This window comes from Arachis ipaensis, chromosome B6 (genome assembly GCF_059453495.1).
Source record: "Arachis ipaensis isolate K30076 ecotype BB chromosome B6, ASM5945349v1, whole genome shotgun sequence".
Taxonomy (NCBI): domain Eukaryota; kingdom Viridiplantae; phylum Streptophyta; class Magnoliopsida; order Fabales; family Fabaceae; genus Arachis; species Arachis ipaensis.
Genome location: NC_142441.1, coordinates 105,671,747 through 105,743,835, shown reverse-complemented (window position 1 = coordinate 105,743,835; position 72,089 = coordinate 105,671,747). Strand labels below are relative to the sequence as shown.

Below are 72,089 nucleotides of genomic sequence, written 5' to 3'. Positions count from 1 at the left end.
TAAATAATATGAATATGAAAGAGCAGTCGCAATAGCAGCATGAACAGTAAGAATATCATATGAACAATACTTAGATCACAACAACAGCAAAATTGCGAAAATTATAAAACAAATAGCAAGAACAACGCAATTAATTAGGCCTAGGTCCACTAACCACATCCTAGGCTACCTAACTACCTAGAATCCACTACAACATGCATATCTAACTAGTCTAATTTTGAACATAGACGGAAAAATATGCAATTAACTACGAATTGAAAGAGTGGCGTTTGGCAGAGCCTGATAGGCATATGAATGAAAGTAGGGCAGAAAGATGGTAGGGGGTGGTTGGGGTGGTGGCTGACGCGGTGGTTGAGGGGCGGTTGGTGGCTGTTCGGAGGCAGGGGGTTTTCGGGTAGGGGTAATAGGAGGGGTAGCTTTTAAGGGGGAAGGAAGGGAAGGGGTGAGGGTGTTGGTGGTGGGTTGCGTGGCGGTGATGGTGGCGCGGTGGGGGTGGTGGTTGCGGAGGGGGCAGCGGTGGTGGAGGGTAGAAGAGAAGAGAAGAAGAAGAAAGAGAAGGAAGGAAGAAGGGGGTGGCGTCGCAGTCGTGGCTGGGTGGTCGACGGTGGTGCGGCCGGTGGTGGTGGTTGTGGGTGGCGAGGGGTGGAGAGGGGGGTTGCAGAGAAGAGGAAGAAGAAGGGGGTTGGGGGGGGGGCACGACAGGGTAGGGTTTCGTGTCACTGGGGGGGGGGGTTAATGAATTTGAATCCACGCGATCGCGTGGGGCACGCGATCGTGTGGCTGGGGTGGAATGGGGTTGACGCAATCGCGTGAGTGATGCGACCGCATGGAATGGAAAAAGGATGAATGACGCGGTCGCGTAGGGCATGTGACCACGTCACCAGAAATTGTGCGAAATGCACAATTCCAGCGTCGTTTCGGCGCAACTCTCTGTCTCCACTGGGGTGCCATGATATCCGCGCGATGCGGACGCATCGCTCACGCTATCGCGTGAGATGGGTGTTGTGGAAGTGACGCGATCGCGTCAGGGACGCGACCGCGTGGATCGTTTTGTGCGAAACGCACAACAACAACATGATTCCAGCCCAACTTTCTGGGCGTTGGATCTTTACGCCGATTTCTAGATCACGTGGCCACGTGAATGACGCGGACGCGTGGGAGGTGGTTTTCGCAACTGACACGATCGCATGAGCAATGCGGTCACGTCGCACGCCCTTTTTTTATATGTAATTATGCAGTTATGTAGTATGCAATGCTAATGAATAATATTCAGGTTCAATTGAAAAAAGAATAAAAATAAATAACACGAAATAAAACTGAACATGATGAGCAGCTTCAAATAGATTCTCAGGCTCCCGGGGTGACGAATGTCAGGATAGATTCCGGGATCCCAAACTTTGCTTTTAAATTCGCCTTCGTCTTGATCTATATTTTTCCATCCGGGCGATTTAGAAATTAGATTCTCACCAAGATAACCAAATATTTTCCGAGATTCATTCGATTGAACATGATGCCAATCCGTGCACTTCGAGTTGAAGTGTGGAACCTTATTGAACCTTGTGCACCAGCTCTGAGTGCGAGCCATTTCCCTCTTACTCTTAAAGCCGCAGAGAGCTCTAAGCTGGCCATCTGTTTCAAGAAAACCATATTCAAGTGGAAAAGTAAAGATAACGGTTAAAGATTGTACCCACTTGAAGTTTGTATTAGGTGGTAATGGCCTTGGGGTAGGTGTGTCCAGTGGTTCTGTAAGTTCTACTCCATTGTGCTCTTCTGTGAATTTCTCCACTTCCTTGCAGAATTCTTCAAATACAACATCGTCCTGATCAAAGTCTGCCATGTCTTCCTCATCACTCAAGTCATAAGCTGGAGGTTGAGAGAAATCTACCTCCGCATCTTCTTCGTATTCACTTGGATAAGGTTCTTCAATCTCAGAGAATTCACTTGCGGATGCAGTTCATTACTAGGAGAACTTAACTTGTGACTATCATCATCAAGGAGATTTGCTTCTTGGATTATTTCGTCTAGTTCTTCATAAAAGACTTGCCTTGGGGGTTATGCACTATCCTCCTTAGCATCAATTGTAACATCCTTGACAGAATTTTCCACAACTCTGGATTCCCATGGAAGTTCAGCGTCTCCTAAGTCTTCAACCAACTCTTCTTCATTTATAATGACAGCTTCCTCTACTTGTTCCAGTACGAAGTCACGCTCTGTTTTGTCCACTGGAGTTTCTAGTATCTCCTCCATGCTACGCTCTTCATTAGATTGTCCACATGGGGTTGTGGGAGGTCCTTGAATGCCCGAACGTCTAGAAGATAATTGACTTATTGCTTGCTCTAGTTGATGAAGGGTCGTTTGAAGTTGATCTACTGTTTCCTTGAGGCAAGCCTGTGATTCTGGAGGTGATGGATTTGGACATGGTACGTAGGGAAGTGGTGGTGTTTGGGAGTAATCGGATTGGGATTGGGGTAAATAAGGATCATATGGTGGTGAATGGTGAAAAGGAACTTGTGAGTGTGGTGGTTCAAAGCTACGTTGAGAGGGTGGTCTATAAGCACAGGGTGGGGCTTGTTGGTAGTTACAGGGTGGTCCACCATATCTATCAGCTTGGTATGCATTGTAGAATGGTCTTTGTCCATGATATATTGGAGGGTGTTGTTGCCTAAAGGGTTGATCAAATCCTCTTGGCTCCATCCATCTTTGATTTCTCTGACCTTGATGCATATTCCTGTTATAGCCTTCACTCCTTTCAACAATATTAGAACCAAACTCAAAGCGAGAGGGGTGAGAATTCATAGTAGCTAATAAAAATTAAAAAGCAAAAATAAAATAAATAAACAGGCAAAATAAAATATTTACAATAACCAATAATAAGGCACACGTTTGCAAATCCCCGGCAACGGCGCCATTTTGACGTTAGGACTTTTGCTGGTAAAGAATTTTATAAAAATAGTCGCGTTGTAGATATAGTTTCTAAACTGACGGAAATCCCTTTGTACAAACGTTTTGGTTGTCACAAGTAACAAACCCCTTTAAAATTAATAACCGAAGTATTTAAACCTCAGGTCGTCTTCTCAAGGAACTGCAGGGAGGTATGTTCTTACTATTGGTTATAAAGATTGTAAATTGGGGGTTTTGAAAGTAAGGAACAAGTAATTTGAATGACAAGTAAAATAAATAAATAACTGTAAAACACACTTTTGGCAAGGTATGAGAAATTGGAAGTCCTATCCTAGTTATCCTTATCAATGATGATGAGAATTGAGTCTTACTCCCACTTAGTTAGCCTTTACTAAAGCAAGGGAAGATCAAGTGGATTAATTAGTCTGATCTTCAGGTTCTAGTCAATTCCTGAGAAAGGACTGAAATTATTTAAGTTCAATTCAATTAGTAAAGATAACAATTATCGATCACGTTGAGTTTGATAACTTCTGAGTTACTGATTTTTTAACCAAGACCAAAAGGGGAAAAGTAAATCTACTCCTATAAAAATATCTTCAGGTTGGAATTAACAGTAACATAAACAAAAGAGAGTAATCATAAACTGAAATACCTCAAATAACATTAATTAAGAGAATTATCTATAACATAGAAAAGTTCATAAATTAAATTGAGAAGATAATAAAAAGGAAAGTTGAACCTGATAAAAAGGGAAAATCATGAAAGCAAGAAAAATCCTAAATCCTAATCCTAAGAGAGAGAGAGGAGAGAAACTCTCTCTAAAAACTACATCTAAATCATCAAAAGTAAAATAATTGGAGACTCCCTTTTGAATGAATGCATTCTCCCACTTTATAACCTCTAATCTGTGCTTTCTGTACTTGGATCTGGGCCAAAAAGGGCTTCAGAAATCGTTGGGAGCATTTTCTGTAATTTCTGGTGCGTGGCCTCTGTCACGCGTCCACGTGGGTCACGCGGTCGCGTCATCTGGAGTTTTCCTTATCACGCGTTCGCTTCGGTCATGCGTCCGCGTCATCTGCGTTTTGCTCAAGGCGCACGTTCACGTTATTCACGCGTTCGCGTCGCGCTCTCTTCGCGCTGGGCATGCGGCCGTGTCGTCCACGCGTTCGTGTCGCTGCCAGTTTCTTCAAAAACTCCATTTTGTGCTTTCCTTCCATTTTTGTATGTTTCCTTTCCATCCTTTAAGTCATTCCTGCCTTAGAAGATCTGAAACTACTCAACACACAAATTACGGTATCGAATGGTAATAAAGGGTAATTAAAATAATTATTCTTAAAGCATAGGAAACATGTTTTTCACATATCTCACATAATAAGGAAGGGAAAGTAAAACCATGCAATTAACATGAATAAGTGAGGGAAGGATTGAATAAATCACTTAAATTAGGCACAAAATATATCATAAAATATGAGTTTATCAGCGCCTCATAGTCAAAGGTCATAGCATTTGTCGCTATCTCTGCCTGCTGGTATGCACATGTGTCACCAGTCCGAGGTAGGCAATGCAATACACCCTCAATAGCAGCCTCAGTTACTAAGACCTGCCCGCCCCGTAGGTGGACTGACTCAAGAGTCATGCGAAAGAGGTTGCAATAGAACTCCTTGACCCATGAAGTGTTTATTCTTCCCAAATCCCTATCAACAAAGCCTAAGCCCAATCCCTGAATACGGTTATTAATGGAGCGCCTCAGGTCGTTGGGAAGGGCCAATTTCTTCTCAATGTTTAGTTTTGTCTTCCGATAGGTAGGGAAGCGCAGCTCGCAGTAAAGATTGGGAAATCTGTACGTGTCAGTAGGTAGTAGCTACTGATTCTGTTTATCCACTTCATTAAGTGGGTTCTTGGCATAGTTAGCATAAGGAGAGAGGGAAGAGGCTTGATATTTCTTCCTCTTTCTTGAGGTAGTAGCCTTTGCTTTTCATCTATCGGCCATCCTGAAAGCAAATATGACATGATATAAACAAATAGGCCAAATAGGGGCATGGAAAGCAAGGAATGGCATATTAACATGAAGTGAGTTAAAAAAGAAGAAAACTTGGAGTACAAGCAACAGGAAGTAGCATTCAACACAAAAGCCATAAACCAAGAATTCAAGCAATATATGCACAATGCTTGTTCATTAAGCTCAATGAGCATCATACCCAAAAAGAATGGTTAGAGAGTTAGTTGAAAACTAAAAAGAAAAATCAGTATGTTAGGCAAGTTAAAAGTTAGAAAAACTGGTTCAAAGGTTTGGGGTATGATGGTCATTTGCTTAATCACAATGAATCACAAGTATGGGTAACAAGCATACTCACAAACATGAGGGGGAAGCAGTCATTGATGATGAAATATGACATTGTATAAAAGCAACTAATATGAGAACAAGTCATCAATCAATGTCATGATCACTAGGTTTTGCAATAATCGGTGTTGACAAAATGAAAATGCATTTTGTGTAACTAAGATAAGTTAGAAATCAATTTGAGTGAAAAAGAGTTACACAAATTGAATTTACCAATTGTTGCAAATGCATGAACCATATTCAAGAAGGTTGCAAGTTAGGATCAACGGTAAGCTTAGTGCGAGTCAAAACGCAATTGACCTAACTTGGAAGGTAAAAGCAGATGAAGGTTTAAATCATATCATGAAATGCAATGAATCACGGAAATGTTGACCCAAGTAACCTAGAACTTGAACGTGGTGTAGGTTGAGTGAAACCCAATTCCAACAGGGTCAAGTTCAGGTCCAGGAAACAAGGTTAAAAGCAAAACAACTTCTAGAAATTTGGGCAGTATTCCGGCAGAAAATTGAACATTTTCGGATAACAAACAGTAGCAACATGCAAGTATATGAATCCAAAAGAATATGCAACAACATGATAAAGCAAGGATTACATATACACAAGCAGCATCAAACTTAATATCACAAGCAGAATTCAGTAGGCAGCAGTGGTGATCATCAAGAAAAGGAAAACAGGGTACTATAGCAGCAAACAGTCATGCATCGTTCAAAGTGTAAACAAATATAGAGCACTTATCAGGCCTAAGATCATCTAACCACAACCTAGCTACCTAACAACCTAGGATTAACTAAAACATGCATATCTAACTAACCTAGCAACCAAAAGTAATAAACTAACTAACTAATATTAACAACAAATTTAATTGAAAAGAAAGCAGAGACGTAGAGCAGGATCAGAATCAGAAAGAAGGAAATGGGAAGAAGAAGTAGCAAAGTAATGCTGCCAGCAGCGATGCTTCGCGGCGGCGTAGGTGGTCGCGGCGGTGGTGAGAAAGGAAGGGGTGAGAAGAGAAACGATGAGAGAAGGGAAGCGAGGAAGAGAGAAAGAGAAGAGGGGCTGGAGGAGAGGATGGTGGCAGCGACAGTGGTGTCGCCGGCGCGGTGGTGGGTCTGGGAGTGAAGGTGGTTAGTTGTGGAGGTTGAGGGAGATGAAGAAGGAGAGACGTTGGGGAAAGGGTGAGGGTTACGCGAATGCGCTAGGGTTCACCGCGTCCCTGGGTTAAAGTTTTTTGAATCCACGCGCGCGCGCACCGTGCACGTCTGCGTGGGTGGGAAAATGAGTGAGTGGCACGGAAGTGTCAGGTGCGCCTTCACATAGATGGGGGATATAGGCATGGCCGCGGACGCATACAGTGCGCGTCCGCGTGGGGTGAGTTGGGCTAATGGCTTAATGCTGGCCCAGATTCAGCACAACTCTCGGGTTGTAGGCCTGGGAACTGCTTCAGTAAATCGACGCGCACGCGGTATGTGCGCGTCCGCGTACGTTGCAGATTATGCGTATCGACGCGTATACGCACAGTGCGCATACGCGTGCATGAGGTTATGCCATTAGTCTAGTGTTGGCGCGAGAGTGGCCCAACTCTGTGGAAAATGTATGGGCCTGTATCCGCTTATGGATGCGCACGCGCACAGCGTGCGTATGCGTCCTGCCCCTCTTTTTTTTTTGACATATCAAAAATAGCTCAAAATCCTCCTAACATTACCTACAGCTCAAAATTAGCCAAAAATACAAAGTGACAAAAATTCTTTTTGGCTTTTTGGGAATTTTCAAATACAAGCAAAATAAGCTTGCCCCACAAGCAACCTATAACCAATTTATTGAAATAAGTATATGGAAGAAAAACTAACTAAAATGGTAACTCAATTCACATATTAATAAAAAATGTAAGAGGGTGGAAAGAGTTTACCATGGTGGGGTGTCTCCCACCTAGCACTTTTAGTTTAAGTTCTTAGGTTGGACATTTAGGAAGCTCTTTGTCATGGTGGCTTATGCTTGTACTCATCCTTGAATCTCCAAGGATCTTTGCTCCTCAAATGGTTGACAGAAATCCTAACCATCTTCACCAAGTTTGGATGGAGTTCCACCCAAGATATGAGCTTCCATATTTGGTCTTCATGCTTCGATCCGGGATCCCATATCTTATTTTCGCACCTGTCTTCTTGTTGGTCTTCATGAATCTTCCGTTTGGGTGCTTGTCAAGTAGGATTCTCTCTAGCACACCAAGTCTTTTTCCTAGACCCATGTAAAGTAGCATTCATCCAATCATAGTTCCTATACCTTGAGAACTTAACCTCGATGAGCCTAATTCCCAACTTCCAACTACTACACAACTCTTTTTTACTCTTAGTTCAATAAAGAGCTCTAAGTTGTCCATCCGTTTCAATCAAGCCATATTCAAGTGAGAAAGTAAAGCATAGGTTTGAGGAGTTTACCCACTTGAATGATATGTTGGATGGTGGCTTAGGGAGGGAGACCTCCCCACACTTAGACAATGCAAGGTCGACTTCCTTATGTTCTTCTTTGGGTATTTCCACCTCTTGACAACTTCTTTCATCTTCTTCTTTCTTATTGACTTCTTCTAATTCCTCCTCGTCATCAATCAAGTCAAACTTGGGAGGTTGTGTGAAATCTACTTCCATATCAACTTCACCTTTGATGGAAGAGTCTTCAATGAGATCACCAACATCATTTGGTGTTGAGTTGTCTTCAATAGCGTCGATTTCATGCCCCATGGGAGAGGATTCAATTATTAATAAGAAATCATTGATGATTGAGTCCATCTCTTGATCAACCTTTTCATATTCTTCAATCTTTATATGCTCCGGAGGTTGTTGAGACTTCCATGGTGGTTCCGCATCTCCTAGATCTTCAACCACTTCTTCCTTTTCTTCAATGACCCTAGACGTCTCCAATTGCTCCAATACAAAGTTTGAATCTTCCTTCTTCTCCACCGGATTTTTCAATTTCTCTTTCATGCTTTGCTCATCTTTTGGTTTTTCACATGTGGCTACAGAGACACCTTGAGTGTTCAAACATTGGTAGGCTAAAGTGTGCACTATATTAGTCAAATTAGTCACAAACTCTAGGGTGTTCCTTTGCATATCCACTTGACCTTGAAGTAGCAAGGTGAGATAATCATTTATTGGGGCTTGGAGTGGATAGGAAGGGTCATCATTTTGGAGAAAGGGTTCATAGTAGAAAGATGGTTCTTCTTGATAAGAGTATAGAGATGGTATGTATTGAGGTGGTTCTTGGTGGTAATCACGATAGGGTTGTGGTGGTTCTAAAGGTTCTTGCTCATAACGGTCACAAGGAAATGGCATAGTTGATTGGTCATACAATGGATGTGGGTCACAAGAAGATGTTTGGTAATGAAAGGCTCGTGAGAATGGTTAATGTTCATGTTGAGGATAAGAGTCATAGGGATATGATGGTGGTAATTGATTGTCACAAAAAGAGCCACCATAGCCATTGAATTGGCATGCACTAGGATGTGAATTATACCTATAAGTATCCGAAGGTTGTTGCCAATAGGAGTGATAAATTCCTTGAGGCTCCTCCCATCTTGAAGTGTTCCATCCTTGGTACATGTTGTCATTAAAGTCCACATTTTCTGCAACATAGTGAGAACCAAACTCATAGCCAAAGTGAGAATTCATAGTGGAAAAACAAATAAAACTAAAAAAATCTAGTAAACAAGCAAGAGACAAACCTATTCACACTATTCACATATATACAATAACCAATAACATAACACCATTGCAAGTCCCCGGTAACGGCGCCATTTTGATGAACGGAATTTTGACGATATAGAATTTCTCTAATGAGATCTCATTGCAAGTATAGTTTCTAAACCAATCAATAATCCTTTCATACAAAAGATTGTTTGTCACAAGTACAAACCCCTAAAATCTATAAACCGAAGTATTCAAACCTCGAGTCATCTCTCAAAGGAATTGCAGGGTAGTATTCTTGTTATTGGTTATGAGTTGTATATTTTGGGGCTTTGGATAAGAAACAAGAAAAGTAAATGGTAATGGAAATGTAAATGATAAAGCGGTCTTGGCAAGGTTTGGTGGTCAAGGATCTCTATCCTTATCACTAACCACAACATAAGAATTGGCAGGGATCAATCCCATTAAGTCATCCTCAAACTAGTAGTAAAGGAAAGTCAAATGAGTTATATCAATCCAAGTCTATAAGTCTTAGCTCTCTACTAATTGAATTAATGAGAACTAGAGTCAATGGCTCCCAATCATCAATTACTTGGACATTAGTGACAAATGATTTTTTGCTGGTATAGAAATTATCAAATGATCAATCGTAGTATAGTCTAAACCGACGCAAAATCCTTTATCAAACAAATCTACAATCTATATCCGAGAGTACTAGTCTCCCGAGTCGTTCTCCCTTGGAATTGCCAAAGTGTGCATCTTATTGATTTAATAAGCCTTGTTGGAATTCTTTGAAGGTTTTAGCAAAGTAATGAGAAACAAACAATCAATTATCAAAAGACTTGGCTTAGGGTTGGCATTAGAAATTCTATCCTTATAGTCCATTCAATGTTGACAACAATTAGGCCTTGCTTCATTTAGTTATTCCCTAGGTGTAGAGGGAGGTCAAATGAAAACAATCAACTTGAGTCACAAGTCCTAGCTTCACCTTATGGGAATCTAGCTTTAGTGCACTCCAAGCCAACTAGCAATCCCTAATTCCAAATCAACTATTGATACAACCATTCAACTTCTCCCAAGGACCAAACCCTATGCCAAGTGTGAAAATTCTACTCCATAGCTAGTGTTGTCATTTTATCAAACATGTGATGAGCAAGAAGGAAAGTCATAGTAAAATGAGAAGAAAAGTTGAATTGAGAGTATTGTAACACAAAGATCTAACAACAATTCTCAAAGAGTAGCAATGAAAGTCCAAAATAGAGATGAAATCCAAAATTACAAAGTTGAATTCTAGATCTATGAGAATTGATCAATTGTATCTACTACTTGAAATTGGAGAAGAAAATCTATGACATGAACAAAGTGGAGTGAGAATTGTAATGGATCTCACCAAAAAGTCATTGAAAATTCAGAAATTAGATGAGGATGAACCCTAGTGAAGCTTGGAATCTTCCTCTTCTTCTCCCAAAAAGTGTAACTAACTCTTCTCTCTCCCTAAAATATCTAGATCTAGAAAATGAACTAACTAAGTGTCCTTAACCCTTGTTCCTTTGGTCTTCTTAAGCTTTTCCCGCCAAGGTGTTTCTCCAAGAGTGGGATCCTTAACTGCCTCCATGCCTAAGTCACGTGACTTCTTAAAAAATCATATTCGCAAATCGGCGCGCACGCGCAAGGCACGCGCACGCGCCGTTGAGACGTCTTGTAATGTGCGCGGAGGCGTGATGTACGCGTGCGCGCCCATGAAGCTCCTGGCTTAGCCGCTTCTCAAGCCGGCTCTTGGCTTTGGCTCCACATTGCCCTATCCGCGCGGGCGCGCAAGGTGCGCACACGCGCTCATGCGGAGATTTCCCAAGCTTAATTCTCATGCTTTCTTCCTTTGTACCCGTCTTCTTTCTCTCTTTCGGTCCATTCCTACTCTATATCCTGAAACCACTTAACACACAAGTCACGGCATCGAATGGCATCAAGAGAAGATTAGAAATGTATCCATTTTAGTGCGAAATAAGCATGTTTTCATTCATGAGGCGAAACTAGGAAAGGAATGCAAAATCTTGTATTTTCATATAGAAAGTGTGTGGAATCATTGATAAAACCCCTGAAATCATCACAAGATAAATCCCCAAATTGGGGTTTGTCAACCTCCCCACACTTAGATTCTAGTATGTCCTCATGCTTAGAGAAATGCTAAGAAACACAGAAGACCGAGGGATTGCAAAAGTATAAGACTCATGAAGTGCAACCTACTTATATGCATGCAACTATGACTATGACTAGTGCCACTATCCACTTGGTTGGGAGCAAATTAGCCTTCTTAGGACATACGCGAGCACATGGGATACGATGGTGGTCAAAGCATAGGACTTGCCACTTTCTAAGCATCAAATGCAATATGCGCAACCTTGCATGAGGAATGCTCGCGAGAGCCGGGAATCAAAGGATTGAGCATCGAACCCTCGTCGGAAGTGTTTGCACTCTAATCACTCGGTGTTTGGGGTTTATTCTCTCAATTCTCCCCTAATCATGCTTTCCAAGATTTGTTTTTCATCTAACAATCAACAATTATTCAGTGTATGCATACAATTATCATGAGGTCTTTTCCTAGGTTGTAATGGGGTTAGGGTCAAGGTAGGGTCGTATATGGCTAGTGGACTTAGGATTTGAATCTTTGATTAACTTGAACTTTTCCCACCTAACCTATATAATGACCTATACAATTAAGTGCTAACCTAACTACCCATTCCTCACTTTTCCACATACTCATGCATTTTCTTTTCGTTTCACTATACTTATGCATTGATTCCTCTTGAGCTCCACTTTGGGGCATTTTGTCCCCTTTTCATTATTTTTCCTCTTTCTTTTTTTTTTCTTTCTTTTTCTATATTTTATTTTTTTTCTTTTCTTTTCCATATTGTTTTTCTCAATTTTTTTTTCTATATACAAGAGCGTCAATGCATGAGGTTTTACATTTGATCAATACATGAGTATGTACCCAATTCCCAATATTTTCAATAATAATACAAAATACCCTCTTATTCACCCAATGTCCCAAGGTTCCCACACTTGAATGATACTCACACACACTAGCCTAAGCTAATCAAAGATCCAAATAAGGACTTTTATTGTTTTCCGCTTAAAGGCTTGTAATGTGCTAAATTAAGAACAAAGTGGGTTGATCGCAGGCTCAAATTTGGCTAACAAAGGAAGATAGAAGGTAAGGCCGTTTGGGTGAGTGAGCTAATGAAATGATGGCCTCAATCATATAAATGCATGAATACACTAAATAATGGACATAAAGAATCAAACAAATCAAAGATCACAATCATAGGAGGAGAATAATGCACACAAGAAGGAAAAATAAGTGGTTATAAGATGTAACCACACCATTAGGCTCAAATCTCACAAGCTTGTGTTCTTAGCTCAAAACCATGTTCCAAAATATAATTCTTCATGCAACTTTGGCATCAAAGCATTTAAAATTTGCAATGCCATGGTCGTCCCAAAGTGTTGGTTTCCTAAGAGAGAATTTCATTGTTCCAACCAAGCAGATTTATCATGCGAATGGTGCCGACTAAGACCTAATCATGCAACCTATCCTACTAAAACCTAATCATGCAACCTATCCTAATTTATTCAGATTTATTCAGATGTTACCTGCGGAGATCGGTCGGCCGACCTCCCCACACTTAAAAGTTAGCACGGTCCTCCGTGCTAGAGGTTAGGCGCACTGGTTGATTGAGCTCTGAGTGTGCCACATCTCCAATGCCATTGCTATCACCGCTTGAAGTTGCGGTGGAGGTGGAGATATCGGGTTCCTCCATAGGTGGGGTGATTATGCTTAGAAGCCTCTTCACATGAGCATAGCGGCGTTGGTTACGCCTCTCATAACGGTCTAATTTGTTGTGAAGGTCCTCAAGGCGTTGGGCGGCCGATTTTTGTGATGTAGATGAAGTGGTAGCGTGGCCAGTTGGTGTGGGCAGTTCAATGTCCATGGTGACTTCCGGAGGCTTGAGGCATCTCTTGGTTGGAATGATATCACCATCAACCGGTATTGAGGTTCGCCTATCTTTAGTCTCCCGGTTGACGCTGGCTTTCGCAACTAATGCCGTCACTAAAGCGGGGAATGGTAGATTTCCCTTGGCATGAATGCGCCCCATGGATTGGCGGATGGCATGCGGAACGTCGACCGGTTTCTCGGTCAAGATGCACCATATCAATAAGGCAAGCTCGGCGGTGATGGATGACCCATGCGTGCTTGGGAGCACGTAATGAGCTAGAATTTGGGCCCATGCCGTGGCTTCTTGAGTGAGGTGGCGGACATCTAAACCCTTGGGTCTTCGCTTTATGGTCCCCCGAATCCAAAATGCGTCGGGTAAAGTAATGACGTAGAGGATCGCGCTCCAGTCGAATGCGCGGTCAACGCATGCAGCCAAGACTTCTTGGTAGGCGTCATATGCATCCGTTGACGGTGCAATCCCAAGGACTTCTTGGATGGTTTCCACTGTGACCGACACTTGTTTTCGGCGCACAAATATTGATGTGAGATGAGGTGAGTGGAAGTTGGAGTAGAATTCTACCACCCAAGAGAGATTGGCCTCCGTTGGTTGCCTCAAGAGGAACCTCCAATGCCTCCGGTCAATGTGTGGCATCACAATTGGACTGAGGTGAGCCGGTAAGACTAGGAGGGGTTCCGGATGGTAATTCCTTTCAATCATTCTGGAGTAGACAAGTTCGCAGTAACGGTTGGGAAACTTGTTTGAATCCTTAGGAGGGTTGTCCTTCTCTAGAACGTCAACGGGGCCCTTAGTCTTCTTCAGGAGGGGCCTGGCCGTTAGTTCTTGGCGCACTTTATTGGAAACTGGCTTCTTGGGGCCTTTCCCTTTGTCCTTTTTGATGACCATCCTGTGGAAGCAAGAAAGGAAAAATATCAAACCCAAAGAAGTGGAGATACATGAGCTCTATGTAATGAAAGTTATGCCATAGAATATGGGATCTTCGTTACATGACAGCTGCAACATGTAACTAGGATAATGTGTGAAGAGCAAGGCAAATAATTTTCATGTAGTGCAAGGGTAGTTTAAGCATGCAAGGAAGAGGCATGAGAAGCACACACCCTTAGGGACCATAAATGGAAGGCAAGCTAAGAAAATGGGGATGAATGGTTTGTGGAAAGTGGGGATGCACTCAAAAGTGATTGGTTGAGAGGCAAGGTAGTCACAATAAGTCCAAAATTCAAGTGTGCCTTTCATCGAACACTTGGCGTGCATCCATGAAGTAGTATTTGATTATGTGAAAGTGGGAGCAATGTAACATTCCACAATCCATTATTAATGATTATAGTGCATATTAATTGCAAGAAAATAAAGCAACACCATTCATCTATGCATGTAAGTTAGTTTGAGACCCAAATGCTCATGAAGAATTGGATTGAAAGAGAGGAGAGAGCAAAGACATCCCAAGGAAGTAACTAGAGAAAGAAGGAAGAGAAAAAAAAAGGAAGAAAGAAACTACCTAAAAGATGGTGCAACTAAATGAATAAGAACCACAAGAGATTATTGGACTAAGAGGGGGCCTAGTATAATACCTTGTGATATGGAGAAGGATGTGGAAGAAGAAGAGAAGTGGAATGAGAATGAAGGGGTAAGTGTGCCCTTCTTAAAGGTGGCGTCGATCACCGGCGCGTGCGCGCGCGGTGCGCGCTCGCGCAGGGAGTAAGGTGACTAGGGGCGCGCGCGCGCGCACATGTCGCGCGCGCGCCCATGCGCTTGGGCTGGGGGCACAGGAGAGGCACAGGGGTGGCATAACTCTCTGGACGAAGTACCAGAGATTGCTTTAGCGTGTGTTGGCGCGCGCGCGCACAGTGCGCGTACGCGTCCACGTGGTTGTGCCCCAGGCATGAGAGGGGCCTGGAGGGGGCTCAACTCTCTGTGAAATGGCCCAGAGAGGAGTGCAGAATGAAAGGGCGCGTGCGCGGCTGTGGCGCGCGCGCGCATTCCGTGCTCGCTTTGTATGGACGCGTGCGCGCCAGGTGCGCGCACGCGGCAAAGGTGCTGGGCTGGTGGCTTAGTGTAGGCTTGAGAATGGCTTAACTCTCTGTAAAATGTACTAGGGGGGAAACAAGGCAATCGGCGCGGACGCGCACCATGCGCTTGCGCGTCGATTGGCGGATTTTGCTCATGTGCGCGGACGCGCCATGTGCGCGCACGCGCAGAGGGGTGGGTTTTTCTAAATTTGCAAGTGGTTACACCATTTTCGACATTTCAAACCCCCCTCCATACAGCCACTTAAGCACTATAGCAAATGAAGTCAACAATTGAAGGGGAGTTGTCATTAAAATCTAGCTAACAAACATGAACTCAAGTGTCTATGTACAAGTCTCAAAGGAAGATCTTACCATGGTGGGGTGTCTCCCACCTAGCACTTTTGTTTAACGTCCTTAAGTTGGACTTTCAGTAGCTTATAGTGTTTATTCAAGAGTTGCATCCCTCAAGAGGAACACTTCAAATTCCTTGGCGTTCTTTCTTTGCTCACCATGATACAATTTGAGACGGTGCCCGTTTACCTTGAAGATGTCCGGGCTTGATGGGTGGCGCAAGTGGTAGACTCCATAAGGTTCTACTTTCTCCACTTAGTAGGGCCCATCCCACCTTGATCTAAGCTTTCCGGGTAGTAATCTCAACCTTGAATTGTAGAGAAGGACTAGGTCACCGGGTTGGAATTCTCTTCTCCTAATGTACTTGTCATGGATGGCTTTCAACTTTTCCTTATAAAGTCTACAGTTGTCGTAAGCTTCCAATCTCAAACATTCTAGTTCTGCCAATTGAAGCTTTCTCTCTACTCCGGCCCCACCCAAGCTCATATTACACTCCTTTACGGCCCAATAAGCTTTGTGTTCAATCTCCACCGGTAAGTGACATGCTTTACCATATACAAGCCGGAAGGGGCTCATGCCAATGGGTGTCTTGTAAGCCGTTTGATAGGCCCACAGTGCATCGGAGAGTTTAATGCTCCAATCTTTCCTATTCGGTTTTACAATCCTTTCTAACACATGCTTGATTTCCCGGTTAGAGACTTCGGCTTGGCCGTTTGTCTGAGGGTGGTAAGCCGTGGCGACTTTGTGGATGATGCCATATTTTCTCATGAGGCCGTCTATTCTTTTGTTGCAAAAGTGAGATCCTTGGTCACTTATGATTGCTCTTGGGGCGCCAAAGCGACAAATGATATTGTTCCTCACAAAAGAATACACAACATTAGCGTCGTCCGTTCGGGTGGGGATTGCCTCCACCCATTTTGACACATAATCGACGGCTAACAAGATGTAGAGAAAGCCATTGGAATTTGGAAATGGTCCCATGAAGTCGATTCCCCATACGTCAAAGATTTCGCAAAAAAGCATATTTTGTTGGGGAATTTCGTCCTTCTTGGAAATATCTCCAAACCTAATACATTGGGGACAAGATTTGCAATAGAGAGAGGCATCTTTGAGAAGAGTTGGCCACCAAAATCCGCAATCAAGGATTTTTCTTGCCGTTCTTTGGGGCCCGTAGTGACCACCTCCTTCGGAAGCATGGCAAGCGTCCAAGATTGCTTGGAATTCGGTTTGAGGTATGCACCGTCGCATTATTTGGTCCGCTCCACACCTCCACAAATAGGGATCATCCCAAATATAGTATTTGGATTCGCTTTTCAGCTTATCCTTTTTGTTTTTGTCGAGATTGGGAGGGAAAGTGCGTGAAACCAAATAGTTTGCGATTGGGGCATACCAAGGAACCACTTCCGAGATTGCATGCAAGGCGTCTAAAGGAAAGGAATCATTGATAGGAGTGGTGTCGCCTTTTGTGTTTTCGAGGCGGCTTAAATGGTCCGCCACTAGGTTTTGGGAACCGCTCCTATCTTTGATTTCCAAGTCAAATTCTTGTAATAAGAGCACCCAACGAATTAATCTCGGTTTTGATTCCTTTTTTGCCAACAAGTACTTTAGTGCCGCGTGATCCGAATACACTACTACCTTGGAACCAAGAAGATAGGCTCGGAACTTGTCCAAAGCGAAAACAATAGCCAAGAGTTCCTTTTCGGTAGTAGTGTAGTTGGATTGGGCTCCGTCTAATGTTTTGGAAGCATAAGCTATGACATAGGGAATCTTACCCTCGCGTTGTGCTAACGCGGCTCCTATCGCATAGTTCGAAGCATCACACATGATTTCAAAGGGTTGAATCCAATTGGGTCCTCGTACAATAGGGGCTTGTGTCAATGCTACCTTGAGTTTGTCATATGCTTCCATACATTCCTTACTCATCTCAAATTCGGTGTCTTTTTGTAGTAATCGAGAGAGAGGTAAGGCCACCTTGCTAAAGTCCTTGATGAATCTCCGGTAGAATCCTGCATGTCCAAGGAAAGAACGGACTTCCCTCTCGGAGGAGGGGTAAGGTAAACTGGATATGACATTTATCTTTGCCGGATCTACGGAGATGCCTTCCTTTGATACTATGTGTCCCAAAACAATGCCATGTTTGACCATGAAATGACATTTTTCAAAATTTAAGACAAGGTTTGTTTTGGTGCATCTTTCTAAGACTTTTTCAAGGTTACCTAAGCAATGCTCAAATGATTCACCATACACACTAAAATCATCCATGAAAACTTCCATCGATTGCTCTAGAAAGTCCGCAAATAGGCTCATCATGCATCTTTGAAACGTTGCCGGTGCATTGCATAGGCCAAATGGCATACGCTTGTAAGCATACGTTCCAAAGGGGCAAGTAAATGTGGTTTTTTCTTGGTCTTCTAGAGCAATATGAATTTGGAAGTATCCGGAGTAGCCATCAAGAAAACAATAGTATGATTTACCGGCTAACCGATCAAGCATTTGATCGATAAACGGTAGTGGAAAGTGATATTTTCTTGTGGCCGCATTCAATCTTCGGTAGTCTATGCATACTCTCCAAGAATTCTGCACTCTTGTTGCTATAAGTTCACCACTTTCGTTTTTGATTGTTGTCACTCCGGACTTCTTTGGCACTACTTGGACTGGGCTTACCCATTCGCTATCCGAGATAGGATAGATGATGTCCGCTTCAAGTAGCTTAGTGACTTCTTTCTTTACCACCTCAAGAATGGTTGGGTTAAGTCTCCTTTGAGGTTGTCGGACCAGTCTTGCTCCTTCTTCAAGAAATATGCGGTGCTCGCATACTTGGGGGCTTATTCCCACTAAATCCGCCAAACTCCACCCAATTGCCCTTTTGTTTTTCCTCAATACATCAAGCAATTTTTCTTCTTGTTGAGGAGTTAACTCTTGTGCAATTATCACGGGTAGCTTTTGGGCTTCATCAAGGTATGAATACCTTAAGTGAGGTGGTAGTGGCTTCAATTCCATCTTCTTGTCATTCCTTGAAGTTTGAGTTTCCGGATGGTTTGTATGATGTGTGGTATTTAGTTCGCTTGACTTTTCATTTGCTTCGTCGACCATGCACTTCTCATCTAGTCTTGCAAGATGCACTTCGGCTACTATGTTGTCGATTGGGTCACACCGAAATAAGGAGTGGTTCTCCGGTGGATGCTTCATTGCTTCCTCTAGGCTAAAGCTTACAATTCTCCCATCTATTTCAAATGAGTAGTTCCCCGAGTAAGCATCAAGCTTAAATCTAGAAGTCCTCAAGAATGGCCTTCCAAGTAGGATAGATGATGCTCTCTCGGTTTCGCTTGATGGCATTTCAAGGACATAGAAGTCAATCGGAAACACCAACCCTTTTATATTCACCAATACATCTTCCGCAACACCCGCTACGGTTATTATGCTTTTATCCGCTAGGACAAATCCTGCCGTCGACCTTTTTAGTGGGGGCAAGTTCAATACCCGATAAACGGAGAGCGGCATGATGCTAACACATGCTCCGAGGTCACACATACAATCTCTAAATTGAACTCCATTGACGGTGCAAGTGACCATGCAAGGGCCCGGGTCATCACACTTCTCCGGTAATGTTCCCATCAAAGCGGAAATAGAACTCCCCAATGGGATGGTTTCCAATTCAAGAATTCTATCCTTGTTTATGCATAAATCCTTGAGGAATTTGGCATATCTAGGAACTTGATGGATGGCATCAAAGAGGGGGATGGTTACCTCAACTTTCTTGAACATTTCTACCATTTTGGGGTCGAGTTCCATGCGCTTTTTAGCTTTATTTGCAAGTGTTGGAAATGGAAGTGGTTGAGCAATTTCTTCTTCCAAGGTTCTTTTGGCCTTGGTTGTCTCCCTTGTTGGTTGGGCTTCATCCTCAACTATGGCTTGTGGTGTCTCCTCTTCCACTACCTCTTCTATATCTATTCTCTCTTCCCCTTGGGCGGTTGTGATAGGACTTGGGTCCTTTGCTTCCTTCTCTTTTAGTTGTGTACCGGATCTAAGGGTGATGGCGTTGATGCCCCCTTTTGGATTTGGTTGAGGTTGAGAGGGAATGACACTTTGGATTGGGGGTTGATGAGTGGGGGTCGATGGTGTGTCCATGCGTGCAAGAAGAGCTTGTAGTGTAGAGGTGAGGCCGGAAGCAAATGTGTTTTGTAATTCCTTTTGGCCTTGGATAATGGTCCGGAGTGTTTCGTCTTGGTTGGAGGGGGTGGTTGCATATGTGAGTTGAGGAGTTTGTGATTGGTTGGGTGGTGGTCTTTGATGTGGTGGTTGATATGTTTGGTAGTTTCTTTGTGGGTTTTGTTGATTGTATGGTTGATTTTGTAAGTTGTATGGTCGGTTTTGTGAGAAATTTTGCGGGTTGTTATTCCATCTTTGACCTCCTCCATTGTTGTTGTTGTCCCTATTCCCTTGTTGGTGATTGTCTTTCCAATTTTGATTATTGTGTCCATTTCCTTGGTTGTAGCCTCCTCCTTGATAAGGGTGTCCTTGGTTAGGATTACCTCCTTGGTAGTACCCTTGATTGGGGCGGTCATAGAAATTATGGGTAGCCGCCAAGGTGTTTTCTTCTTGAAGGCTTGGGCACTCATCCGTGTGGTGAGAGTAGCAAGAGCAAACGCCACATACTCTTTGAGGGACCAATTGTTGGTTGTGTTGTTGAGGTGGTGGAGGGTGTTGTTGATATGATTGAGGTTGTTGTGGTTGTTGTTGGTTCAATTGGAGTTGCCTCAAGACGGATGTCATCTCATTCAAGGATTGAGTTAGAGCGGTGGCTTCACTACTAGTTGATACCTCGTTCACGGTACTTGGACGGTTGACTCTTCGCCTCATATGTTGATTGGATTCGGCTAAGTCAATAATAAGTTGCCATGCCTCCTCCGCGGTTTTATATTTGGACAAAGAACCATTGCTAGAAGTGTCCAAGAGGGTTCTATCTTACTCTCGCATCCCTTGACATATGTATCCAAGCAATACTTGAGTGTCGAGCATGTGATTAGGGCATGCATCTAGTAGTTTGCGAAACCGTTTCCAATACTCATAGAGTGGTTCCGTCTCACCTTGCACAATACAAGACATTTCCTTCCTTAACCTATCCATCTTTTCCGGGGGCAAAAATTTATCCAAGAACCCCCTTCTAAGTAGGTCCCAATCGGAGGTAACTTCACTAGAGAGAGTGTAGAACCATTCTTTGGCCTTGTCCTCAAGAGAGAAAGGGAAAGCAAACAACCATATAGCAACTTCATCGGACCCTTCCCGTCTAGTGGTCGAGCATATGCGATGGAAGTCCTTGAGATGTCGAATAGGGTCTTGTGCGGGAAATCCGTGAAACTTGGGTAGGAGGTTGATCAAAGCGGTCTTCAATTCAAAGTTCGCATTCAAATTGGGGTGAGTTACATGAAGGGGTTGAAGGACATAATCCGGTGCACCCGCTTCCTTGATGGTAACTCTCCTTGGAGCGTCCATGGTATTAGTACCTAAAACAAAAGAAGAATTGTTAGTGAGTTTGATGGGAGTATGATTAATGCCTTCTTTGAGTGACGGTTCAATGTTCACTTCTAGTAAGGTGGTTGAGGTGGTGAAAACCTCTTCACCTTTTCCAAATCTTAACCGCCTCCGAGCTTGTCTAAAATGAAACAAAGTTCGTTCTATTTCCGGATCAAAAGGGATTAAGCTCGGATTCGGTTGTGAACGCGTCATGCAATGAAGGGGAAATTGGATTCATTGTAACGATGAGGAGTTAGTCAATTGCGTAGTATACAATGAAGTGCAACTATGTACATATATACACACTTAATCCAAAACAATAACATGGCACACTAAGCAAATTCCCCGGCAACGGCGCCATTTTGACAAATGATTTTTTGCTGGTATAGAAATTATCAAATGATCAATCGTAGTATAGTCTAAAACGACGCAAAATCCTTTATCAAACAAATCTACAATCTATATCCGAGAGTACTAGTCTCCCGAGTCGTTCTCCCTTGGAATTGCCAAAGTGTGCATCTTATTGATTTAGTAAGCCTTGTTGGAATTCTTTGAAGGTTTTAGCAAAGTAATGAGAAACAAACAATCAATTATCAAAAGACTTGGCTTAGGGTTGGCATTAGAAATTCTATCCTTATAGTCCATTCAATGTTGACAACAATTAGGCCTTGCTTCATTTAGTTATCCCCTAGGTATAGAGGGAGGTCAAATGAAAACAATCAACTTGAGTCACAAGTCCTAGCTTCACCTTATGGGAATCTAGCTTTAGTGCACTCCAAGCCAACTAGCAATCCCTAATTCCAAATCAACTATTGATACAACTATTCAACTTCTCCCAAGGACCAAACCCTATGCCAAGTGTGAAAATTCTACTCCATAGCTAATGTTGTCATTTTATCAAACATGTGATGAGCAAGAAGGAAAGTCATAGTAAAATGAGAAGAAAAGTTGAATTGAGAGTATTGCAACACAAAGATCTAACAACAATTCTCAAAGAGTAGCAATGAAAGTCCAAAATAGAGATGAAATCCAAAATTACAAAGTTGAATTCTAGATCTATGAGAATTGATCAATTGTATCTACTACTTGAAATTGGAGAAGAAAATCTATGACATGAACAAAGTGGAGTGAGAATTGTAATGGATCTCACCAAAAAGTCATTGAAAATTCAGAAATTAGATGAGGATGAACCCTAGTGAAGCTTGGAATCTTCCTCTTCTTCTCCCAAAAAGTGTAACTAACTCTTCTCTCTCCCTAAAATATCTAGATCTAGAAAATGAACTAACTAAGTGTCCTTAACCCTTGTTCCTTTGGTCTTCTTAAGCTTTTCCCGCCAAGGTGTTTCTCCAAGAGTGGGATCCTTAACTGCCTCCATGCCTAAGTCACGTGACTTCTTAAAAAATCATATTCGCAAATCGGCGCGCACGCGCAAGGCACGCGCACGCGCCGTTGAGACGTCTTGTAATGTGCGCGGAGGCGTGATGTACGCGTGCGCGCCCATGAAGCTCCTGGCTTAGCCGCTTCTCAAGCCGGCTCTTGGCTTTGGCTCCACATTGCCCTATCCGCGCGGGCGCGCAAGGTGCGCGCACGCGCTCATGCGGAGATTTCCCAAGCTTAATTCTCATGCTTTCTTCCTTTGTACCCGTCTTCTTTCTCTCTTTCGGTCCATTCCTACTCTATATCCTGAAACCACTTAACACACAAGTCACGGCATCGAATGGCATCAAGAGAAGATTAGAAATGTATCCATTTTAGTGCGAAATAAGCATGTTTTCATTCATGAGGCGAAACTAGGAAAGGAATGCAAAATCTTGTATTTTCATATAGAAAGTGTGTGGAATCATTGATAAAACCCCTGAAATCATCACAAGATAAATCCCCAAATTGGGGTTTGTCAATTAGTAACTCAAGAGTTCCTAAGTTACCTTTCCAAGCCAAAAGCATAAAATTCTACTCTAACATCCTTCCAAGCATTTTATTAAACACTTGGAAGGCACAAAAGGAAAGCATAGTAAATTGACAACAAGAATAGAATCTAACAACAATTATTGCAAGGAATTAATAACAACAATCAAAAGAAACACAATTATCATGAATTACCTCAAATTGAATTAAAAGAAAATAGAAAGAACAAGTGTAGATCTACAACAAAGCATAGAAACAAAGTAGAGGAAATCTTAACAAATAATAGAAGAATGATGAATGTAACAACAAAGAATTGAAGAGTAGAAGTAGATGAAGGCATGAATTAAAACCTAGATCTAAGATTATTGACCTAAACCTAATCTTAATCCTAGAGAGAAGTGAGAGCTTCTCCCTCTAAAACTAACTAAAACTAGATCTAAAATGTGTAGTGTGTGTAGTTCATGTCTTCCCCTTCATTCCTTGGTCTATTTTGCCTTTTCCCGCCAAAAACTCAGCTCCAAATGGGGCCAGAAACCCTCCAAAATCACCAGGCATGAGTTCTTCTTTAAAAATTACGTGCGGCCATCGGCGCGTACGCGCATAGTGCGCGTACGCATCCCTGGAGCATTTCGCGATCCGCGCGTAGGCGCATAGTGCGCGCGCGTGTCCATGTGCATTTTCCACATCTTTGACTTTTCATGATTTTTCCACTTTGTATGCTTTCCTTTCACTCCTTTGATATTTTCTTAGCCTTTTTCAATCTGAAATCACTAACAAACACATCAAGGCATCTAGTGGAATCAAAGGAAGATAAAAAATCATCAAATTAAAGGTCTAAAAAGTATGTTTTCACATCTAAGCACAAACAAGGAGACAATCCCAAAATCATGCTATTTCATTAAATAAATGCGAGGAAAGGTTATCAAAATACTCTAAATTCAACACAAGATAAACCCTAAAAATGGGGTTTATCAAGGAACGGTGAAATTTGAGTTGTCTTTGGCTTAGGGAGGAATCGACCAAGGTATGGTTTTGGTTTATCGTAGATAATATATAATGTCACGTAAAAACGTAGGCTAGATGACCATAGGATATGTTGAATTATGTGAGTATGTAAGGGTTAGTAACCTTGATGAAAATGTTGAGTTATCTTGAGAATGAATTGATGATTGATGATTTTGATGATTGATGATGATATGATGAGGATAGCTTGATGAATAACGAGTTATGTATATTTTTATTATGGATTATTTGGAAGGAAAATAATAAAAATTGAACATTGGTAGGTTGTGGAAGAGTTAGAATGGATATAGAATTGTTTTGGACCCAATTGATGTTGTTTTGAGGTGTAATTCATTGGTTTTAAAATGGAAGTTGGGTAAAAATAGAGGTTTGGCATTTTTGGTAAAACTTGATTTTTGACCAACTTCGGCAGGCCATTACCTGGCTTCCAAACTCTCAAATTTTGTTAAACTTATTTCAAACAGAAATTGGGTCTGTGAAATTTATGCCGTTCGAAAAATGGACCAAAAATACTTTTTAACGAAAATATAATGCGCGTCGAAAGTTTGGTGTGCAAAAGTGATTTCTACAGGCTTAGCAGCTTTTCTTAAAAATGCAAGGCAAGCGTACTTAGACACATGCATGTGTACGCGAGAATTTCCTCTGTTTCAATACATTCGCGTACGCAAGGGGTGGACACGTACGCAATTTTGGCAATTTTGAAATCATGCGTACGTATGATACATGCGTATGTGAGAATGCTTTGCTTTTACGCATACGGGGAAGGATGGACGTGTACGTGAGCCTCCCCTCTGTTTTGAACACCTGCATACGTGGGAGGTGCTCGCATACGCGAATTTGTCAGAAAATCACATCCATGTACGCATGGCCACCCTGTTTTGGAAAAATTGTATTTTTATCAATTAAACCTATTTTTTTGCTTCTAAACCTCTATAATTACCTTCTATGCTCCTATACCTAGCCCCTAATCATAGGAAGATGGGTGAATTTAGAGAAGGAGTTAACTTGAAAGTGAAGAAAGACCTTTGAAGTAATGATTTATGTTTGAGAAAAGTGTAGAAATGCTGAATATGTGATAAATGACAACTGTAATGATAATGATTAATTGAATTTGAATGATTATTGGGTTGTGCACTTCTATTATCTGAAATACAACTTTTTCTGGGTAGATGCAGTGGCTAGCCACCACTTACTCCAAGTTAAGACTCGATACTCTGTTTACCCTACGACGCAAGATGTGACTGGGCATTTTAACTCCCTGAAAATTTTTCCAATGAGATGGAAATTGAATGATTGATATTATATGCATAGACTCTTGGGAATGCACGCACAGTGGGATAGTCTAGAGTTAGCTACTAGACATGTCGGGTTTGGCTATATAACCAACAAATGAGACTCATCAGCCATAGGACAGGTATACATCATATGCATTTGTATGTTTTGTTTGAGTGTCCATTACTTGGGTTTGCCTATTTGATTAACTATGACTATTTGCTATATGTTCTATTTGCTGTAGTTGCATTCTATCTGTATTTTCTTTGTCTGTACTGTATATCTTTGCAACTGAGAGATCCCTTGTCTAGCGGAGGTGTGACGACAGTAGTTCCACCGGTGTTTCAGAGGGTTGGAGGAGATGGAAAGTAAAGCATTGAGTTTAGATTAGGTTTAGAACATGAATAACTTAGATAATTTACCCAATTTAAGGCTTAGTATATTTCTTTAAGTTTAATTCTGAGTGTCAGAGTTCTAGGATTGCCTCTGGCTTTTCTGGGACCTTATATATTACCTATGTTGGCACCATTACCATGCTGAGAACCCCCGGTTCTTATTCCATACATATATTATTGCTTGTCAGATGAAGGTCGAAAGGCACATCGGTGAGCGTTTTGAGTTTTCTGCTGCAAGTGAAGTTTGGGATGTTGTATTTTGTTATTATGCTATGTGTGTGTGTGTGTGTGTGTGTGTGTGTGTGTGTGCTTCTCCATTTACACTTTATGTTTAATCCTCTTAGAGGCTTTTATGGAGAAATATGTGCTTGCTTTATGTATTTTGGAATATTGGGATGTATGTATATATGTATGTAAATATTCTCCGGCCAGACTTGGCTTCCCAAGTCGAGTCTGGAGCTCAATATTCTATATCTTTTAATATTTCGCTCTTTATGTATATATCTTCACCTCTTCTTCCTATCCGAGTATTCGTTTATGTGTGGAATATGCATTTCATTTTGTCATTTTTCTTAAATCTTTCTTTCAAGGCTCCTCGTTATAAACTTTCCTTCAACTATATATATACGTACATCTTTTCTTTTAGAGTTCGTAATACCTCGCCACCTCTGCTTTATGACTTAAGCATAAAGCTCTGTGTGGTAGGGTGTTACATTATGGTATTAGAGCATTTCGTTCCTGTAGAGCCTAAGAGAGGGACTGACTATGCTTCTAGGTATACTCTGGGTATCTATACATTATAATTAGGATATCTAACTGATATATGTGGCATAATTATTCATGAGCATACATTTAGGACTTCGAAGCACTAGACTTGAGATATTGAGACTAATCACCTTGATATCACTTGTTTAGTGTGAACAGGGACTAGATCGTGACTTGTGGACGCAGACGTGGCTGAGGGAGAAGTAGGACTAGTAATACAGAACTCGAAACGATGGAAAATAACCCTGTAAACTTCATGGCTGCCCTGGAAAACATGGCTGCGGCTATGTAGGCGACAGCCGAGGTGTTAGAAAATCAAGTTAATAATGGGAATACCAATAATGAAGATAATGGGCCGATGACACTCACAACTTTCCTAAAGATACATCCACCGACCTTTAGAGGAAACTCGAACCCACCCTACAGAGGCTGACAATTGGTTTCAGGCGATGGAGCAAGCTTTAAAAGCACAACAAGTGCCTGAAGATCAATGCGTTGAGTTCGTGACTTATCAGTTCATGGGTGAGGCTCAATATTGGTAGCAAGGAACGCTACACCTTCTGCAGTGCGATAATGCTGCGATACCTTGGGAGGTGTTTCAATCTGAATTCTACAAAACGTATTTACCCAACTCAGTCAGAATGGCTAAGGAGCTTAAATTACTACAATTAAATCCGGGTTCAATGTCGGTAGCTAAGTACACAAACAAATTTGAGGAATTGTACCGATTCTCCAGGATTTGTCAGGGAGCTCTACGAGACTTTGAGGAGTGCAAGTGTATCAAATACGAAGGAAGACTCTGGAGTGGTATTCTGGGCACAGTAGAACCGATGGAAATCAGGACCTTTTCTGAACTGGTGAATAAGAGCAGAGTTGCCAAGAATTGTGTAAGGAAAGCAACATTAGAGAAAGGAGGCCACATAGTACCTTTTCAGCAGAATCAAGGGAGAAATTTTGCACCTAGGGGTAGGACATTCAAGCAGGGAGGTTATGTTCCTCAACAACCACAGGGCCAGAACAACTTTTGGAGATTTAATACCGATAACCATCAAGGAAAAAGGTTTGAAAGCAGCCTCAAAACGAAATGACTTGCAACAGGTGCGGAAGTTACCATCCGGGAACTCTATGCAAAGCTGGACTGGGTTTGTCTTATTTTTGTGGTGGAGTCGGGCATTCGTCTTGGAATTGTCTGAAAAAGAAGAAACAGGATACCGGGAGAGCTCAGCAGCAAGGACGGATATTCACTATGTCAGTTGATGGCGCTGAGAGGTCTAACACACTAATAAGAGGTAATTGTGAAATTGGTGGTAAAACTTTAATTGCCTATGACTTACAAGTGCATACTCCTCCCTCTGAGGCTGTCGTAACTAGATTAAGTTTTCAACAAGTCTCGTTTCAAATTAAATATCGAACATTTGTCCATGATATGATTTGCTTACCGATGACTGGCCTCGATCTAATTCTAGGATTGGATTGGTTGTCAAAACATCACGTACTGCTTGATTGTTCAGAACGATCATTGCAGTTTATGTCAGAAGGGTTAGAAGGACCGGTGGTGGCGAAGGGATACTATTTAAATTATGTGGTGGTGATGTCAGGGTTTCATGCTTTTGGCTATAAGTGTATCGGGTGACGAACAGAGTTTGAACCATCTTTCTGGTGGTAAATGAATTTCCAGAAGTGTTCCCTAAAAACATTCCTAAATTTTCTCCTTCTCGAGAAATCGAGTTTGTGATTGAACTGGTGTCTAGAGCAGGACCAATCTTGATTGTCCACTACTGAATGTTGCCTTGGAGCTGGCTGAACTTAAGGCTTAGCTGAATGAATTGATGAGCAAAAAATTTATCCGACCAATTGTTTCTTTGTGGGGAGCACTGGCATTACTGGTGAAGAGAAAGATGGAAGTATGAGACTATTGATAAACCACTATTTTATGGTTTATCTTGTACTCAATTGAGTGGTTTCTATCTACTCTTTACCCACTTATTCATACTATTTGCATGGTTTTACATTTGCCTTCCTAATTATGTGCTTTGATTGAAAACATGCTTCTTTGATCTTATATTTTCTTATTATTAATCCACTCTCATTACCATTATATGCCTTGATATGTGTGTTAAGTGCTTTCAGAGATTATAGGGCAGGAATGGCTCAGAGGATGGAAAGGAAGCATGCAAAAGTGGAAGGAATACAATAAGTTGGAGAAATTGCTAAGCTGTCCAGCCTGACCTCTTTACACTCAAACGACTATAACTTTAGCTTCAGAGGTCCAAATGACGCGGTTTTAGTTGTGTTGCAAAGCTAACGTCCGGGGCTTCGATTTGATATATAATATGTTATAGTTTCTCTGACGCTAGGCGACGCGACCGCGTGATCATGCGGCCACGTCGCAGTGACAAAAAACCAGCGTGGCAAAATTCGAAACCAGCAAATTCTGGACTGTTTTTGACCCAGTTTGCGGTCCAGAAAACACAGATTAGAGGCTATAAAGTGAGAGAATGCATCCATTCATAAGAAGGCTCTCATATTTACAATTTTAGGAGTAGATGTAGTTTTTAGAGAGAGAGGTTCTCTCCTCTCTCTTAGGATTAGGATTTAGGATTTCTCTTAGTTTTAGGAGTGACTCTCAATCCCAGATTCTTTATTTTTATTTATTTTCTCAAATTAATTTATGAACATCTATGCCATATTTAATTTCTTTTGTTAATGCAATTCGAGGTATTTTCAGATTTAAGATTGCTTTGCTTATATTGATGCTTTTAATTTAATTTAGATATTTTTCTCCCTTTTGGCTTTGGTCAAGTGATTGGTAGTACTTGAGTTATCAAACTCAGCAAGTGATTAAAATTGGCAGATTTTGCTTTAGCTAGGATTGCTCTAACACTAGTCTCTCCACAGGAGTTGACTAGGACTTGAGAATCAAGCTGATCAGTCCACTTAACCTTCCTTTGTTTAATAAAGGATGACCAAGTGGGATTAAAACCCAATTCTCTTCACACCTGATAAGGATAACTAGGATAGGAATTCCAATTCTTATACCTTGCCAAGAGATTTTATTGTTATTATTTTAGTTTACTTGTCATTCAACATATTCCCTCCTTACCTCCTAATAAACCCCAAAACATACCTTTGCATAACCAATAATAAGAACATACTTCCCTGCAATTCTTTGAGAAGACGACCCGAGGTTTGAATACTCGGTTATCAATTTCAAAGGGTTTTGTTACTTGTGACAACCAAAACGTTTGTATGAAAGGACTTTTGAAGGTTTAGAAACTATACTTGCAACGAGGATTTATCCGCAAATTTCTAGACCACGCAAAAGTTTCTCTCATCAAAATGGCGCCGTTGCCGGGGAATTGCAAACGTATGCCTTATTATTGGTTATTGTAAATATTTGCTTTTTACTTGTTTATTTGTTTTTATTTTTGTTTTTATTTTTTTGCTTTTTCGTACATTAAGAGGTTATTTGTTTTTATTTAGTTATTAAAAAAATTTTTTTCAAAAATTTGTTCTTAGTGTTCATCTTGATCTTCAAGTTGTTCTTCGCGTTCATCTTGACCTTCAAGCTGTTCTTAGTTGTTTTCTTCGTTTTGATCTAAAAATTTGAAATTTGGTGTCATTTTATTGTTTTTCTCTTTCCTCATTAAATTAAAAAATATTTTTAATTAATTTTTTTTCGAAAAAAAAATTTCAGATTTTTATTTTTAAAATTTGTATCTTATCTTATCTTATTTCAAAAATCAAAATTTCAAAATTCAAATTAAAAAAATTTTTTTTTCAAAATTTAAATTAAAAAATTTTTAAATTTCAAATTTCAAATTTCAAAATTTAATTTTCAAATTCAAAATTTAAATAACCTTTTAAATTAAATTTATTTTATTTTCATTTTTAATTTTTATTTACTACTATGAACTCTCACCCCTTTGGCTATGAGTCTGGTTACAATAATGTTGGAGGAAGAAGAAATTACAATGAGAACAGGCATCAAGGTTGGAACAATCAAAGATGGGAGGAGTCACAAGGATTTGATCAATCCTCATGGCAACAACCACCTCCAAGGGACTATCAATAACCACCACCATATGCCTATGAACCCTTTCCTCAACATAACTTTGGACTACCAAACTCACAAGCCCCTTTCCGCCATTCACCTCCATATGACCCTAACCCTCAACCACCATACCAACCACCTTATGAGCCATATGAACCATATATAGAACCACCCCAATTCCAATTCAATCACTCCCAACCACTACCACTTTCTTTTGTATCATGTCCAAGTCTGGCAACCCGAGAAGCAGAGGTTCGCCTAAGGGAAACAGTAATTAAATTTCAGGCAACCGTTCAACAACTGGAGCAAGCAGTAATTCAATGGGCTTCTAGGCGCTCAAATATACAAGGATCAGCCACAGCTCCATGTGGACAGTCTAGTGAAGAGCGTAGCATGAAGGAGATACCAGAAACCCCAGTGGACAAGACAGAGAATGAATTCGTACTAGAACAAGTAGAAGAAGCTATCATTGTTCAAGAAGAAGAGTTGGTTGAAGATCTAGGAGATGCAGAACCTCCATGGGAAAGTCAAGACATAGAGCCTCCTTCCAAGACGGTTGAATTTGATGCTGAGGAGGGTGTACCACCTCCAAAGCATATCATAGTTGAAGACTTAGAAGAGGTTGATCAAGAGATGGAGATTCAAGAAGAAGAAGCACAACCTCCCATGCCCTTGGAAAGCAATGAAGAGGAGATTAAATTGGAAGAGAGCTGCCAAGAGGAAGAGGTTGAAATTGAAGAAGCTTGCAAAGAGGTGGTAATTATCAGAGAAGAGCACAAGGGAGTGGAACTTGCAATTTCATTAAAAATACCTCCCCCTAAGTTGCCATCATCCTTCACAACATTCAAGTGGGTAAAATTCATATCCCATAGCTTTCTAATCCCACTTGAATATGGGCTACTGGAGACGGATGGTCAACTTAGAGCTCTTTGTGGCATTAAGAGTAAGAGGAAGATGGCCAGTGATAAGAATTGTCAAGCAAGGTTCATTATGGTTGGAAGCTTTAAGTTTAAATGCAAAGGTTGGTATAAAACTCAACTGAATAGGTCTAGGAAGCTGTTTGGATGTCTTAGTGAAAATTCCGACTGTTCACCACCCAAGTGAAAAAATGATGATCAACAAGAAGATGGGTGCAAAGGCAAGGTCTGGGACTCCGGAATTCATCCCAGAAATCAACACTCTTGGGGCCTTGTCACTTGCTTTAACTTGCTTGAACGCTTTTTGTGCCTAGTTTGGGATCCCGGAGGCCATTGGAATCACAAACATTGGTGGAGATTCCTGGATGAGTTCAAGCACAAGCCTCCATAACAAAGGACTCCCCAAATGTCCAACTTAAGGACTATAACTAAAAGTGCTAGGTGGGAGACAACCCACCATGGTATGATCGTTCCTTTTTCAATTTTAATTTTATTTAGTTTTGTTTATTTTCAAGTATTATTTCATTTTATTGAACCTGGAGTTTTGCATCACATTCATATTAACACTGCATTCTGCATCTTTTTAGATTAAAAAAAAAAAGCGAGCACGCGACGCGACCGCATCAGCGACGCGTCTGCGTCGCAAGGAGATGGGAGACAATATTAATATGAACAGAGAGTTTCGCAGGAGCAGCGCTGGAGGCGTGCCAATGGCACAAATCACCCCACGCGACCGCAATAATAAATACACTTCCCTGCAATTCCTTGAGAGACGACTCGAGGTTTGAATACTTCGATTGATTTTATTTGGTTTGTATCAGTGGCAAACAATCTAAACGTTGATTGAGGTTTAATTGTTGGTTTAGAACTATACTTGCAATGCAACATTTTTGTGAAAATCTTTACCGACATTTTCCTCCGTCAATGACATTCTAATATATTCTAAGACTAAATAAGAACACAAAGAACACTTGCAGATAGGCTACAGATTCTGAAAGAAGGGAAATTGTACGCTAAACTCTCTAAGTGTGAATTCTGGAAGAATGAGGTTAAACTTCTGGGACACGTGGTGAGTCAGCAACGAATAGTTGTGGATCTTTCTAAAGTTGAGGCAATAATGGATTGGGGGTGACCAATCTCAGTAACGAAAATCAGAAGCTTCTTAGGTTTGATTGGATATTATCGTAGGTTTATCAAAGGCTATTTACAAATTGCGTTGCCTTTGAAAAAGCTAACCAGAAAGGACGCGCCATTTGTCTGGACGTCAGAATATGAGGAAAGCTTCTAAGCCTTGAAGCAGAAACTAACTACAGTGCCTGTGCTTGTGTTAACTGGGCCTAATGAACCTTTTGAGGTATATTGTGATGTGTCATTGAAAGGTCTGGGGTGCGTGTTGATGCAACACCGTAATGTCGTGGCGTATGCTTCTCGACAATTGAGACCGCACGAAATGAACTATCCAACTCATGACCTGGAACTTGTTGCGGTTGTGTTATCTCTGAAAGTCTGGAGGCATTATTCGTATGGGATTTGATGAGCAGATAACTTATACCCTTTTTGGCATTATTTTTACATAGTTTTTAGCATGTTTTAATTAGTTTTTATTATATTTTTATTAGTTTTTATTTAAAAATTATATTTATGGACTTTACTATGAGTTTGTGTGTTTTTCTGTAATTTCAGGTATTTTCTGGCTGAAATTGAGGGACCTGAGCAAAAATCTGATTCAGAGGCTAAAAAAGGACTGCAAATGCTGTTGGATTCTGACCCTCCTTCACTCGAAGTGTATTTTCTGGAGCTACACAAGCCCAATTGGCACGCTCTCAACTGCGTTGGAAAGTAGACATCTTGAGCTTTCCAGCAATATATAATAGTCTATACTTTGCTCGAGATTTGATAGCCTAAACTGGCGTCCAAAGCTAGCCTAAAACTTTCTGGCGTAAAACGCCAGAACTGGCACCAAAACTGGAGGTAAACGCTCAAACTGGCACCCAAGCTGGCGTTTAACTCCAAGAACAGCCTATGCACGTGGAAGCTTCAATGCTCAGTTTAAGCACACACCAAGTGGGTCCCAGAAGTGGATTTCTGCACTATCTACACTTAGTTACTCATTTTCTGTAAACCTAAGTTACTAGTTTAGTATAAATAGCACCTTTTACTGTTGTATTCATATCTCTGGACGTTTAGTCCTTAGACTTTTGGAATGGAGGCTAGCCTTACGGCCATGCCTAGACCTATTTTCACTTATGTATTTTCTACGGTGGAGTTTCTACACCCCATAGATTAAGGTGTGGAGCTCTGCTGTTCTTCATGAATTAATGCAAGTACTATTATTTTTCTTTCAATTCACGCCTACTTCTTCTCCAAGATATACTCTCGTACTTAATTCAGTTAAGTCAGAATGAAGGGGTGACCTGTGATAATCACCCAACCTTCGTTACTCGCTTAGCCAAGATCCGCGTGCCTGACAACCACAAAACGGTCTACATGATGTTCAACGTAGTCATTGGACGAAAGCCAGAGTATATTCTCTTGGATCTCTAATACACGGACCGAGTCCGTGAGATTAGTATCTTCGTGGTATAGGCTAGAATCATTGGCAGCATTCCTGGGATCCAAAAAGTCTAAATCTTGTCTGTGGTATTTCGAGTAGGATCCAGAAAGGGATGACTGTGACGAGCTTCAAACCTGCGAATGTTGGGCGCAGTGACACTATGCAAAAGGATCAATGGATTCTATTGCAACGCTAGTGGGAACCGACAGATGATTAGCCATGCGGTAGCTGTACCTGGTATTTTTCATCCGAGACGAGAAATCCGACAGTTGATTAGCAGTGCAGAAACCGTAGAGGACCATTTTCACTGAGAGGATCTTACAGCTTGCCATGGAAGGGAGCACGCATGGTTGGAAGGAGGCAATAGGAAAGCAGAGGTTTAGAAGCAACAAAGCATCTCCAAACGCTTATCTGAAATTCCCATCAATGAATCACATAAGTATCTTATTTTATTTTATGTTTTATTTATCTTTTAATTATCAAAACCTTATGACCATTTGAATCCGCCTGACTAAGATTTACAAGATGACCATAGCTTGCTTCCAGTGACGGATCCAGAAAATTTTTTCAGTGGGGGCAAAATAATAAAATAATAATTCAAAATAATAACAAATAATTTAGAATTCCATTCTTCTAGGTTTCATATTTTAAAAAGATTGAATAATCTTTTCATTGTCAATACAATCAAATGTCTCTCTTTCTTTGTATGTCACTAAATAATCATTTAAAAATTCATCTCCCATACGGTTACAAAGTCGACTCTTTATGATGTTCATAGCAGAAAAAGTTCTTTCAACTGATGCAGTTGCTACAGGCAAAACTAAAGCCAACTTTAAAAGAAGAAACACTAATGGATAAACAATATTCTTTCGAGTCTCAACCAACTTCTGAAAAAGAGCACCAATTCCATTTAAGTATGAGAAATGATCATCAGAATGCACATCTAGTATGAAGTTATCAAGTTGACTGTCAAGTGCCAAAAGTTGAGTGGAAGAAAATTCTAATGGATAAAATTGAGCTAACTGGATCAACTTCTCCTTATCAAATGCAAAAAATGAGTGTCTTGGATTCAAACAAGCTATGCAAAGAAGTAATTCAGTATTCACCTCTGTAAAACGATTATTGAGTTCTTGAAGTTGTCTATCAACTACTTGATAGAATATCTCAACTTGAAAATGATGCAAATTTGATATCTTTTGAGCTTTGCGCCTTGATCTTCCTTGTGACACAAATATATCATCCATGATTGGAACAATAATATCATGTTTGTCACAAAACAGTGAGACTTCATCAAGTAAAAGAGACCAACCATCATCTCTTATATTTTGCAATCGTTGCTTAGACACTTTGACTAATGCCATAGCATTTACAATATCTTGATCATTCCTTTGTAACGCCTGAGATAACTCATTAGTAACTCCCATGATATTTTTCATCAAGTGCAAGTTGAAAATGAATTCAAAGGATTGAATGACATTCAATAAATGACATGCTTCAGCTCTTTGTTCTGAATTATTTCCATCTTCCTCAACATATTCAAGAACATTAACCACAGAAAGAAATAAAGAAATTAATCTAAGTATAGTTCCATAGTGTGAACCCCATCTAGTGTCTCCAGCTCTTTTTAAAGCTGTTTCTTGATTCAAACCACACCCACTAGAAATTTCTCCACTCTTTAATGATGCCAGGGCATTTTGGCCAGTTTCACTGACCTTTTCTTTACTGTTTTTTTTAGGGTAGTTTCATGCATTTCCTTAGGAAATAAGCTAGTTTTGGGTTGATATTCACTTACATCTTGATTCAAGCATACATTGTGCACTTTACATGATTTCATGAGGATTTTGCATGAATTTAAGGACAAATTGGATGTTGCATTTCCCATGACTTGAACTAGAACTTTGATGCACTTTATTGTTTGATTTCAGGACAAGGGAAGCAAAGAAGAACCACATTAGTGGCTACGTTAGTTACACTAACGTTAACACTAACGTGGAATGGGAGTAACTTGCAAAGTTAATGAGAAAAGTGATTGCCAATAACGCTCTCGAAGCCATCATTGCCCACGTTAAGAGTCACGTTAACTAAGTTAACGTGAACTCTAACGTGGAAGTAAAGAAATGGAGCCAACGTTAGTGACACTTAACATTATCACTAACGTTGGACCAAAATCATGAGTGGCCACGTTAGAGTCCACGTTAACTTAGTTAACGTGGCCTCTAATGTTAAGAAGAAAGGGGGGAAGCCAACGTTAGTGACACTCAACATTGTCACTAACGTTGGCCAAAGCACATTAAGCCACGTTAACTCCCACGTTAACCTAGTTAACGTGGAAGCTAACGTGAAGAAGCAAAATGGTTGACAACGTTAGTGACACCCAACATTGTCACTAACGTTGGAAGCACACAAGCCCCCAATAAGCCACGTTGACTCCCACGTTAACCTAGTTAACGTGGAAGCTAACGTGAAGAAGGAAGGTGATCGCCAATGTTAGTGACACCCAACATTGTCACTAACGTTGGAAGGAGCCACACATGCCACCATGAGCCACGTTAACTCCCACGTTAACTTAAGCTAACGTGGATAAGGGAATGATGAGCCAACGTTAGTGACACTCAACTTTGTCACTAACGTTGGAGATGGCTAGCAAGGCCACGTTAGAAGCCATGTTAACCTAGTTAACGTGGACTCTAACGTGGAAAATAGGGGCAATTTGGAACGTTAGTGACAATGGTAAGTGTCACTAACATTCTCGAAGGATGGCAAGCCTACATTAAAAGAGCCACGTTAACTAAGTCAACGTGGACTCTAACGTAGGGAAGGGGGAGGCTTCTCAACGTTATTGGGAAAGTTGAGTCCCAATAACGTGTGCGAAGGACATAGTGGAAACGTTAGTGGCAACGTTTGTGCCACTCACGTTGAGGTTGACGTGGCTTTTAACTTTGGTGAGGAACGTTAGTGAAAAAGGTGATTATCACTAACATTCTCGAACCCATATTTTTACTGAACGTTAACACCACTAACTTCCTGAGCCAAAGTTCCTACACACTTCATACTTTCTCTCTGCAAGTAAAAGCTAAGCCCAATGAAGAAGAGAACTGCTTCAAACTCAAGATCCAAAGGCCCAAGACTTGAAGAATCAACTAGAAGAACAGAAGAGTAGTATATATAGGAGTAGCTTTGAATTATTTGGTGAGTTGGAAATTATAGGGAGCCTCTTGGCATAGAACTACTCTCTGTATTTACTTTCTCGGCACTTCTAGTTTTCATGATGTATTCTCCATCTTTGTTTTCATTTTCCAGAGCTATGAACAACTAAACCCCTTTCATTGGGTTAGGGAGCTCTGTTGTAATTTGATGGATCAATACTAGTTTTCATTATTCTTCTTCTATCTTTTCTCTTGATTTTACTTGAAAGCTTTCGATCTTCATCCAATTGGGTAGTTATCTTGGAAAAGAAGCTATTCATACTTGGATCTCTTCTGAACCTTGAAAGAGGAATGAAGAGATCAAGCTAGAAATGCTTTCTCATGCTGGACCAAATTGGGTTTGGATGGATATGTGACTATAATCCTCTCAACACTTGATTTGGGAAATGCATGTGGTATAATCAGTGACCATACTTCATCTCTTCTCATGAGCAACTGACCAAGGAATTGGCTATTGATCAAGATTTGAGAGATTGAATTACAAGAAATTGTAATTCAATCACTTAAGATTGCCAAGGAGATCAATGAGTGCATTGATTGAGGAAGAGATGAAAATGAGATTGATCCAGAGAATGCAACATCTCCTAATCCCAATGAAATCCCCATTTATGATCTTACCCATTCTCTTTATTTTCTATCATTTACATTTATGAGCAATTCCCCCATTCCCATTTAAGATTCTGCAATTTACTTTCTGCCATTTACTTTCCCGCCATTTAATTTTCTGCACTTCTCAACTCAATTTCTGATTCACTCAACTAGAACATTCCTCTAATTAAAGTTGCTTGATCAATCAATCCTTGTGGGATTCGACCTCACTCTATTATGAGTTTTTACTTGACGATAAATTTGGTACACTTGCCGAAGGAAATTTGTTATGAGACAAGTTTTCCGTGCATCAAGTTTATGGCGCTGTTGCCGGGGATTGATTGTGCATCAACAATGATTAGATTGGAGGATAACTAGATTGAGCATTTTATTTTTGTTTGATTTAAATTTCTGTTGGAGTTATTTACTTCCTGTTTTAGTTAATTTCTTCCCTTCCCCCTACTTTTTCTTTGATATTTACCATTCATCGCACTAACCCACTAACTGTTTGATATATTGCATCACTCACACTAACAGTAATTCTGACAGATATACTTTCTGCACCTATTCTCTTTGCTTGTACTTGTCGGTTGTATGACAGGGAGAAAGAAGCGGGGCTTCAACTTCCTTTGATTCTGAACCAGAGAGAACCTTCCTTAGACCAAGGAGGGAGGCAAAAGACAAATGAGTAGTTGGTGCTGAAGAAGAGTAGGAACACTTTGAGGAATACTTTGAACCAAACATGGAAGAAAACATGGAAAACCATCATAAAGAAGAGGCTCACAACCATGGCAGAGGAGGTCGAGCAAATCATGCTGGGGAGGATAGAAGAGTTTTAGGCTCTTACATCAATCCAAACCCAGGAAACTGTGGAAGTAGCATTCAAAAGCCAACCATCCATGCCAACAATTTTGAACTGAAGCCACAGGCTCATCACCCTTGTGCAGAACAACTGTTCGTTCGGAGGAAGTGTCCAAGAGGACCCAAATCAACATTTAACCACCTTCCTGAGAATATGTGACACAGTGAAGTCTAATGGTGTTCATCCTGACACCTATAGACTGCTCTTATTTCCATTCTCACTCAGGGATAAGGCAGCCAAGTGGCTGGAGTCTTTCCCAAGGGAAAGCTTGACAACTTGGGAAGACGTGGTGAACAAATTCTTAGCAAGATTTTACCCTCCTCAACGAATCAATAGGCTGAGAGCTGAGGTCCAAAATTTCAGGCAACAAGATGGTGAGACTTTATATGAAGCATGGAAGAGGTTTAAAGACCTAACAAGGAGGTGCCCACCAGATATGTTCAATGAATGGGTGCAGCTGCACATTTTCTATGAAGGGCTCTCTTATGAGTCAAAGAAGGCCGTAGACCATTCATCTAGAGGATCTTTGAACAAGAAGAAGACTATTGAGGAAGCCATCGATGTCATTGAAACAGTAGCAGAGAACGACTACTTCTATGCTTCCGAAAGAGGGAACACAAGAGGAGTAATGGAGCTAAACAATGTAGATGCTCTGTTGGCCCAAAACAAGCTCATTACCCAGCAGCTGGCTGACCTCACCAAGAAGATGGAGAGGAACCAAGTAGCAGCAATCTCCACTTCATCAACAGCCCAAGAAGGAGTGAATGAAGAAGCAGAGGGTAGCCAGGAGCAAGCCAACTACATCGGGAATTTACCAAGGCAAAACCATGATCCATACTCCAAGACCTACAACCCTGGATGGAGGAATCACCTAAACTTTGGGTGGGAAAATCAACAAGTCCAAAGCCCTGATCAAAGATGCCCAAATCCAAACAATGCAGCCACTCAACACTTCACATCTAGACCATATCAACACCCCCATGACAACACCTCTCCACATTCATATCAAGGCCAGAATAACCCTCCTCAGCCTGACTTATCATCACTTGATGAAAGAATCTCAAGGATTGAGAATCTACTTGAAGGCATAAGCAAGGAGATTCAAGATAGTAAAGCATTCCGAGAAGAGGTGATATCCAATATGCAGAATCAGGATGCTGCCATCAAGAAACTTGAGACACAAATTGGCTACTTATTCAAACAAATTCCCCGCCACAACCTTCGCAGCAAGACTAGCTCAACACAAAGGGAGGAGTGTCAGGCTATCACCCTTAGGAGTGGGAAGGAACTGAAGGAAAGCCCTCAGAAACCACAAAAAGAGGACTCAAATAAAGAGGAGAAAGAGCAAGACGAAGCTCGAGTTCCCAGTTTGAATTTGCAAAAAGGGGAAGGAGTGCTGAAGCCAGACGTCCCAAGAGTCCCATACCCTCAGCAATTAAGAAAGAAAGGGGATGACAATCAGTTTTCGAGATTTTTAGAAATCTTCAAGAAACTACAAATCAACATACCCTTTGCTGAAGCAATAGAACAAATGCCACTCTATGCCAAGTTTTTGAAGGAGCTCATGACTAAGAAGAGAAGCTGGAAGAACAACGAAACTGTGATACTAACCGAAGAATGTAGTGCTATCATTCAGCACAAACTACCCCAGAAATTGAAGGATCCCGGGAGTTTTCAAATCCCTTGTATTATAGGAGAAATCACAGTGGAAAAGGCTCTGTGTGACTTAGGAGCCAGCATCAATTTGATGTCAGTAGCCATGATGAGAAAGATGAAGATTGAGGAAGATAAACCAACAAAGATGGCCTTACAATTGGCAGACAGATCGTTCAAGTTCCCGCATGGCGTCGTAGAAGATTTGCTGGTGAAAGTGGGAGATTTTATCTTCCCAGCAGACTTTGTAGTGCTGGATATGCAAGAAGAAGCCAAGGCTTCCATTATTCTGGGAAGGCCATTCTTGGCCACTGCTGGAGCTGTCATTGATGTGCAAAAAGGAGATCTTACCCTGAGATTACACAATGAAAAGATGACGATCAATGTGTTCAAGGCCATGAGTTACCCACCAGAGCAAATGGGAGAGTGTATGAGGTTGGAGTCACTTGAAGACACAGTACAAGAAGGTTTTGAAGAAGAAGAACCTGAAGGTATAATAGAGGAGGAGTCTACGTTTAGTGAAGAGGTTGCAACAGCAGAAAGTCAAATACAAGGTGCACCAAAGGAGGAGAACGAAAAGTCAGAAGCACCCAAACTTGAACTCAAAGCATTGCCATCCTCCCTCAAATATGCGTACTTAGGAGAAGATGAAAATTACCCAGTAATTATAAGCTCATGCCTCAGCCAAGATCAAGAGGATGAACTGCTCAAAGTACTGCGAAACCACAAAGATGCTATTGGTTGGACTCTTGCTGACTTGAAGGGGATAAGTTCGGCCATATGTATGCACAAGATACTGCTGAAAGAAGATGCCAAACCATCCATTCAATCCCAAAGGAGGTTGAACCCAATCATGAAGGAAGTGGTACAGAAGGAAGTTATGAATTTATGGCAGGGAGGGGTAATATACCCGATCTCAGACAGCCCCTAGGTCAGCCCTGTACATGTCGTGCCTAAAAAGGGAGGAATCACTGTAGTTCCCAATGAGAAGAACGAACTAATTCCTACAAGGACCGTCACAGGATGGCGGATGTGCATAGACTATCGGAAACTCAATGAGGCTACACGAAAGGATCATTTCCCCTTCTCATTCAAGGATCAGATGTTGGAGATGCTTGCAGGACACGCATCTTATTGTTTTCTCGACGATTATTCAGGATATAACCAAATAGTGGTTGTTCCCAGAGACCAAGAGAAAACCTCATTCACTTGCCCATATGGAGTGTTTGCCTATAGGCGCATGCCATTTGGGCTATATAATGCACCTGCAACTTTCCAACGCTGCATGCTTTCTATCTTTTCAGATATGATAGAAAAATTCATTGAAGTTTTTATGGATGATTTCTCGGATTTCGGAGATTCCTTTCCTAGTTGCCTACATCACCTCGCCTTGGTATTGAAAAGGTGTCAAGAGACCAATTTGGTTTTGAACTGGGAAAAATGTCACTTTATGGTGACAGGAGGAATAGTCCTTGGTCACAAAGTTTCTAACCAAGGCATTGAGGTTGACAGAGCTAAAGTAGAGCTTATTGAAAAACTGCCTCCACCCAGTGATGTGAAGGCAATTAGGAGCTTTTTAGGGCATGCGGGTTTTTACAAAAGGTTTATTAAAGATTTTTCAAAAATAGCCAAGCCCTTAAGCAATCTCCTTGTATCTGATGCACCATTTATCTTTGATGAAACATGCATGTTAGCATTTGAAAATTTGAAAATGAGGTTGTCCTCTGCTTCTATCATTTTCCCACCTGATTGGAGCCTACCTTTTGAATTAATGTGTGATGCATCTGATTTTGCAATCGGGGTAGTGCTAGGACAGAGGAGAGATAACTTAGTCCATGTGATATACTATGCTAGCAAAGTCCTTAATGATACTCAAAGAAATTATACCACTACTGAAAAGGAGTTGCTAGCAATAGTTTTTGCATTTGACAAGTTTAGATCATACCTCATTGGTGCGAAAGTGATTATTTTTACAGATCACACAGCACTTAAATATTTGTTTGCCAAGCAAGAATCAAAACCAAGACTAATTAGATAGATCTTATTGTTGCAGAAATTTAATATTGAAATCAGAGACAAGAAAGGAGTGGAAAACAAGGTAGAAGATCACCTATCTAGGATCCCTCATGATAAAGGTGGAGCACATGATACAAGTGTGAACGAGCTCTTCCCTGATGAGCAGTTGATGACAGTTCACAAAGCACCATGGTTCGCAGACATTGCCAACTTCAAGGCATCTGGAGCATTACCTCCAGAGATCAATAAACATCAAAAAAGGAAGCTCATGAATGATGCAAAGTACTTTGTCTGGGATGAGCCATATCTCTTCAAGAAGTGTTCAGATGGGATCCTTAGAAGATGTGTTTCGGAAGAAGAAGGACGAGAGGTCCTATAGAACTACCATGGCTCATGTTATGGAGGCCACTTTGGAGGAGACAGAACTGCAGCAAAGGTGTTACAAAGCGGATTCTTTTGGCCCACCCTTTTCAAAGATGCAAAAGAACTGGTAAGGAGCTGCAATGAATGCCAAAGATCTGGAAACTTGCCTAAAAGAAATGAGATGCCACAGAATTTCATCTTGGAACTGGAACTGTTTGATGTGTGGGGAATTGATTTCATGGGACCATTCCCAACCTCAAACAATTACATATTGGTGGTAGTAGATTCTGTCTCCAAGTGGGTAGAGGCTATTGCAACCCCAACAAATGATAACAAGGTGGTCATGAACTTCCTCAGGAAGAATATCTTTAGCTGGTTTAGAGTCCCACGAGCACTCATCAGTGATGGAGGGAGCCATTTTTGTAACAAACCACTAGAAGCTCTTCTCCTACGATATGGGGTAAAACATAAGGTAGCTACACCATACCATCCCCAAACAAGTGGACAAACTGAGATATCCAACAGAGAGCTAAAGAGGATTCTGGAAAAGACTGTGGGTGCATCAAGAAAGGATTGGTCGAAAAAGCTGGATGATGCTCTTTGGGTATACAGAACAGCATTCAAAACACCACTTGGATTGTCCCCATATCAACTGGTGTATGGAAAGGCTTGTCATTTACCACTGGAGCTGGAACACAAAGCTCTCTGGGCTATCAAGATACTAAACTTCGACAGCATTGCCGCTGGTGCAAAGAGGATCTTACAGCTGCAAGAGATGGAGGAATTCAGGTCACAAGCCTATGAAAATACCAAGATGTACAAAGAGAAGGCAAAGAGAAAACATGACCTGCGTCTTGCACCCAGAAGTTTCGAAAGGGGGCAGCGAGTACTTCTCTACAATTTCAAATTGAGACTGTTCCCAGAAAAACTCAAATCAAGGTGGTCCGGACCTTTTCTTGCCACAAAAGTCTCGCCATATGGACACATCGAAGTCATGGATGAAGGTTCAGAGAGGACTTTTACAGTTAATGGACAAAGACTCAAGCATTACCTGGGCAACATGGGGGAAAATCCCAGAGTAAACTATCATCTCAAGTAAAGGAGGAATCGTCAAGCTAGTGACGATAAAGAAGCGCTTTGTTGGGAGGCAACCCAACCTCTGGTATTTTCCTTTTCACCTTTATTTCAATAAAGATCACAAGTTGTTTCCCCTGTATTGTAAGGAGCTAAGTTTGGTGTTCCACACCAGAACAATCCAAGAGTGATAGTGTAATTCTAAGTTTGGTGTTCCACCAAAGGACAGTAGTTAGAATTACACTCCACTCCCAAAACACATTGCTAGCTCCAACCAATCAAGGAAAACCACTTGGATGTAGCTAGACTTTAGTTAATAACTGTTTTGTTGACAACAAGATACGAGGTTCTCAGCATATATGCAAAGTTTGGTATTAGGCACGGAACTAAGTTTGGTGTTCACACACCAAATTAAGTTCAGAAATCACAAGCATACATGCAAGCTAACTATTTCTCAAGTGCTTTGGAAACAAGCAACTTCAAATGACTTTACAGGAATCTTATGAGGGAATGGTGCACTTCCACCCAAGGAAGTGAGGTAGCAAGGATTAGGATGGTGACAAAGAAAGAGGGCAACTAGAAATTATCACCCAAAGGTTGTATTGTTACTTAATACCATTGTACTCAGAATTGTTGAAAATTGGAATTCCGGATGCACTTTTGATTAATAGTTACTCGTAGTTTGAATTTTTCTTTTAAATTCTATCTTTAAAGTTTCTTTCCGAGAAGATCTCTGTGTGCTAGTCTCTATGTCACTGCATCCTTACTTTACTTATTTGTATGCTTGTCCCTTTTGAATCAAATGAAAAGAGAATGAGTGTTTTTAAAGACCAGAGAAGAGTTCATACTATGGAGTAAGTTCCTGAGTTTATGGTATAGTCATAAGATAGCTAAGTTGGTTCAACCATAAGGTGGGAAGACAAATATCTGTCATGAATACTATGCTTGAGACACACCCCATGAGACTAGATAAATAAGAAGATCCTAATAAGAAAAAGGGAAAGAACAATAAAAGTTGAGGAATAAAAGAAAAATGGTAAGCAATAAGGCTAGGCACCAATGGTTTTAATCTTGAGACATGTGTCTGTGGTGTTCATGGGTGAGAGATCTACTTGGATGAATAAGCTCTTAGGGGTGCCTTATCACTTGGTAACTTGGGTTAACTAACCCGGGATTATCAGCTGAAAGTCCACTATCAAGAGTAACCCTCACTACAGAGCATTTAGTAACCCAAAGAGGTGCTGGACACCAAGGTCTCAAGAAAAGAAAATACATACACTATGTGCCTGTGGTGTGTATGTATGGGGGATAGACTTGAGCAAGTAAGTCCCTAGGGGTGCTTCAACACCTAGCACCTTGAACCAACTGGTTCGGGAGTGTTGGCTGAAAGCTTATTTTAAAGAGTTGCCCCCTTGCAGAACACTTAGCCTAAGAACACAAATAAGCCCTGAAGTAACAACAAAAGGATCAATGAATAAAAGTCTCATGGGATGCAATCAAAGTGAGTGTTCTAGGACAAGATAAATGTCTGAAAGCCAGGAAAGAACCTAAGTTGCTATGCATGAAACCACCATAAATCCAGGGGCATGACTTCCACAAGAATGACTCATTCCTCTTGGCATTCCATTCATCATTCTCTGGTTCCAGTACTTGCTTAGGGACAAGCAAGCTTTAAGTTTGGTGTTGTGATGCCAGGGCATTTTTGCCAGTTTCACTGACCTTTTCTTTACGGTTTTTAGGGTAGTTTCATGCATTTCCTTAGGAAATAAGCTAGTTTTCGGTAGATATTCACTTACATCTTGATTCAAGCATACATTGTGCACTTTACATGATTTCATGAAGATTTTACATGAATTTAAGGACAAATTGGATGTTTCATTTCCCATGACTTGAACTAGAACTTTGATGCACTTTATTGTTTGATTTCAGGACAAGGGAAGCAAAGAAGAACCACATTAGTGGCTACGTTAGTTACACTAACGTTAACACTAACGTGGAATGGGAGTAACTTGCAAAGTTAATGAGAAAAGTGATTGCCAATAACGTTCTCGAAGCCATCATTGCCCACATTAAGAGTCACGTTAACTAAGTTAACGTGAACTCTAACGTGGAAGTAAAGAAATGGAGCCAACGTTAGTGACACTTAACATTATCACTAACGTTGGACCAAAATCATGAGTGGCCACGTTAGAGTCCACGTTAACTTAGTTAACGTGGCCTCTAACGTTAAGAAGAAAGGGAGGAAGCCAACGTTAGTGACACTCAACATTGTCACTAACGTTGGCCAAAGCACATTAAGCCACGTTACCTCCCACGTTAACCTAGTTAACGTGGAAGCTAACGTGAAGAAGCAAAGTGGTCGACAACGTTAGTGACACCCAACATTGTCACTAACGTTGGAAGCACACAAGCCCCCAATAAGCCACGTTGACTCCCACGTTAACCTAGTTAACGTGGAAGCTAACGTGAAGAAGGAAGGTGATCGCCAACGTTAGTGACACCCAACATTGTCACTAACGTTGGAAGGAGCCACACATGCCACCATGAGCCACGTTAACTCCCACGTTAACTTAGTTAACGTGGAAGCTAACGTGGATAAGGGAATGATGAGCCAACGTTAGTGACACTCAACTTTGTCACTAACGTTGGAGATGGCTAGCAAGGCCACGTTAGAAGCCACGTTAACCTAGTTAACGTGGACTCTAACGTGGAAAATAGGGACAATTTGGAACGTTAGTGACAATGGTAAGTGTCACTAATATTCTCGAAGGATGGCAAGCCTACGTTAAAAGAGCCACGTTAACTAAGTCAACGTGGACTCTAACGTAGGGAAGGGGGAGGCTTCTCAACGTTATTGGGAAAGTTGAGTCCCAATAACGTGTGCGAAGGATATAGTGGAAACATTAGTGGCAACGTTTGTGCCACTAACGTTGAGGTTGACGTGGCTTTTAACTTTGGTGAGGAACGTTAGTGAAAAAGGTGATTATCACCAACGTTCTCGAACCCATATTTTCACTGAACGTTAACACCACTAACTTCCTGAGCCAAAGTCCCTACCCACTTCATACTTTCTCTCTGCAAGTAAAAGCTAAGCCCAATGAAGAAGAGAACTGCTTCAAACTCAAGATCCAAAGGTCCAAGACTTGAAGAATCAACTAGAAGAACAGAAGAGTAGTATATATAGGAGTAGCTTTGAATTATTTGGGGAGTTGAAAATTATAGGGAGCCTCTTGGCATAGAACTACTCTCTGTATTTACTTTCTCGGAACTTCTAGTTTTCATGATGTATTCTCCATCTTTGTTTTCATTTTCCAGAGCTATGAACAACTAAACCCCTTTCATTGGGTTAGGGAGCTCTGTTGTAATTTGATGGATCAATACTAGTTTTCATTATTCTTCTTCTATCTTTTCTCTTGATTTTACTTGAAAGCTTTCGATCTTCATCCAATTGGGTAGTTATCTTGGAAAAGAAGCTATTCATACTTGGATCTCTTCTGAACCTTGAAAGAGGAATGAAGAGATCAAGCTAGAAATGCTTTCTCATGCTAGACCAAATTGGGTTTGGATGGATATGTGACTATAATCCTCTCAACACTTGATTTGGGAAATGCATGTGGTATAATCAGTGACCATACTTCATCTCTTCTCATGAGAAATTGACCAAGGAATTGGCTATTGATCAAGATTTGAGAGATTGAATTACAAGAAATTGTAATTCAATCACTTAAGATTGCCAAGGAGATCAATGAGTGCATTGATTGAGGAAGAGATGAAAATGAGATTGATCCGAAGAATGCAACATCTCCTAAGCCCAATGAACTCCCCATTTCTGATCTTACCCATTCTCTTTATTTTCTGTCATTTACATTTATGAGCAATTCTCCCATTCCCATTTAAGATTCTGCAATTTACTTTCTGCCATTTACTTTCCCGCCATTTAATTTTCTGCACTTCTCAACTCAATTTCTGATTCACTCAACTAGAACATTCCTCTAATTAAAGTTGCTTGATCAATCAATCCTTGTGGGATTCGACCTCACTCTATTGTGAGTTTTTACTTGACGACAAATTCGGTACACTTGCCGAAGGAAAGTGGTTATGAGACAAGTTTTTCATGCATCATTTAATGCTTCAATTGTCTTAGTCATCTGACTATCACGAAGCATATCTCTTTGTTTACACGAAGCTCCAACAACATTGCACAAATTGGTTAACAAATTAAAAAGCAAAGCAATTTCAACTTGTTTTTTTGCAACCGTTACAAGAGCTAACTGAAGTTGGTGGGCAAAGCAATGTACATAGAAAGCATAAGAATTTTCTTTCAATATCAAAGTTTTCAAACCATTAAATTCTCCTTGCATGTTACTTGCACCATCATATCCTTGTCCACGTACTCTTGATAAACTTAAATTATATGTTTCTAATAATGACTCCAATGCTAATTTTAGAGATAAAGCATTAGTATTAGAAACATGAACAAGACCAAGAAAATGCTCCCTAACTTGTCCTTCTTTGTTCACATACCTTAAGCAAACTGACATTTGCTCCTTAATGGAAATGTCGCAGGCTTCATCAACCAATACAGCAAATAATTCATCACCAAGATCATCAACAATGACTTTTGTCGTTTCCCTTGTAGCAGCTCTTACAATGTCTTTTTGGATTGAGGGTACTATTAGTTTAAGATTTCCACGAGCATTTTTGAAAGCACGATCAATCTCTTCATTATGTTGCGCAAGAAAATTTAGAAGTTCCAAAAAATTTCCTTGGTTAACAGAATCACCCGTCTCATCATTACCACGAAAGGCCAATCCTTGTCGCAAAAGAAATCTAATACAATCAATTGTTGCTATCAAGTGAATTTGATAATTCTTTTTAGCTTGCTCAGATTGTTTTTCAATAGCAGCAGTGATGTGTTGTTTTGGTCTCATAAGTGCTTCACATTTTCTCCAAGCCTGATTATGAGCGCTATCATGAATCCTAACATGAATTTGTAGTCTCTCCTTTTTTCCAATTTGAAAAGCCATTAGTTACAAAAGCATCATCACCTTCAGTCTCGGGTTTCATAAGATAACAACAAAGACAAAAAACAACATCTTTTGATATACTATACTCTAACCAGTTGCCATAGTCATCAAACCAATTAGGATTAAATCTTCGAAAAGAAGAACCATAAGTAGTTTGTGGAAAATCATGAGTCCTTGGTTGACAAGGACCTTTTTGCAAATATGCACATCTAACTTTGTCTCTGTCATTTGGGTGATAACTTGAAATCTTTGGTCGTTGTCCTGGATCTACTATAAGACTCTCTACTTCGAATTCTAAAAACCTCCTTTTATTAGAAGAGGTCGATGAATTATTTTGAGATCCAATCTCCAATGACGAGGTTCTTTTGAAATACTTCTCCATTACTAATAAGATAAAATTATAAATCTAAGTTAATTAATTAATAAAAAAGTTCACAATTCTACACAAATTAAAAATTATAAATACAAAATTGATATACATATGTCATTTAAATAAATTTCCAAGTTCCAACAAAAATAAGAACAACTAATATCCCAATCCGTTCTAAGCTCTTGCGGTGCTGATGCACACCTGATGATGAGACAGAATTGCTATAAGCCTGCCTATAAATGCCATCTAAGTCAATGAGGTAATATTACTGGTGCACAAAATTGTGATCCCTGGTAATGGCTCCAAAAACTTGGTGCTCTAATCTTAATTCATAATTTGTCACAACTTCGATACAACTAACCAGCAAGTGCACTAGGTCATCCAAGTAATAAAACCTTACGTGAGTAAGGGTCGATCCCACGGAGATTGTTGGTATGAAGCAAGCTATGGTTATCTTGTAAATCTCAGTCAGGCGGATATCAAAGATAGAAATACTTATGTAATTCATTGGTGAGAATTTCAGATAAGCGTATAGAGATGCTTTCGTTCCTCTGAACCTCTGCTTTCTTGCTGTCTTCATCCAACCAGTCCTACTCCTTTCCATGGCAAGCTTTCTGTAAGGCATCACCGTTGTCAATGGCGACATCCCATCCTCTCTGTGAAAAAGGTCCAAATGCTCTGTCACGGCACGGCTAATCATCTGGAGGTTCTCGATCATACTGGAATAGGATTCACCCTCCTTTTGCATCTGTCACTACGCCCAGCACTCGCGAGTTTGAAGTTCGTCACAACCATCCCTTCCCAGATCCTACTCGGAATACCACAGACAAGGTTTAGACTTTCCGGATCTCAGGAATGGCCATCCATGGGTTCTAACTTATACCACGAAGATTCTAATATCTCGGACTCGGTCCTCTGTATTAGATATCTAAGAGATACTCATTCTAGCTTGTTTGCATGTAGAACGGAAGTGTTTGTCAGGCACACGTTCATAAGTGAGAATGATGATGAGCGTCACATAATCATCACATTCATCATGTTCTTGGGTGCGAATGGATATCTTAGAAGCGGAATAAGTTGAATTGAATATAAATAGTAGTACTTTGCATTAAATCATGAGGAACAGCAGAGCTCCACACCTTAGTCTATGGAGTGCAGAAACTCTACCGTTGAAAATACATAAGTGATAATGGAGTTCATTGGTCTCGGCCCCAGAGGGGAACCGGAGTAACCAAGACTTTGAATACAATGATAAAAAGTTCTATATATACTAGACTAGCTACTAGGGTTTACAGAAGTAAGTAATTGATGCATAAATCCACTTCCGGGGCCCACTTGGTGTGTGCTTGGGCTGAGCTTGAAGTTTACACATGCAGAGGCTTCTTTTGGAGTTGAACGCCAAGTTGTAACGTGTTTTTGGCGTTCAAGTTTGGTTTGTGACGTGTTTCTGGCGTTTAACTCCAGACTGCAGCATAGAACTGGCGTTCAACGCCCTTTTGCGTCATCTAAACTTGTGCAAAGTATGAACTATTATATATTTCTGGAAAGCCCTGGATGTCTACTTTCCAACGCCATTAAGAGCGCGCCATTTGGAGTTCTGTAGCTCTAGAAAATCCACTTTGAGTGCAGGGAGGTCAGAATCCAACAGCATCAGCAGTCCTTCTTCAACCTCTGAATCTGATATTTGCTCAAGTCCCTCAATTTCAGCCAGAAAATACCTGAAATCACAGAAAAACACACAAACTCATAGTAAAGTCCAGAAATGTGAATTTAACATAAAAACTAATAAAAACATCCCTAAAAGTAACTAGATCCTACTAAAAACATACTAAAAACAATTCCAAAAAGCGTATAAATTATCCGCTCATCACAACACCAAACTTAAATTGTTGCTTGTCCCCAAGCGACTAAAAATCAAATAGGATAAAAAGAAGAGAATATACTATAAATTCCAAACTATCGATGAAACATAGCTCCAATCAGATGAGCGGGACTTGTAGCTTTTTGCCTCTTGAATAGTTTTGGCATCTCACTTTATCCATTGAAGTTCAGAATGATTGGCATCTATAGGAACTCAGAGTTCAGATAGTGTTATTGATTTTCCTAGTTCAGTATGTTGATTCTTGAACACAACTACTTTATGAGTCTTGGCCGTGGCCCTAAGCACTTTGTTTTCCAGTATTACCACCGGATACATAAATTACCACCGGATACATAACTGGGTGAACCTTTTCAGATTGTGACTCAGCTTTGCTTAAGTCCCCAATTAGAGGTGTCCAGGGTTCTTAAGCACACTCTGTTTTTGCTTTGGACCTTGACTTTAACCGCTCAGTCTCAAATTTTCACTTGACACCTTCACGCCACAAGCACATGGTTAGGGACAGCTTGGTTTAGCCGCTTAGGCCAGGATTTTATTCCTTTAGGCCCTCCTATCCACTGATGCTCAAAGCCTTGGGATCCTTTTTATTTACCCTTGCCTTTTGGTTTTAAGGGTTATTGGCTTTTTGCTCTTGCCTTTTGGTTTTAAGAGCTTTTGGCTTTTTCTACTTGCCTTTTCTTTTTCTATTTTTTTTGCCATTTTTCTTCTTTTTTTTTCTGCAAGCTTTTTGTATTCACTGCTTTTTCTTGCTTCAAGAATCATTTTTATGATTTTTTAGATTATCAAATAACATTTCTCCTTATCATCATTCTTTCAAGAGCCAACATATTTAACATTCTTAAATAACACTTCAAAAGACATATGCACTGTTCAAGCATTCATTCAGAAAACAAAAAGTATTTTCACCACATCAAAATAATTAAGCTAGTTTCATGGATGAATTCAAAACCATGTACTTCTTGTTCTTTTGTTTTTAAAACATTTTTCATTTAAGAGAGGTGATGGATTCATATTCACTACTTTAAGGCATAGACACTTGAATACTAATGATCATGTAATAAGACACAAATATAGATAAACATTTAACATAAAAATGAAAAACAGAAAATTTTAGAACAAGGAATGAATCCACCTTAGTGATGGGGGCGTTTTCCAATGATGTCCTTGAGCTCTTCTATGTCTCTTCCTTGTCTTTGTTGCTCCTCCCTCATTGCTCCTTGATCTTCTTTAATTTCATGAAGGATGATGGAGTGCTCTTGATGTTCCACCCTTAGTTGCTCCCAATAATTGTGTGGAGGAAAATGTATCCCCTGAGGTATCTCAGGGATCTCTTGATTTGCAGTCAAATGTTCTACCACTGAGCTATAGACCCTTGAGATGAATCTCTCCATCTCCTATGACTCAGAGGTGAAAGCTTTTGTCTTCCCTTTTCTCTTTCTATAGGTTTCTCTGGCCTTAGGTGCCATCAATAGTTATGGAAAAACAAAAAAAGCTATGCTTTTACCAGACCAAACTTAGAATGTTGCTCGCCCTCAAGCAAAAGAAGAAAGAATAGTAGAAGAAGAAGAAGATATGGAGGAGATGGAGGGATGTGTGTATTCGGCTATATGGGTGGGCTTGGGTGGGAAAGAGATTTTGAATTTTGAAGGTAGGTGGGGTGTATGGATGTGAGTGGTGAATGGAAAACAGAAGGGATGACTGTGAATGGAGAGAGAGAGGGTGATATAGAATTATGAGGAGGGAAGGTGAGTGGAGGTATGTGGGGATTCTGTGGAGTCCACAGATCCTGAGGTGTCAAGGATTTACATCCCTGCACCAATTAGGCATGTAAAATGCCTTTGCATGCATTTCTGGCGTTTAGACGCTGAAGTGATGCTTGTTTTGGGCGTTCAACGCCCATATGCAGCATATTTCTGGCGTTGAACGCCAGCTTCATGCTTGTTTCTGGCGTTCAGCGCCAGCTCCATGCTCTGTTCTGTAGTTGAACGCCAGCCAGATGCTCTTTACTGGCGTTTAAACGCCAGTAAGCCCTTCCTCCAGGGTGTGATTTTTCTTCTGCTGTTTTTGATTCTGTTTTTAATTTTTCTATTTATTTTGTGACTCCACATGATCATGAACCTAATAAAATATAAAAGAACAATAAGAATGAAAATAAAATTAGATAAATAAAAATTGGGTTGCCTCCCAACAAGCGCTTCTTTAATGTCAATAGCTTGACAGTGGGCTCTCATGGAGCCACACAGGTGATTAGGTCAATTTTATAGACTCCCAACACCAAACTTAGAGTTTGGATATGGGAGTTCAACACCAAACTTAGAGTTTGGTTGTGGCCTCCCAACACCAAACTTAGAGTTTGACTGTGGGGGCTTTAGTTGACTCTGCAGTGAGAGAAGCTTTTCATGCTTCCTCTCCATGGTTACAGAAGGAGGACCTTGAGTTTTAAACACAAGGTAGTCCTCATTCAGTTGAAGGACCAACTCTCCTTTGTCCACATCAATCACAGCTTTTGCTGTGGATAGGAAGGGTCTTCCAAGGATGATGGATTCATCCTCATCCTTCCCAGTGTCTAGGATTATGAAATCAGTAGGGATGTAAAGGCCTTCAACCTTTACTAACACGTCCTCTACTTGTCCATAAGCCTGTTTTCTTGAGTTGTCTGCCATCTCTAGTGAGATTCTGGCAGCTTGCACCTCAAAGATTCCCAATTTCTCCATTATAGAGAGGGGTATGAGGTTTATCCCTGACCCAAGGTCACATAGAGCCTTCTCAAAAGTCATGGTGCCTATGGTACAAGGTATTAAGAACTTTCCAGGATCCTGTTTCTTCTGAGACAATCTCAGTTGATCCAATGCATTTAGTTCATTGGTGAACAGGGGAGGTTCATCTTCCCAAGTCTCATTACCAAATAATTTGGCATTCAGCTTCATGATTGCACCAAGGTACTTGGCAACTTGCTCTTCAGTAACATCCTCATTCTCTTCAGAAGAAGAATACTCATCAGAGCTCATGAAGGGCATAGGGAGGTTCAATGGAATCTCTATGGTCTCTAGATGAGCCTCAGAGTCCTTTGGTTCCTCAAAGAGAAACTCCTTGTTGACCACTGGACGTCCCAGGAGGTCTTCCTCACTGGGATTCACGTCCTCTTCCTCCCTTGTAGGTTCGTCCATATTGGTTATATCGATGGCCTTGCACTCTCTCTTTGGATTCTCTTCTGTATTGCTTGGGAGAGTACTAGGAGGTGTTTCAGTGATTTTCTTACTCAGCTGCCCCGCTTGTGCCTCCAAATTTCTTATGGAGGACTTTGTTTAACTCATAAAACTTACAGTGGCCTTGGACAGATCAGAGACTAAGTTTGCTAAATTAGAGGTATTTTGTTCAGAGTTCTCTGTCTGTCGCTGAGAAGATGATGGAAAAAGTTTACTATTGTTAAACCTGTTTCTTCCACCATTAGTAAAGCCTTGTTGAGGCTTTTGTTGATCCTTCCATGAGAAATTTGGGTGATTTCTCCATGAGGGGTTATAGGTGTTTCCATAAGGTTCACCCATATAATTTACCTCTACTATTGTGTGGTTCTCAGGATCATAAGCTTCTTCCTCAGAAGATGCCTCTTGAGTACTGTTGGATGCAGCTTGCATTCCATTCACACTCTGAGAAATCATATTGACTTGCTGATTCAATAGTTTATTCTGAGCCAATATGGCATTCAGAGTATCAATTTCAAGAACTCCCTTCCTCTGAGGCGTCCCATTACTCACAGGATTCCTCTCAAAAGTGTACATGAACTGGTTATTAGCAACCATGTCAATGAGTTCTTGAGCTTCTGCAGGCATTTTTTTTAGGTGAATGGATCCATCTGCAGAAGTATCCAATGACATCTTAGCTAATTCAGACAGACCATCATAGAATATATCCAGGATGGTCCATTCTGAAAGCATGTCAGAAGGACACTTTTTGGTCAGTTGCTTATATCTCTCCCAAGCTTCATAGAGGGATTAACCTTCTTTCTGTCTGAAGGTTTGAACATCCATTCTAAGCTTACTCTGCTTTTGAGGAGGAAAGAACTTGGCTAAGAAAGCCGTGACTAGCTTATCCCAAGAGTTTAGACTATCTTTGGGTTGAGAGTCCAACCACACTCTAGCTCTGTCTCTTACAGCAAAAGGGAAAAGCATGAGCCTGTAGACTTCAGGATCTACTCCATTAGTCTTAACAGTATCACATATCTGCAAGAATTCAGTTAAGAACTGAAAAGGATCTTCAGATGGAAGTCCATGAAACTTGCAGTTCTGCTGCATCAGAGAAACTAATTGAGGTTTCAGCTCAAAGTTGTTTGCTCCAATGGTAGGTGATGACAAGTCATCTTAGCCTATTTTCACTATTCTTTTTCTTTTGTTTTCAATTGATTTTATGCACTTTCTTAAGCCATAAGCAAGCCAATTGGGTAGATTTCCATGTTTCCTTTGATTCAATCAACCATGGATGAATTAATGCACTTTCATGAGATTTTGTGCTATAATTGTCATATATTATGAAAGAAACACAATCTCATGATTTGGGGCATAGCTTTGATTGTTTTGATTGATTGATGATAGGTGAAAAGAGTTTTGAAGAAGGTTGAAGAAAGACGGAATGGCTAGGAGCAAGAGAGAACAAAAAGCTTGAGCCAAAGTTTGCCTCAAACTTTAGCTCAAACTTTTGGAAGAGTTGAAAACACCCCAGAGGAAAAAAGCTTGAGCCAAAGTTTGCCTTAAACTTTAGCTCAAACTTTTGGAAGAATTGAAAACACCCTGGAGGAGAAAAGCTTGCGCCAACGTTTGCCTCAAGCTTTTTGGCAAACGTTGGCACCACACTTGCACACCCTGGAGGAAAAAGCTTGAGCCAACATTTGCCTCAAACTTTTTGGCAAACGTTGGCATCACAAAAACAACACCCTGGAGGAGAAAAGCTTGCGCCAACGTTTGCCTCAAGCTTTTTGGCAAACGTTGGCTCCACACATATACACAAGGGGACGAACATTTGGCCTAAAGTTTGACCTCAAACTTTAGCCCAAACGTTGGTAGCAGCAAATGAGGGCAGCTGGTATAAAAAGTTTGAGTAAAAGTTTGCCTCAAACTTTTACTCAAGCTTTTAAGATTCTTAGCCCGGTTCATAATGGGTTTCTCTCCAGCTCCAAGAGCAATCAACAGAGGCTTTTATCAACCCAATTTCATCAAGAGCAAAGGCCCAATTCAAGGCTTGAAGACCATTTGAAGAAAGTGTATAAATAGCTTAGGATTTAAGTTTTTGAAGAAGAGCTTTTCCTTTTACTTTTGCTGAGTAGTTTTTGGAGAGCTTTTGGTTTTGAGTTGTTTGGAGTTTCTGAGTTTCAGAGTAGGAGAATTGAATTCTCTTCCTCTTAGTTTTCTTGTTTTCAATTTCAATTACATTTGTCTTGGATCTTGGGTTGGAGAATTGAAGGAATTCTGTTTCAATCTCATCCTGAGATCTCTCTGTTTTCTTTACTGCATAATTGAATTTAAATTTCTGTTCATTGTCTCTTCTTCTACTCATTCTGCTATTTACTTTTCTCTATTTCTTGCAATTGAATTCTACATTTGGATCTAGGAAGGCATTGAGATCTAGACTCGGTTATCTAGTCTCTTGGGTCCTGAGATCTGGAGTTTGCATTTTAAATTCTCTGTTTAAAGCTTTTCAAGTTCATTTACATTTCTGTTTTAGATCCGGTTCAATTCAAGTCACCTTCTACTTGTCTGATTAATACAATTTACTTTTCCTTGTTTAAATTCTGCAAATCCACTTCCCAATTCCCTTTACAATTCAAGCCATTTACATTTCTTGCACTTTAAGATTCTGCAATTTACATTTCTTGCGTTCTAAGTTTTTGCCATTTAATTTCTTGCTCTTTAAGATTCAGCACATTTACCTTCTCTGCTCTTTAATTTACTGCAATTGTCCCTCTCCCTTTTAATTTCATGCAATTTAGCTTCTATCAAATACAAACCACTCAAATCAACTCTTGTTTCGCTTGACTAAATCAACCACTAAACCAAAATTGCTCAATCCTTCAATCCCTGTGGGATCGACCTCACTCCCGTGAGTTTTATTACTTGATGCGACCCGGTGCACTTGCCGGTGAGTTTTGTGTGTTAGGAATTCGTTTTCCGAAAATACACATCAAGTTTTTGGCGCCGTTTCCGGGGATTGAAATAGATTTACAATGATTAAGTGAAAAGTGGAGATCTAGATCTAGCATTTTTATTTTCTGTTTCTCATTCTTTGGACTAACCCACTAACTGTTTGAAATTTTGCTTAAGCTAACTAAATTTCATTCTAGCAATAGATTGAAGTGTTACTGGTGGTGTTTCTTTTGTTTTGTTTGTATGTCAGGTACAGGGAGATCCACTCCTGTTTTATCTGAAACTGACCAGAAAACTCTTAGAAGGTTAAGAAGAGCTGAAAGAGGAAAACATATTGTTGGAGAGGAAGAATTTGAGGAAGAATATCACGAGATGGAAGGAGATCCATCTAATCCAGGAGGAGGGGTTAACAATAACCCACAACAGAGGAGAGTACTTGCCTCCTATACTTTTGCAAATGCTAGACATTGTGGAAGCAGCATTCTCACCCCTAATGTCAATGCAAATAACTTTGAACTGAAGCCACAACTCATCACATTGGTCCAAAACAACTGCTCGTTTGGGGGAGGACCATTGGAGGATCCAAATCAACATTTATCCACCTTCTTGAGAATTTGTGACACAGTTAAAAGCAATGGAGTGCACCCTGACATATACAAGCTGTTGTTATTCCCATTCTCTCTCAGGGACAAGGCCACTCAATGGCTAGAAACATTTCCAAAGGAAAGCATTAACACATGGGATGATTTGGTGAGCAAGTTTCTTGCCAAGTTTTACCCCCCTCAAAGGATCATCAGGTTGAAGACTGAGGTGCAGACATTCACGCAATTGGATGCTGAAAATCTGTATGAAGCATGGGAGAGATATAAGGCTCTGCTGAGGAAATGTCCACCAGAAATGTTCACTGAGTGGGACAAGCTACAGAACTTCTATGAAGGACTCACTCTAAAGGCTCAAGAAGCACTTGATCACTCAGCTAGAGGATCATTGCAACTGATGAAAACCGCAGAAGAAGCTCAAAATCTTATTGACATGGTGGCTAATAATCAGTATTTCTTTGCGCATCAAAGGCAACGCCAACCATCACAAAGGAGAAGAGTAATGGAGCTAGAAGGAGTGGACTCAATCTTAGCTCAAAACAAAATGATGCAGCAACAAATTCAACAACAGTTTGAACAAATGGCCAAAAGGATTGATAGTCTTCAAGTAGCAGCTGTGAACACAAGCCAACCATCAACTGTATGGGTGCAGAATAAAGAAAGCCAAGAAGAACAACAACAGGAGCAAGTGTAGTACATGCATAACCAAAACTCTGGACAGAATGAAGTGTATGGTGACACTTACAACCCATCCTGGAAGAACCACCCAAACCTCAGGTGGGGAGATAATCACAACCAGAACCAACAACCATGGCAGAGGAACTCAAACCAAAACACTTCAAGAAACAACCAAAACCACAACCAGCAGCAAACTAACCAAAACCCTTACAGAAAACCTCAAAATAACTACCCCAACCCCAACCATTACCAATCCAATAACCAACCCACCAACCAAAATGCCTACCATCCACCATCCACATCTCACAACCCACCACAAGCATCACCTGAATCTCAAAGACTCACTAACTTGGAAACTTTGATAGACAAAATGTGGAAACACCAGGAAATGATAACCAAGAACCATGAAGCCTCCATGAAGAGCCTAGAGAGGCTGATTGGGCAAATCTCCAAGCAGATTTCTGTTGAGAGACTTTCAAGCTCACTGCCGAGTGACACAATCCCAAATCCTAAGGAAGAATGCAAGGTGATACAATTAAGGAGTGGGAGAACATTGATGAGCAACAATGACACTACAAAGAAGCAAGCAGAGAGCAGCAAAAAACCAATAGAAGATGAAAAGCAAACAAAGGCAGACGAAGCCAAGGATCAAGTTGTGATGCCAAACAAGAGCACTGAGAAATTCAAAGAGAAGAACAACCAACCACACAGTTCAAAAGAAGTGATTCAGGGACAGCAGCAAGTAGGAAAGAGCATCACACCTCCACTGCCATATCCCCAGAGGTTCAGCAAAGAGACTAAGGACCAACATTTTCATAAGTTCCTTGAGACTTTCAAAAAGCTGGAGATCAATATTCCCTTGGCTGAAGCACTTGAGCAAATGCCTCTGTATGCCAAGTTTTTGAAGGAGCTTATCAACAAGAAAAGAAGTTGGCTTGAGAAGGAAACCGTGTTACTCACCGAGGAATGCAGTGTTGTGATTCAAAGGGGCATTCCACCAAAACTCAAGGATCCAGGAAGCTTTGTAGTCTCATGCACCATTGGCAGAATAGTTCTCAACAAAGCTCTCTGTGACCTTGGTGCCAGTATCAACTTAATGCCTCTCTCAATGATGAGAAAGCTTGCCATAGAAGAACTTAAACCCACCAGGATGTCGTTGGTCATGGCTGACAGATCAATCAAAACACCCAATGGAATTGTGGAGAATCTGTTGGTGAAGGTTGGGGAGTTTATTTTCCCAGCAGATTTTGTGATTTTAGATACTGAAGAGGAAGGAAACAATTCAATCATTTTGGGAAGGCCATTTCTAGCCACAGCAAGAGCCATTATTGATGTAGAAAAAGGAGAAATGATCTTCAGGGTCCACAATGAACAAATGGTCATAAACATTTTCAAGTCAATGCAACACATTCCTGAGCAAGAGGATTACATGAGAGTGGATATGATAGAGAGTTTGGTGGAAAAAATGCTGGAAGAAAGTCCTCAAGAGCAAGAAGGAAATCAAGGGACAACAGAGGAACAAGTAGCTGAGACTTCTATTGAGCAAGATGAAAAACAAGACAAGAAGGAAGAAGTACGAAAACAAGAACTGAAGCCATTACCCACCCATCTCAAATATGCATTCCTTGGCACATCGGAAAGCTTCCCAGTGATCATTAATTCGTCCCTGAAAAAAAAGGAGGAAGGAGAACTTCTCGATGTACTCAAAGCTCACAAAGATGCTTTGGGATGGACCATTGACGACCTAAAAGGCATCAGCTCTACAGTGTGTATGCATAAGATCCTCTTGGAGGACAATTCCAAACCAGTGGTTCAACCTCAAAGAAGGCTAAATCCCACAATGAAGGAAGTTGTCCAGAAGGAAGTAATGAAGTTGTGGAATGCAGGGATAATCTTCCCAATATCTGACAGCTCATGGGTGAGCTCGGTTCAAGTTGTACCAAAGAAAAGAGGAATGACGGTCATCACTAATGAGAAGAATGAGTTGATCCCTACTAGAACAGTGACTGGGTGGAGAATGTGCATAGACTATAGAAGATTGAATGATGCCACAAGGAAAGATCATTTCCCTCTCCCATTTATTGATCAGATGCTGGAAAGATTGGCCGGCCATGCCTATTATTGCTTTTTGGACGGGTATTCTGGGTACAATCAAATCGTGGTAGATCCCAAGGACCAAGAGAAGACTGCCTTCACATGTCTATTTGGAGTTTTTGCATACAGGAGGATGCCATTTGGACTATGCAAAGCCCCAGCCACATTTCAGAGGTGTATGCTTTCCATTTTCTCTGATATGGTTGAAAAATTTTTAGAGGTCTTCATGGACGACTTTTCTGTTTTTGGTGATAATTTCAACACTTGCCTGAACCATCTAACTCTTGTCTTGAAACGGTGCCAAGAAACTAATTTAGTTTTAAACTGGGAGAAGTGCCATTTCATGGTACCCGAGGGGATTATTCTCGGTCATAAGGTTTCAAGAAAAGGGATAGAGGTTGACAAGGCAAAGGTTGAGATCATAGAAAAACTCCCTCCACCAGCTAATGTAAAATCTGTTAGAAGTTTCTTGGGGCATGCAGGATTTTATAGAAGGTTTATCAAGGATTTCTCAAAAATAGCCAAGCCCTTGAGTAATCTATTAATGCTAGATAATACTTTTGTGTTTGATGAAAACTGCCGGCATGCCTTTGAAACTTTAAAAAACAGACTCACAACAACACCAATCATCACACCCCCAGATTGGGAACTGCCTTTTGAACACATGTGTGATGCAAGTGACCTTGCAATTGGTGCTGTACTTGGACAAAAGAAGGGAAACTTGCATCATGTCATATATTATGCAAGTAAAGTGTTGAATGAGGCCCAAAAAAATTACACCACAACAGAAAAGGAATTGTTAGCTGTAGTCTATGCATTTGATAAGTTTAGATCATACTTGATAGGATCCAAAATTATGGTTTATACTGACCATGCTGCCCTTAAGTATTTGATGTCAAAGCAGGATGCTAAACCAAGACTTATCAGGTGGATATTGCTCCTACAAGAGTTTGATATTGAGGTAAGGGACAGGAAGGGCACTGAGAATCGGGTTGCTGATCATTTGTCGAGGCTACCACAAGAAACAATTCAGAAAGCCTCCCAGCCCGTAAATGAAAGCTTCTCAGATGAGCACCTTTTGCAGATCCAACAAGCACCTTGGTTTGCTGACATAGCAAACTACAAAGTGGGAAGGAAGATACCTCAAGAGTTCTCTAAGCAACAAGTGAAGAAGTTAATCAATGAGGGAAGGAAATTCTTATGGGATGAACCCTTCCTGTTCAAGAGATGTTCTGATGGAGTAATTAGAAGGTGTATCCCTGAGAGTGAAATGAGGGATATCTTGTGGCATTGCCATGGTTCAGCTTATGGTGGACACTTTGGCCCAGAAAGAACAGCTGCAAAGATACTGCAAAGTGGCTTCTATTGGCCAACTATCTTCAAGGATGCCAGAGAGTATGTTCACCAATGTAATGAATGCCAGAAAGTAGGAGGGCTGACAAGAAGGAATGAGATGCCTCAAAACTTCATCTTGGAATTGGAATTATTTGATCTATGGGGAATTGATTTCATGGGACCCTTTCTCCCTTCCTATTCTTTCAGATATATCTTAGTAGCAGTGGAGTACGTCTCAAAGTGGGTGGAAGCCATAGCCACAACCACCTGTGATGCACATATTGTCCTCCAATTCCTTAAAAAGCACATTTTCACAAGATATGGAGTGCCCAAGGGTCTTGTTAGTGATGGTGGTGGTCACTTTTGCAACAAACAGATGGAGAAACTTCTCCACAAATATGGAGTAATCCATAAAGTAGCCACACCTTACCACCCTCAGACTAATGGCCAGGCTGAACTAGCAAATAGGGAATTAAAGAAGATCCTAGAGAAAACAGTGGGAAGCACAAGAAAAGATTGGGCTAGGAAGCTAGAAGATGCATTATGGGCATATAGGACAGCTTTCAAAACTCCTATTGGCAAGTCACCCTTTCAGCTATTATATGGCAAATCCTGCCACTTCCCTGTAGAGCTGGAACACAGAGCTTTTTGGGCCACTAAACTCCTCAACCTTGATTCCCAAGCTGCAGGAGAGAAAAGGTTGTTACAACTAAATGAGTTGGATGAATTCAGGTTAGAAGCCTATGAGAGTGCTAAGATATACAAGGAAAGAGCTAAGAGGTGGCATGATAAGAAGATCACAAAGAAGGAGTTCAAGCCAGGACAACAAGTGCTCCTGTATAACTCAAGGCTTAAGATCTTCCCTGGCAAACTTAAGTCTAAGTGGACTGGCCCATACTTGGTGACAAAGGTTTTTCCTTATGGGAGTATTGAATTGCTAGATGAAGCAACAAAGAGTCAATTCACAGCAAATGGTCACAGAGCAAAGCTGTACTTGGGAGGACAATGGGATAAGGAAAAAGAGGTTCAGAGCCTACAACCTTCTTGAAAATAATTGAAGGATGTCAAGCTAGTGACATTAAAAGAGCGCTTGTTGGGAGGCAACCCAACCAGAGGTAGTTTTCTTTTCATAGCCTTTTCAATAAAAATGTTGAATATTTGGTATGCATTGCAAGGAGCTAAGTTTGGTGTTACACACAAAAACAATTTAAAGGAGAATGAAGGATTATAAGTTTGGTGTTCCACCAAAACATCATTTAAAAATATATTCTCATTTTTCGCACAACACTAGCTCCAAGCAATCAAACAGATTATTCAATTACTTAATTGCTCTCTAATTTCAACTTCATAACCTTTAGCAAGAACACAAGATTTTACATATAGTTGACCTGTTGCATCAGAGGAAGTGGCAAGGAACTAAGTTTGGTGTTCCCACACCAACTTAAATCCAAAAGCCGCATTCAATTCATGCATAATAACCAGTCACCTAAGGGCTTGAGAAGCAAGCAACTTTTGAGAATTATGAAGGGAACTAACCACCAATTGAAGACATAATGCACCATGACTCAAAAGGGGATCAACAAAAAGAAGGACAAAAGAACTGCAAACCACTAGGTTGTATCTATACTTAACTTCAGCTGTTGAGAGATGCCATGATTTATATCTTGCTAAAGTGTTCATCTAGTACAAGTAGAATCAATTTTCTTAAAATAAGTAAGCTAGTCTAAGTGTGTGCTTGTGTGTTTACTTTCACTTAACAAAAAGCATGCTTTGTCCCCTGCATCTTTAATTCAATAAAGGAAATGTTTGAATGTGAAGTGAGATAGTTCTCTGTTAGATAGAAGTACAATAAAAGTAAGTGGTGGTATGTATGTGTGATTGTATGATAGCTCACTTTTAGTGAATAAGAGAACTAGGATGTCTCCTTCTAAGTAGAAAGTGGCCTACTGTCCATGAATCTCAATCAAATAAAAGTTCTTGGTTAAAAAGAAAAACAAAAAGAGAAAAGAAAAAGCCAAAAAGTGGCAACAGAACGAAAGAAAATAAAAAGAAACAAAGCTAGACACCAATAGCTTGAACCTTAGAATATATGCCTGTGGTGTCTTTGTACTAGGATCTGCTTGGATTATTAAGTTCTTTGGAGTGCATCAGCACTTGGTGACTTGGGTTAACTAACCCGGGATCATCAGCTGAAAGTCCACTATCAAGAGCAACCTAACTACAAGGCATTTAGTAACCCAAAGAGGTGCTGGGCATCAATGTTTTAAGAAGGAATGTGAGCCAAGTGTCTATAGTGAATAATGTGTCAAGTATAAAGAAAGAAATGAACTTGTTACACATGACACTGAACTAAAGCTTATAGAAAAAAATAATAGTCAAGGACAAAGGAATAATGAGAGGTCATAGCAGTGTGTTGCTTGATGCTTGAAGGAGACTTTCTAGGCCTAAAAGTCAATAAGAAGTGAGTGTTTACATATCCACATAAAACCCCATGAACTACCAATAATACTCTGCTAGCATGAACATCCTCTTCCATTTCATTCTTTCTTCTCATTAATTCTTTTCTTGCTTGGGGACAAGCAAGCTTTAAGTTTGGTGTCGTGATGACAAGTCATCTTAGCCTATTTTCACTATTCTTTTTCTTTTGTTTTCAATTGATTTTATGCACTTTCTTAAGCCATAAGCAAGCCAATTGGGTAGATTTCCATGTTTCCTTTGATTCAATCAACCATGGATGAATTAATGCACTTTCATGAGATTTTGTGCTATAATTGTCATATATTATGAAAGAAACACAATCTCATGATTTGGGGCATAGCTTTGATTGTTTTGATTGATTGATGATAGGTGAAAAGAGTTTTGAAGAAGGTTGAAGAAAGACGGAATAGCTAGGAGCAAGAGAGAACAAAAAGCTTGAGCCAAAGTTTGCCTCAAACTTTAGCTCAAACTTTTGGAAGAGTTGAAAACACCCCAGAGGAAAAAAGCTTGAGCCAAAGTTTGCCTCAAACTTTAGCTCAAACTTTTGGAAGAATTGAAAACACCCTGGAGGAGAAAAGCTTGCGCCAACATTTGCCTCAAGCTTTTTGGCAAACGTTGGCACCACACTTGCACACCCAGGAGGAAAAAGCTTGAGCCAACATTTGCCTCAAACTTTTTGGCAAACGTTGGCATCACAAAAACAACACCCTGGAGGAGAAAAGCTTGCGCCAACGTTTGCCTCAAGCTTTTTGGCAAACGTTGGCGCCACACATATACACAAGGGGACGAACGTTTGGCCTAAAGTTTGACCTCAAACTTTAGCCCAAACGTTGGTAGCAGCAAATGAGGGCAGCTGGTATAAAAAGTTTGAGTAAAAGTTTGCCTCAAACTTTTACTCAAGCTTTTATGATTCTTGGCCCGGTTCACAATGGGTTTCTCTCCAACTCCAAGAGCAATCAACAGAGGCTTTTATCAACCCAATTTCATCAAGAGCAAAGGCCCAATTCAAGGCTTGAAGACCATTTGAAGAAAGTGTATAAATAGCTTAGGATTTAAGTTTTTGAAGAAGAGCTTTTCCTTTTAATTTTGCTGAGTAGTTTTTGGAGAGCTTTTGGTTTTGAGTTGTTTGGAGTTTCTGAGTTTCAGAGTAGGAGAATTGAATTCTCTTCCTCTTAGTTTTCTTGTTTTCAATTTCAATTACATTTGTCTTGGATCTTGGGTTGGAGAATTGAAGGAATTCTGTTTCAATCTCATCCTGAGATCTCTCTGTTTTCTTTACTGCATAATTGAATTTAAATTTCTGTTCATTGTCTCTTCTTCTACTCATTCTGCTATTTACTTTTCTCTATTTCTTGCAATTGAATTCTACATTTGGATCTAGGAAGGCATTGAGATCTAGACTCGGTTATCTAGTCTCTTGGGTCCTGAGATCTGGAGTTTGCATTTTAAATTCTCTATTTAAAGCTTTTCAAGTTCATTTACATTTCCGTTTTAGATCTGGTTCAATTCATGTCACCTTCTACTTGTCTCATTAATGCAATTTACTTTTCCTTGTTTAAATTCTGCAAATCCACTTCCCAATTCCCTTTACAATTCAAGCCATTTACATTTCTTGCACTTTAAGATTCTGTAATTTACATTTCTTGCGTTCTAAGTTTCTACCATTTAATTTCTTGCTCTTTAAGATTCAGCACATTTACCTTCTCTGCTCTTTAATTTACTGCAATTGTCCCTCTCCCTTTTAATTTCATGCAATTTAGCTTCTGTCGAATACAAACCACTCAAATCAACTCTTGTTTCGCTTGACTAAATCAACCACTAAACCAAAATTGCTCAATGCTTCAATCCCTGTGGGATCGACCTCACTCCCGTGAGTTTTATTACTTGATGCGACCCGGTGCACTTGCCGGTGAGTTTTGTGTGTTAGGAATTCGTTTTCCGAAAATACACATCAGTAGGGATGGAGATGCTTCTTCCATGTAAATTGGAATTTGGTGCAGTAAAGTCACCAAGCATCTTCCTTGCATTATTATTATTTTCGGCTGCCATCTCCTCTTCCTTTTCGAAAATTTCTGTAAGGTTGTCTCTGGATTGTTGTAATTTAACTTCTCTTAGTTTCCTCTTTAGAGTCCTTTCAGGTTCAGGGTCTGCTTCAACAAGAATGTTCTTGTCCTTGCTCCTGCTCATATGAAAAAGAAGGGAACAGAAAATAATAATAGGAATCCTTTTTACCACAGTATAGAGGTTCCCTTGTGTGAATAGAAGAAAAGAAGAAAGGGAATAGGAGTGGAGAAGGATGGATAATCCAAACACAAGGGTGAGGATAGGAGCGGTAATTTGAGATGAGGAGATGTGTTAGTGAATGAATTAAATAAATATAAGAAGATGAGAGAGAGAAATTTTCGAAAATAATTTTTGAAAAGGAGTTGATGATTTTCGAAAATTAAAGGGGAAATAAAATCAAAATTAAAATTTAAACAATTAATTAACTAAAAAGAATTTTTGAAAAAGAGGGAGGTATTTTCGAAAATTAGAGAGGGATAATTAGTTAGGTAGTTTTGAAAAAGATAAGAAACAAACAAAAAGTCAATTGGTTAGTTGGAAAAGATTTGAAAATCAATTTTGAAAAGATAAGAAGATAAGAAGTTAGAAAAGATATTTTAAAATCAAATTTTTTGAAAAAGATATGATTTTAAAAGATATGATAGAAAGATATGATTAAAATTAGTTTTGAAAAAAATTTGAATTTTAAAATCAAAATTAATGATTTGACTCACACGTAATCACAAGATATGATTCTAGAACTTAAAGTTTGAATCTTTCTTAACAAGTAAGTAACAAACTTGAAATTTTTGAATCAAAACATTAATTGTTGATAATATTTTTGAAAATATGATATAAAATTAATAAAAAGATTTTTGAAAAATATTTTTAAAATTTTCGAAAATAAATAAGAAAAATGAAAAAGATTTGATTTTTGAAAAAGATTTTGAAAAGATAAGATTTTTAAATTGAAAATTTGATTTGACTCATAAGAAACAACTAAATTTTAAAAAAGTTTTGAAAAAGTCAACTCAAATTTTCGAAAATTTATGAGTGAAAAAGGGAAAGATATTTTTTTTATTTTTGAATTTTTAATGATGAAAGAGAAAAACATCAAAAAGACTCAATGCATGAAAATTTTGGATCAAAACATGTGATGCATGCAAGAACACTATGAATGTCAAGATGAACACCAAGAACACCTTGAAATTTTTAATGCTTAGAAAACATGCAAGACACTAAACTTAGAAATCTTTAATGCTTAGACACCATGAATGCAAAAATACACATGAAAAACAACAAAAGATACAAAACAAGAAAATATCAAGATCAAACAAGAAGACTTACCAAGAACAACTTGAAGATCATGAAGAACACTATGAATGCATGAATTTTTCGAAAATTTTATGCAAAATTTAAAACATGCAATTGACACTAAACTTAAAATTAACTCAAGACTCAAACAAGAAACATAAGAAAATTTTTGATTTTATGATTTTCTAATTTTTTTGGATTTTTCGAAAATTAATGTGAAAAAGAAAAATAAGGATTCCAAAATTTTTAATATGAATTCCAAGAATCTTGCACTCTTAGTCTAAAGCCTCAATCCAGGAATTAGACATGGCTCACTAGCCAGCCAAGCTTTCAATGAAAGCTCCGGTCCAAAACACTAGACATGGCCAATGGCCAGCCAAGCTTTAGAAGATACAAATCAGTCATACAATAACAAATTTGATTAGCAACAACTAGCTTGCTCTTGTAATGATGATTTGGAAGCCTCAGTCCAAATGGATTTAGAGATGGCTTTACAGCCAGCCAGGCTTCAACATGCTTCATGAAACACTAGAATTCATTCTTAAAAATTCTGAAGAAAAATTTATTTTATTTTATTTTTTGGAATTTTTTTTTTAAAATTAAAAGAATAAAAACAAAAACTTAAAATTAAAATAAAGTTACCTAATCTGAGCAACAAGATGAACCGTCAGTTGTCCAAACTCGAACAATCCCTGGCAACGGCGCCAAAAACTTGGTGCACGAAATTGTGAGCCCTGGTAATGGCTCCAAAAACTTGGTGCTCTAATCTTAATTCATAATTTGTCACAACTTCGATACAACTAACCAGCAAGTGCACTGGATCGTCCAAGTAATAAAACCTTACGTGAGTAAGGGTCAATCCCATGGAGATTGTTGGTATGAAGTAAGCTATAGTTATCTTGTAAATCTCAGTCAGGCGGATATCAAATGGTTATGGAGTTTTCGAATAATAATAATAAATAAACAGAAAATAAAGATAGAAATACTTATGTAATTCATTGGTGAGAATTTCAGATAAGCGTATAGAGATGCTTTCGTTCCTCTGAACCTCTGCTTTCCTGCTGTCTTCATCCAACCAGTCCTACTTCTTTCCATGGCAAGCTTTCTGTAAGGCATCACCGTTGTCAATGGCTACATCCCATCCTCTCTGTGAAAAAGGGTCAAATACTCTGTCACGACACGGCTAATCATCTGGAGGTTCTCGATCATACTGGAATAGGATTCACCCTCCTTTTGCGTCTGTCACTACGCCCAGCACTCGCGAGTTTGAAGTTCGTCACAACCATCCCTTCCCAGATCCTACTCGGAATACCACAGACAAGGTTTAGACTTTCCAGATCTCAGGAATGGCCATCCATGGGTTCTAACTTATACCACGAAGATTCTAATATCTCGGACTCGGTCCTCTGTATTAGATATCTAAGAGATACTCATTCTAGCTTGTTTGCATGTAGAACGGAAGTGTTTGTCAGGCACGCGTTCATAAGTGAGAATGATGATGAGCGTCACATAATCATCGCATTCATCATGTTCTTGGGTGCGAATGGATATCTTAGAAGCGGAATAAGTTGAATTGAATATAAAACAGTAGTACTTTGCATTAAATCATGAGGAACAGCAGAGCTCCACACCTTAATCTATGGAGTGCAGAAACTCTACCGTTGAAAATACATAAGTGATAATTGAGTTCATTGGTCTCGGCCCCAGAGGGGAACCGGAGTAACCAAGACTTTGAATACAATGATAAAAAGTTCTATATATACTAGACTAGCTACTAGGGTTTACAAAAGTAAGTAATTGATGCATAAATCCACTTCCGGGGCCCACTTGGTGTGTGCTTAGGCTGAGCTTGAAGTTTACACGTGCAGAGGCTTCTTTTGGAGTTGAACGCCAAGTTGGAACATGTTTTTGGCGTTCAAGTCTGGTTTGTGACGTGTTTCTGGCATTTAACTCCAGACTGCAGCGTAGAACTGGCGTTCAACGCCCTTTTGCGTCGTCTAAACTTGTGCAAAGTATGGACAGTTATATATTTCTGGAAAGCCCTGGATGTCTACTTTCTAACGCCATTGAGAGCGTGCCATTTGGAGTTCTGTAGCTCCAGAAAATCCACTTTGAGTGCAGGGAGGTCAGAATCCAACAGCATCAATAGTCCTTCTTCAACCTCTGAATCTGATTTTTGCTCAAGTCCCTCAATTTCAGCCAGAAAATACCTGAAATCACAGAAAAATACACAAACTCATAGTAAAGTCTAGAAATGTGAATTTAACATAAAAACTAATAAAAATATCCATAAAAGTAACTAGATCCTACTAAAAACATACTAAAAATAATGCCAAAAAGCGTATAAATTATCCGCTCATCAGTTACTCATTGAGTCATTGTTCAACATTTGTAGAATAGTAGTCCAGACTCCAGAAACAGAAATTGACATATAAACTTATTTCAAAGGTCCTGTAAGGCTGTAATGAAATTTAAACAATACCATATAAACTTATTTCAAAGCTCATATAAACAATACCATATGATATAATGAGTCTTTACATATCAGATATTAGTCTTCATTTTTTCCCATCTTAAGCAAGTAGGAAAGACCAAAAGACGCAATCTTTATATATCCAAGTAGAAAAAAAGGAGTACAGTGTGAATGAATAAAATTCAATCCCAATTCACAAATTAACAAACAAATTAATCCAATAAGTGAATAAGTGAATTAACAAACAAATTAATCAAACTAAACTTGCAAAGTTGCAATTACATCAGAAAAAATTCAATCACAAATTCACAATTAACAAACCAACTAAATCAATTATCAAACAAATTAATCCAATTAGCAAATAAATAAATAAATAGAATTGCAGATTGCTGAATCATGATTCATGAATGTACCAAGAAATAGAATAATTCAAGACTGAATCTGAACATTTGAACTCTAGGAACTAAGAAGCAAAAGTGCAGAACCCAATAGGCAGTAGCGGTGTGGGTGTGCGGCGTTCAGCGGCAGCAAGACGAAGACGAAAGGTAGGCATTCTCTACTGAAGTCTGAAGAGTGAAAACCGAAGAGAGAAGATGAACTTAGATTCGTAGATTCGCAGTATTCGAAGAAGAAAAAGAAGAAGAAGAAGAAGGCACAAGGCAGAAGCCAGAAGGGGATGCGGTCATTCGGAGACGCCGCACGGCAGCAGTGAGCCAGTGACTCTGGACTCTGGAGACACGAGGGCGGAGACGTCAGCGAGGAGAGAACCGTGACACTGTCTGAAATGTGGAGTGGTGGGCTGGAGCAGATGAAGAAGATTGGGGAAAAAGAAGGGTTAGGGATTTAGTTTGAAGTGGGGTCTGGTTCCTGGGGTCAAAATTAATTATATACTGGGGGCAATTTAGACATTTCACTAAGAATTACTAAGACATTTTTGGAATTTCACTGGGGGCAGTTGCCCCTACTCCCCAATGAATACATCCGTCCCTGCTTGCTTCAAGCCGACAATCTCCGTGGGATCGACCCTTACTTATGTAAGGTATTACTTGGGCGACCCAATGCACTTGCTGGTTAGTTGTGTGGAGTTGTGACAAATGTGAATCACAATTTCGTGCACCAGGGTTAAATTCTGAGTTTTCTCTGATCACAAGAGTTTGAGATATCTTTTTTATCAAAAGGAACTGATTATGCGCCAGAGACTGTGGATGGAGCTACTGAAGGATTATGATTTCGATTTGATTTACCATCCAACAAAGGCTAATGTCGTGGCGAATGCTTTAAGCCAAAAATCATTAGATGTTGTGCGGATGATGCTTGAAGATGAAAGGTTGTTGAAGCAGTTTGAAGACTTTAACCTCGGTGTCAGGGAAGTAGCAGGTAATGTGTGTTTGAGTCAGTTGCACATCTCTAGTGACTTTAAGGCTGAGATTCAGAAGGCTCAGCTAAATGAATAAGAAATGCGAAAAATGCTACAAATAGTTGAACAAAAAAAAACCAGGAGAATTTACCCAAAATAGAGAAGGAATGTGGAGGTTGGTGTGCGAATTTGTGACTCGCACAACTAAACCAGCAAGTGCACCGGGTCGTCCAAGTAATACCTCAGGTGAGTGAGGGTCAAATCCCACCAGGATTACCGGATTGAGCAAGTTGTGGTTATCCTGCAGATCTTAGTCAGGCGAATAAAAAGATAGTTGTTGTTTGTTATAGGCGCATAGACAAGTGATAACAATAGAACGTAGAAACAATAGTAAGAAATCAGTTAAGGCTTCTTAGATGCTTATTCTTCTGGATTAACACGTCATACCAACTACTCAAACGATGAATGATTACTTCAATGGCAAGGCTGTAAGTGATTAATCTAGGAGAGGGTGAAGCACGCGCAATTCAATCTCTTGATGATCCTACTCAAAATGCCCCAGACAAGGTCGGATCTTTCAGATCAGAGAATGACGCTTTATGATTCTAGCCCTTAGAGCCACAAGAACCTCAATTACTGATAAACAACTATTTTACGGTTTATTTTGTGTTGAATTGAGTGGATTTTATCCATTATTCTCACACTTATGCATATAATTCGCATGTTTTACATTTTCCTTTCTAATTTTGTGTTATGATTGAAAACATGCTTCTTTGACCTTAAATTTGCTAATTTTAATCCTATCTTATTACCATTCGATGCCGTGATGTGTGTGTTAAGTGATTTTAGGGTTTATAGGGT

General features: G+C 40.1%; 3 protein-coding genes and 2 non-coding genes across 5 annotated transcripts; 2 read left to right on the top strand and 3 right to left on the bottom strand.

Annotated features, from left to right (window-relative positions):
• Positions 1-27,244: 27,244 nt before the first annotated feature.
• On the top strand, positions 27,245-27,793 carry LOC107647072 (uncharacterized). Its single transcript, XM_016351195.1, has one exon. The coding sequence runs from the start codon at positions 27,245-27,247 to the stop codon at positions 27,791-27,793; it is 549 nt and encodes a 182-aa protein (XP_016206681.1).
• A 6,539-nt stretch (positions 27,794-34,332) lies between these two features.
• Positions 34,333-35,109, bottom strand: LOC107647073 (uncharacterized). The gene has a single exon (XM_016351196.1). The coding sequence runs from the start codon at positions 35,107-35,109 to the stop codon at positions 34,333-34,335; it is 777 nt and encodes a 258-aa protein (XP_016206682.1).
• Positions 35,110-38,675: 3,566 nt separating this feature from the next.
• LOC148562168 (small nucleolar RNA R71) lies at positions 38,676-38,782 on the bottom strand. Its single transcript, XR_015887860.1, has one exon. It is a non-coding gene; the product is annotated as a small nucleolar RNA R71 (small nucleolar RNA).
• An 8,777-nt stretch (positions 38,783-47,559) lies between these two features.
• On the bottom strand, positions 47,560-48,474 carry LOC107647074 (uncharacterized). Its single transcript, XM_016351198.1, has one exon. The coding sequence runs from the start codon at positions 48,472-48,474 to the stop codon at positions 47,560-47,562; it is 915 nt and encodes a 304-aa protein (XP_016206684.1).
• Positions 48,475-54,652: 6,178 nt separating this feature from the next.
• LOC148562167 (small nucleolar RNA R71) lies at positions 54,653-54,760 on the top strand. Its single transcript, XR_015888241.1, has one exon. It is a non-coding gene; the product is annotated as a small nucleolar RNA R71 (small nucleolar RNA).
• The last annotated feature ends 17,329 nt before the right edge of the window (positions 54,761-72,089 follow it).

Bases quoted from the DNA above. Each gene is read 5' to 3' on its own strand.
- LOC107647072 (XM_016351195.1), top strand. From the start codon at position 27,245: ATGACTTGCAACAGGTGCGGAAGTTACCATCCGGGAACTCTATGCAAA.
- LOC107647073 (XM_016351196.1), bottom strand. From the start codon at position 35,109: ATGGGAGTTACTAATGAGTTATCTCAGGCGTTACAAAGGAATGATCAA.
- LOC107647074 (XM_016351198.1), bottom strand. From the start codon at position 48,474: ATGGCTTTTCAAATTGGAAAAAAGGAGAGACTACAAATTCATGTTAGG.